Source organism: Lygodium microphyllum, chromosome 17 (assembly GCF_053477565.2).
Source record: "Lygodium microphyllum isolate KBCC chromosome 17, Lygodium_microphyllum_v1.1.10, whole genome shotgun sequence".
Taxonomy (NCBI): Eukaryota; Viridiplantae; Streptophyta; class Polypodiopsida; order Schizaeales; family Lygodiaceae; genus Lygodium; species Lygodium microphyllum.
The window spans coordinates 57,736,531-57,808,619 of NC_141151.1; positions in this window are offsets into that span (position 1 = coordinate 57,736,531).

The window sequence follows — 72,089 nt, forward strand, 5'->3', positions numbered from 1 at the left end:
GGTTTTACTAGGTCTTATTGATCTAGTTTATGTCAGCACAGAGGATCAGGTAGCTGACATATTCACGAAGGCATTGGGCGCAGAGAAGCTGCGCAAGTTCAGAGACCTGCTTGGTGTGCAGGAATTGGGATTGAGCTCGAGGGGGAGTGTTGAGATATCGAGCTCCACTCGTGATACGCCAGGGTGACCGTTGTATATTTATGTCACCGACTTGTCAGTTGCAGACGCGGTTGGTACACCGCCCATGAATAATAGCTACATGATAGCTATCCTTATCTACTCTAGTTCGTGGCTCAGTTAGTATGCCACCTTAGTTAGTTGAGTTTGGTTTGAGACCCATATATAGGGTTCTTCTATTTCTTTGTACTTGAGTTCTTTTGGCTTACACAACTAAGAAGAGGAAAACTGTTTTCAGCCTCCACCCTTGTGTGTCTTCCCCCATTGTGCAAGCAAGAAAGCTTCAAGCGAGACTCCTTCCTTCTCTCCCACAATCTTGACAATAGCCACTACCATGCTCTAGATACTGCATCTTTTCACATGGTATTAGAGCCCAGTCGAGCATGGCTCAGCTCAATTTAGCTGTTCTCTAATCTCTCTTAGTCTGTTTTCAACTCTAGTCAGCTCAGTTCCAGCCCATGACTTCATCTCTCAACTCTACCTTCACTTGAGCTTCCATGGAAGCCATAGCTAGCTGCACCCTGTCAGCTTGAAGCTCTTATATCTCACTCCACAGGTCAAATCTCTTGGAGCTTTCTTCTAGAAAAGTGTTCTCATACTTCCAGAGCTTATTCTTGTTACTCAATCACTAACATCAAGCAACCATAGGCTCAGCATTGTCAAAATTCTCAGTCACTTCCATAGCTTGCAACTATGACCTACGGAGGACATACCCTACTTAGAGTCCCTGGATCTCACAGTAGAAGCCATTTCAGCTCACGATTTCTTCTGAAAATATCTTCATCACTTCATGGCACTCCTCCTTGGTACATCACAGTATGACATTGAGCCTCCCTAGCTCCAGCATTGCATGGATTGTCCATCGCTACCCTATTTATGCATGCGTGTTGTTTGTATTGATGAATTGTCTCCTGCACTATGCCATGTACCTTGTGAGCATAGGGCTTTGATAGAGCACCAAGTCAGCTTCATTTTCATTTAAAAAAATTCAAAAATCATCAAGTATAGCTCCTGCAATGTCAAAAAAACCAGGCCATTGTCAGAAACCCTAACTGTGACTCCATAGTCATTTTCACCTAAGCTCAAAAATCTCATCATTTTCTCTCTCTTGGCACCTAGAGCAACCCATTGCCACTTTGATCTACTGTCCCAACATCAAATCAAGGAGGAAAAGGACCTGGAAATATTGAAGAAGGATCGATGACCCCGAACTAAGAAGATTCAAGTTCGACATCAACTCAGACATAGTCTTTACATAGTGTGTTTTCAAGCTGTCATTACTTGTGTCTCTTGACACACTGTAATTCGATCTTCCATTGATAAAATCTAAGAATTTTGGAGTTGATTTTCTGCTGATCCTTGTGTTGAGAGTGGAAAAAGACTAAATTATTAACTGATTTTTGTTGTTTTTAAGGTTTGAATAGTTGATCTTTTATGGATTTAGAGTGATGTATGGTTGTTAATGGAAGTGTTTAAGAGTGTTTTGGATGATATTGATTATGTTTTGAAAGTTAATGATGATTCTTAGTAGAAATATGAGGCTTTGTGATGTTTTGATTGGTTCTGATAAATTTTGTATAGCTTCTGTTTTGTTCTGATTTTCTTTTGTATGAAGCATGAATTGATGATTGATGAAGGTTGAAATCTTTTGGAAGTTTATTGAATAGTTTTTGATAGTTTGGAAGGGTTTTAGTATGAATTATTAGGTTCTGATGTTCTCTGATGACCTTCTGTAACCCTCTGTAAACCTTCTATAGAGCTTCTGTCACTACTCTGTTCCTATTCTGTTTTGTTCTATAGATCTTCTGTAAGTGTTCTGTAGAATGTACGTGTGACTTTGGAGAAGTTTTCTAACTTTTGGAAAGGATGAATCTAAGTTCAAAAGAGCTTTAAAAAATGGAAGAAGCAGCTGCTGAAGACTGAAAAGAAGACTGAAGTGATAGTGACAGTAGTGAGTTATGAAGAGACACTGTAGTGGCTCTGGTGCCCTTTCATACCTCCCATACCTTTTGGGAGGTGCATCCACGACCTAAGAGGGATTATTAAGTCTCATTATTGAGTATTGTAGTGAGCAGATGATGTATTATTGAGAGTGTATGAGTGTGTGAGAGATCACATGCGAGAGATAGCCACTTCTATCAAAATAGTGTATTTGTATATGAGAGATTGAGAGAGAAAACTATGAAGACATTGAAGATGAATACTATGTGATTGATTTCCATTAAAAAGTGGTGTATTATTTTATGTTCCTTGTTCTACTGATAGTTTCTATGAAGATGTTGAAGATTATGGTTGATTCTATCAAATCCGTGGGAGATATCTACTATGATGTTGCATGAAGATTTGCTGTTTTCTTTGTTTTGGTCATCAAAAGAATGAAATAAAAGCTTGTTGATGTTACAAGATAGATTTTCTTGCAGTAGAATCCCCTTTGGTGTTTCTCTTGGGACTCCATGTTTTTGGTGTGCAATCGGGGAAACTTGCCATCAACAAGCATCAGAAGAGATTGAAAATGAAAGAAATGGCATTGCCAAGAAGAAAAGAATTCAATGGATGTTTTTAAAGTTCCTTCTTCCACTAAAGAGTTGGATATTCTCATTATCAAAGCCACTTTCCACAAGAAGTTCATCCCACAATGGTGGAAACATATTACCATCATGATGCAAGCTCTATGCGGTGGACTGTTTCCTCTTCCTGTTGAAGTAACAGAAACTTGCATCTTGGTAGCAAATTGTTTGGGAACAAACTGAAGGAGGGCAGAAGCAGAGAGAATGACTATCCATGGAAGATTTAGTATTCATTGAGAAGTTTCCAGACATCATCAAGTGGGAGATCGTGAAGAAGCTTCAGGAGTCATGGTCTATGGAGGTTCACGAAAACAAGAAGGAAAAGAGTTGGAATTTGTTCATGGATGCTCAACAGCAAGTTACATGGGATGCACTAACAATATTCTGTTTGTCCAATTAGCAACCCATTGGAAGTTGGTAGTCAAAGTGTTTTCCACAACATACACAGTTGAAACCCGTAGAAGCTGGCATTATTATAATGGCACAACAACGATCCTAAGAAGAATGAGTTTTGATACTTTCAGAATGGAATATCTCCCCCTCTGTAGTGGTTTGAAAGCTGAATTCAAAGATGTTGAAAAGAAGGAAGTAGAAGAGATGTTGGCCAGAGAATCCCCCAAACTCTGATTCTATTCTGTTGAGTATTGAACAACTGGTTGGAGCCAAGCCCCTGATGAATGACACAATCAAGAGGCAAGCGTTAGAACAAGTCCAGAGGTATGTGAGAAGAGAGAAGGAAAGAATCAAGGCTAAGAATGAGCTCACAGAAGAAGCCTCCTTTGATGCCCTAAAAGCACTATTTACAGAAGTCCCCATGGCGACTCAAGGTCCCCTTCCTAGTTAGATTTGTCTTGGAAATATTGATGATAGGCCAGCAAATGTAGTCCCATTGCCAATTTTTAAGGGAGAGTACAATGAAGACCCCGATCTTCATGTAGTAGAATTTATGATAGCATGTATGGATAACAATGCCAGAACCCCTGAGCATTGGTTAGCGATATTCCCTGCCACTTTAAAAGTTGCAGCATTTCAATGGAATGAGAGACAAGAAGCAGGAAATTTTGGCACATGGGACGACTTGAAGTTAGCCTTCCTCACTAAATTCAGGCGTGAAGGTTTTGAAGAGCGGATGCCAAAGGAGTTCATGAACCTAAGTTAGTCTTCTGGAGAAAGAGTAGAAGCTTATGTCTCACGAATGGAATCCATCCTGAAGAGATGGACTAACCATCGTTTGGACAAAGGTATCCAAAAAGGAGTGTTTCTCAGAGGCCTACAACCAGAAGTTTACAAGTTCGTGGAATTGAGAAGACCAGTCAATCTGCAAGCTGCAGTGGAAGGTGCAAGATTGTATGATGAAGTTGAAGCAAGGTTGTCAATGACTCCAAGAAGAGGAGTCTTACCTCCTCCCATGCCAGGAATGGTATACCCACCAAATGAAGCCCCAGGGACAGTTCTCTACTCCTATTCCCAGATGCAAACAGTGCCGCAGTATAATGCACCTAATCCATGTGGTCGCCACAGACAACAGCGCCTCAAATGATGGTTCAACCACAAAAATAGTGGCCTCAAACAATTCCTCCAATGGTGACTCAACAACAGTGGAACCCTAACAACTAGAATGAACAATCCCAAGTCTCAACAGGAGCTCTGAATCAGAACCAAAATAGAGGACCATCTGGGTCAACCCAACCAGTGTATGCAGTAATTACAGAAGCTTCACAAAACCCTACTACAAGTACTTCAGGAGGTGAAAATCTGAAGGACTACTTATCCAACTCAGTTGCAAGTATCAAGAAAGAGCTTATGGATGTGATTATGGAGCAGCTACAGACGCTAAAGGTGAATACCGCTAATATATCTACTCCTGCGAGAGTTGGGAGAGATGTGATGCATTCTAATACATGGTGCAGAAAGTGTCATAAAGCAAGACATTTAGCCACTGAGTGTACGTGAAAACCAACCATTCCTGGAGTCTTTTGTTCCTAATATTTGCAAAAGAACCATACAGAGGATATTTGCTCTCTGAAAGAGATGTATGAACAAAGACAAAAAGATGAAAATGCAAGATTCAACTTGCTAGAATCCAAAATGACAACACGGGATATTAGACCAAAGCTTAGGGAGTTTGGTCCTAATTTCGGTCCAAGGAGGTTTCCCTCTCAAAGTTATAGAGTCTGGTGGTGGTCAGAGATGAGAGGTGGAATGTTATAGATGTGGAGAAAAGGGTCATATCTCACCAAATTGTCCAAACCCTAGAAGATCTGTGGATTACAAGCCCTTATGCAGTCGATGCAAAGGAGAAGGCCACACTGCAAATGATTGTCCAAGTCCAGCCCCTGCCAAGGCCAATGCCACTAATAGCCAACAAAAGGCACAAGAGCCTCCCTCCAATTTGGTAGAGTTGAAAGTTGCCGCTATCACGTGCACCAAGAATAAGGAACCTTGTCAAGAACGAGAATAATTCCCCTGCCAAGACTGTGAAGTTCAACCTGCCAACAGAGGGACAGAGCAGTACAGGACATAACAGTGTAGTACAGAGTACTGTAGTGCCACAGAGAGTCATAGAAACAGTCCCGAAAACAAGACCAGAGGTCCAGGAGATAGACGATGGAGAAGCACCTCCAAAAACAAAAGAAGTGCCGATGCTACCATTTCTAGAAGAAAAAGGAAAGATGAAAATGGGTGTAGCCCCATTCCCCAACAGGTTGGAGAAGCCTGTTGATCCTATCAAAGATTATGACTTGGTCAAAGACCTAGACACCTTTAAACCAAATCTAACCTTCCGATAGTTGTTGATGCTATCTCCCAGTTGCCGAAAGAAATTCAGAAGCATCTTGACTCAAAGACATGGATTAAGGATTGCTCCTTCAACAGCGACCAAGACCAATAAGGCCCCAAAGCATGTAAAGGAAGTAGATGTGGCTAACACCTTCCTAGATCCTGGAACCCTAGAGACTAGTGTATGGACAAAAGGATGATTTATTTCAAATGCACTAATTGATGGAGGCTCATCAATAAACATAATGACGGATGTGACAATGAAGGACTTAGGGTTGCAAGGAATTCAACCTATACAATGGCTTATCAGATTGGCAGACCAAAGCTGAATTAAATCGTTGGACATCCTCCCATACGTTAAAAAAATCCTTGTAGGAAAAGATTACTGGCTGACCTATCTGGTGGTTAAACCAAATTCTTATGGGACCTCATACCCTCTGCTGTTGGGAAGACCTTGGCTTTTTGAAGCGAGAGCCAGGACGGATTGGTTCAAAGGAATCCTAACCCTAGGCAGAGGACCCAACAAAGTAGTGTTGAAATTGTATGGAGGATCACAAAAAGGCAATGGATCCACATCCATCAAAGTAATAACTGAATCCTCCAATGAAGTAACAGATGGTACATCAGGAGACAAAGAGGCTGTTAAACAGATCTTTCCCAAGAAAACAGAGGCACAGTCCCTAATAGTGGGCACTGTAAGCCAACTACCAAAGGAAGCAAAGTTTTTATCCATGGGAGAATACCTCCTGCCTCAACTAGAATTAACTTCTAAAATCACCTTTGACATCGAGATAGAAGCATGGATGTACTGTTCTCCCTGTTACATGGTAGTCATAGAGACACAGTCCCTAACAGTGGGCACTGTAAGCCAACTACCAAAGGAAGCAAAGTTTTTGTCCATGGAAGAATACCTCCTGCCTCAACTAGAATTAACTTCTAAAATCACCTCTGGCATCGAGATAGAAGCATGGATATACTGTTCTTCCTATTACATGGTAGTCGTAGAGAGAGTAACAGAGACACAGCCAGAGACAGAAGCAGAAGCAAAAACAAACACAAAGGTGGATGATCTGTTCTTCTCCTATTACAGAGCCTCTACAGAAGCAGAGATAGAGCCTCCAAAGGAAGCGGATGAAAATGATGAGGAAGAAAACGAAGCAAGATATGAAAGTGCAGATGAATAATTTCCTCTGATAGTGGATAATCTTGTTGATGGCCCTACAGAGAAGTTAGAGGCCGAAGATCTCGGGGTGTTGGCGGGAATGACCATGGTTCCATTTGGGTTGACCAATGGACCACAAAGTATGCAAAATCTGCATAAGCAATGGATCAAACGCATAAAAATTAAGTTCACCAGTGGCTCTTGTCGCCCTAACCATTCATTCTGACGAAAAGATGAGGATGATGCCCCTTGTCAATAGAAGCCAGAACTATCAAAGCCATGGCTTATAGAAGCTCCGTGCTATGTGACATTCCTAGACGCATCCTTGGAAGATGAATCCCTAAGTCCAGAAGAAATCACCACTCACATAGAAGCAAACAAAGCTCTGATACCCTTCCAGCAATCTCAATAGACAAATGAGTCATCTGTTTAGAAGGAGGACACTGGTTCTAGTGGAACATCAGACGATGACTCTACTCCCTTGAAAGAGTCAAATCTCTATCCAGAAGCAATCTGTGGGACATTTATCCGCAAAGTGGAAGGTGAAAGGCAAGTGACATTCTTGGATACTTACGGTACTGAACGTCACCTAAAAGTGGGTCTCAATCTTCTAGAAGAAGAACTAGTGATCCTGCAAGACTTATTAAAGGAGAACTTAGACGTGTTTGCTTGGTCATATAAATATCTAAAGGGGATTGATCCCACAGTGTGCCAACATCATATTGACCTAGAGCCTGATGCCAAACCTATAAGGCAAAGACAAAGGCGTATGAATCCTAATTATTCTGCTTTTGTGAAGGCTAACTTATTGAAACTTCTTGAAGTCGAGTTCATTCATCATGTGGCTAATAGTGAATGGGTTTCACCCATTGTGGTTGTACCCAAGAAGAACGGGAAACTTCGAATATGTGTAGACTTTTGATAGTTGAACTTGAAGATGAAGAAGGATCATTTTCCTATTCCTTTTACAGACTAACTGTTGGACACAATGGCAGGCCATGAGTTGTATTCCCTCTTGGATGGATTCAGCGGATATAACCAAGTCCAAATCGCAGAAGAGGACCAATCCAAAACAACCTTCACCACAGAAGGGGGGACCTATGCCTATAGAGTGATGCCATCTGGGCTCTGTAATGCTCCTACCACCTTCCAATGAGTAATGATGGTTGCCTTCCAGAATCATCTTCATGATTTCATTGAGGTGTATCCTGATGACTTCTATGTCTATAGTTTAATCCGTGGGCACTGGGGACACCTAGAGCAATGTTTTGACAGATGCCGAGAGTATGGGATTTCTCTCAACCTTGACAAATGTGTCTTTGGCGTCTCATCGCGAGTTCTTTTGGGCCATATTGTCTCCACACAAGGGATTGCAATAGACCCGGCGAAGATTGAGAAGATTGTCACCTTGGTAGCACCAATAAACCTCAAGCAATTGAGAGGATTTCTTGGCCATGTGGGCTACAACCGAAGATTTATTGCACATTTTGCAACCAAGGCAACCCCTTTGCACAAGCTCCTAAGAAAAGATGTGGGTTTCCTTTGGACTAATGACTATGAAAAAGCCTTTAATACCCTAAAATAGTGCCTTATTCAAGCACCTATCTTGCAACCTCCTGACTGGACAAAGGAGTCTCATGTGCATACAGATGCATCAGTTGAAGGGCTAGGTGTTTTCCTATGTCAAAAGGCCCCCTCTAAATTAGATCAACCAATTTATTATGCAAGTCAGAAAGTAACCGACCGCGAGTGGAACTACACACTGACAGAGCTTGAGTGCTTAGCAATGGTGTTTGCACTGGAGAAGTTTTGACACTATCTACTCTCAATGCATTTCAAGTTCTACGTGGATCATGAAGCCATGTCCTTGCTAATGAACAAAACAGATGTTAAAGGACAACTGATGAGATAGTTGCTCCTATTCCAGGATTTTGATTTTGAAGTAAGCCTGGCCATTCCCATGTCTTAACCGATCATCTATCACGGATCCCTCAAACTGCAGAAGAGGAACATGATGATCCAAACTTTCTTGATGCTTTCTTGTTTCTAGTTGAAATAGTTACTCCCTGGTATGCAGACATAGCAGACATAGCCAACCTCCTGGAATCTCAACAGTATCCTCCTGGCATCTCAAGCCGTGAGAAGAAGAAGCTTCTATTCGAATCAGTCCCCTACACTTTGCTAGGCGGTGCACTGTACAAGAGAGGAAAAGATGAAGTATTGTGAAGATGTGTTGCATGAGATGAAATCGGCATAGTATTGAAAGCATGCCATGATGAACCATGTGGTAGACACTTTGCAGGAGAAGCAATAGCTAGGAAGGCTTTGTTAGCAAGATAGCGGTGGCCGACCCTATACAAGGATGCACGTGACTACTGCAAGAGATGTGATGCTTGTCAGCGAATGGTGGGGAAACCCACCAAAACAAGTGCCATACCATTGTAGCCTATTCTTCCCCTAAAGCCGTCGAGAAGTGGGGGATTGATTTTGTGGGTCCCATTGATCCACCCACCAAACAGAAGCATAACAGATACATCTTAGTATGTATGGATTATGTCACAAAGTGGTGTGAAGCTAAAGCTCTGAAGTGGGATGATGGTAACAGTGTAGCTCTGTTCATGTACGAAAATATTATCACCCGTTTTGGCAGTCACCTTGAGCTGGTAAGTGACAGAGGTACTCATTTCCTTAACAAAATCATGGAGGAGCTAACAAAGTTGTATAAGATCCGCAATCGCAAGTCCACTCCTTACTAACCCAAAGCTAATGGCCAAGTTGAAGTCACCAATCACATCCTTTGCTCAATCTTGACAAGAATGAGTTTCGCACATCGTCGCGACTGGGACGATCGACTTACAGAGGCCCTTTGGGTGTACAAAACCTCCCATAAGGCAGCTATAGGACAGACCCCTTTCCAGCTAGTGTATGGTATAGAAGCCGTCTTCCCTGTTGAACTCAAATTGCCCTCTTTGCGAGTGGCAGTTAAAGAATGCTTGGGAGATGATGAGTCATTGCAATGCCGCCTCCTACACTTGGAATGTTTGGATGAGATTTGGCGGATGGCCCTATAGTGTATGAAAACCACTTAAGCGCAACGCAAGGCCTATCATGACAGTTTCATCAAGCACAAGGAGTTCAAAGAAGGTGATCTTGTCCTGGCCTGTGATTCAAGATTTGGCAAGTTTCCTGGCAAGCTTCAACAATGATGGATGGGCCACTACAAGGTACTTGCTATCAATTCTAATGGCTCGGTTCAGATCGTTGATGCCTCTGATGATCCTTTTCTGATCAATGGCTATCGTCTAAAGAAGTACTATCCCTCCTTGGGGATCTTGATAATCACAGTCAACCTACCCTCTCCCTTTTGGGCATTGCACTGTCATTCTCTTCGTGCTTCTGATAGCCCTTATGATCTTCCTCATGAGGCGGTCTCGTTCTACTAGCTCCTCACAAATACCTCTCAACCCTACCTTGTTCTCTTCTTGTCTGACCCAACAATTGTAGCGAGGTTGGTCCTGACACATGGTATTTCTACCATTCTCTTTATTAATGAAAAAAAACAAACAAAACAAAACAGACAAAACTGTTATGGGAGAAAAGGATGAAATTCCCTGTCATAACAGGCCTCATTCCAAGAAAAGGTGGAAACACCCTTGGGTGAGAAGCTGACTGTGGAAAATATGATAACACCCCGCAGTTCAAGATAGCTCATTCATCAGCAGAACCTTTCCAGCAAGTAATTTGAAGCCACCTCCCTTGGTGCATTGTCTCTGCAATATCAGTCCGCCTGCCCTTCTTAACAGACGACCTTTCTTATAAATCATTGAAGTACGAGACTTGTTGGCTGCCTCCCTGGGTATGCCTCGTCTTCAACATCCTGATGACAACAACAGATAAAACAATCTTCATCACCAACCCCCTGAGTGACGTAAGCTCTCATCCTAACAAGATGAGGATGTGAGTATGGGTTGCCCTCTGTATTTATTAACAGAATGTGAGACAGAGGGTGGGGTGAGTGACCAGTTTTTCCCTTCAAATTAAATGAGAGATGAGATGTGTAAACGGAGTGTTGCACGAATGGGTTGGGCCTCTCAATGCACAACGCATGATCTGTTCCTGTGCACTGAACCATAAGGCTCCCTGGCCTTCCTTCTTACACTATATGTTGGCACAAGGTGGGATGCACTATTGCACCATCAAATGCGTACAAGGCATACAACCTCTGCACAAGTGACAGTGAGGATTACATCAATGGGTTTCAAGAACGGGTTGCCCTCCTGTATCTTTCAATAGAGAGTGAGACAGAGGGTGGGCTGAGTGTGACTGGTGTTTCTTCAATCAATTATTGAGAGTGAGGCTTGAGGGACGTTACGACAATTAGCATCAGGTACGTTTCTGTTTCCCTATGCACCCACGGGATGGGTCTTTGCCATCATCATAGGACACGCCACTCTGTTGTGTGCACTACACTACAAGGCTCCCTGGCCTTCCTCCTTGCACATATGCCAGATGGGTGGAACGCATGAATGCACCATTAATTATGCGCACTGGCATACTCCCTCCAAATCAGTTTCCCCTTGTTCAATTCTATACCGGCTGCGAGTTATGGGATTTCATGCTTATTCATTGAGTGATGTGCATCATGGGGTGAGCGACTATTCTATCATCCTCTTGAGTGCCGTGAGTTGAGAGACTCTCCTTCGTCAACGACACCTACTCCGACGGGCTTTATCAACCAGCTACCTCCCTGGGTGCTGCTTCATGGTCCTTGCCATGCTGGTTGAACGCTGGAGTGAGTCGTAGTACCTCCTACAGCCGACTCCAACCCTTCTGTAGCAGTGACGGTTCCTTCAACCATACGTGAAACGAGCCAAGTCTTTCTAACCCTATTCTTATGATTGCAAGTATACGTTATGTTTTAAGTGTAGGGACGCCAGAGTCCAGTCGATTGATGAGTCCTAGGTTGTGTTGCTACATCTAACCATGTCCGTTAATGTTTTCAGTGTGGGGACGAGTCTGTGCGCATCTATGATGCATACCCCCTGCATTTGCCTCACTTTAATCTTGCATGTATGCCATGATCCAATTTTACCCTGATTGGGCCCCTTCCCCACCCACCCGTCCATGTTCAACCCCCCCTTCGGGCCGTTCCTTCTCCTTTTCCCTTTATTCCTTGTTGTGATGTTTTTCCATGTGAATGCATCCTACATTCATCAAGACCCCTATCCAACCTTACAATCCTATTCTTCCCTTTGACCTGACTATTTTTCCTTTTTACCAACCCCTGTTTCGGTCGACGGTTCTTGAGTTATTAATTTTTGAAGCATTTCTCGTAAATTGGCCAGTTTTCTATGTGAACGCACCTTTATTGCTTCCGCACAACAATATGACGTGACAGTCCTATCCTCCATCTTCCCCCTAACATTTTTCCTTTATGCTCACTGTCCTTCCGATACACGGTTCATCCAATACTAATTTTTGCGCGTTTTCAGGCCATTTTCGTGCATATTTTTAATATTTTTTCCATTTGAACATGCTCTATTTTCACCGGAATTCCAGTTTCATTTGACTGCTGTGTCTTGCCAGTCTTTCCCTACATTTTTTCTTTTCTCTCTGCCCTATTTCAATCATTTTTTTGGTATTTTTTGCATGTGAACCCCTTCTAACTCCATCGGAAGTGCGTTTTGATGTGCCAACCCTATGAATCTCCTTCCCGCGGACATTTTTTCTTTTTACTACCCTTCGTTTCGGTGCCCCGTTCTTTTTATATTAATTTCTGTATCTCGTATCAAGGTTGATTTTTTGGGTTTTTTCCATGTGAACGGGTCTTATCTTCGTCGGACTTATGTTCTGACATGCTAGGCCTATCTAGTATAACTTTTCTCACCAATTTCCTTTGTCCTGTGTTTCATTTCGGTGAATGGATTCTTTGATAATAATTGTGGTTTGGGTTTTTGGGTCTGTTTTTTGCCTTTTTTCCATGGGAACGCCCTGATTTGATCACGGACACCCCGTTGTACTTTTTTTTCGTCCCCCCCTCACCTTTCGACTCAGTTTTCCTTTTTACTTCATTGTGTTTTGATTCACGGTTTGTGCGTTATTAATTTTTCTTTGCTTTGCCCAAGTTCTCGCGTGCTTTGCCTCGCGCATGAACGTGCGTGTTTTTGAATTTACACGCCTCGTAACGCCCTGTCACCTTCTCGCCTTTTCGTTCCAACGTCTTGGCCGTGTTCAATCCCGTCACTGCAAATTTTTTTACCCCCTCCCCACATACACGCGAGAGACGGAGACAGCCGCCATCCCTTTTTTCTTTCTTTTTTGTTTAAAAAAAACCAAACCAAACCAAACACACAAAAAGAAAAAAAAACACAAAACCAAAAAAAAAACAACAAACAAAACAAAAACACAAAACAAAACAAACAAAAAAACAAAAACACACACACAAAGACAAAACAAAAAGAAAAGAAAAGAAAAAAAAACAACATTAAAAAAGAAAAAAACAACAACAAGAAAGTTCTCCCCCCCTCCCCATCCGACAGATTTTTTTCCTTTCTTCTTCTCTCTCTCTTCTTCCTTCTCTCTCCTTCTCTTTCTCTCTCCCCGTCTTCTTCCCTCCTCCTCCCCTACTCTTCTCCCTCCATTCTTCTTCTCCCTCTTCCTCCTCCCCTGCTCTTCTCCCTCCCTTCTCTCCTTCTTCTCCCTCCCTCCCTCTTCTTCCCTCCTCCTCCTCCTCCCCTTTTCCTTCCCCCTCCCTCTTCTTCTCTCGCCTCCCTCCCCTCCCCTCCTCTTCCTTCTCATCTTCTTCTTCCTCCCCTTCCTCTCCCTGCCACCGCCCGTGCCCCCTATGCCCGCCCGTGCCCCTTTCGCCACCCGCTTGCGCCTAGTCCATCACCTGCGTCGCCGCGTGTCGTCCTCATCGGCCTACGCCGTCCGTCGTCGTCCACGTTGCTGCTCGTCGCCTTTGTGGCCCACGCCACCCTTTGCGCCCCCCACTCCTCCTCCACCGCCTTCTTCTCCTCCTCTCCCACCCCCTTCTCCTCCTCCTCCACCACTTGCCTCCTCCTTCCCCACCTCCTTCTTCCTCCTCTTTGGCCACCCCCCTTTGGCCACCCACCCTGTCCACCCCCTCCCACTATTCCCCCCATTGCCACCCTGCCCACCCCCAAATCCCCCCCCCCCCCCCCCCCCAACTATTTTAACCCCCCACCCCTAAATTAATCCCCCACCCCTCAATTAATCCCCACCTCTAACTTTTCTCCCCCCTCTAAACTTACCCTTAATTTCCCCCCCCATGCTACATTTACCCCTCCCCTGCCAACTTAACCCTTTTCCCACCCCTTTTCCACCCCTCCTCCTTAAACCCATTTCCCACCCCCCTTCCTTAAACCCCCTCAATAGGCCCTTTCCCCCACCCCTTGTTAAGCCCCCCCTTCACGCGCTGCGGTCAACGTTTTGGTGTCAGTGGTCGTTGCATGCGTTCACGCGCGAGGATGCACGTCCGACTTGTTCGTGCGATAGGGTGTTGCAGCCATTCATATGCAATCACAGTCATTAGCAGCCATTCATATGCAGTCATGGGTACTTCAAATCCCAAAATCTTTAAAAACTCATACAAAATCCAAAAATTCATTAAAATTCAATTAAAATCCAAAAAATTTACAAAAAAAATCTTGAAAAATATCTAATATTTCTACAAACAATTGAAATATTTTTCAAACTGGAAATCTCAAAAAAATAAAATAAAATCAAAACTTCAATATTCTTTCAAAAACATGTAAAAATGGATAAAATTCATTAACAATTGATAACAATGCTGATATAATTTCAAAAAAATTTCAAAAATTTCTATAAACTGCATTGTACATTTTGAAAATATTTTTCCACTTGAAAATGCTTCCTTATTTGGACAAAGTATTATTTGAAGATAAAACCCTAATTTTTTTCCCAAATTCATGCAAAATTCATTTTCAATCTCAACAATGAGCTGAAAAATGTGAATTAAATCTGATTATCTTATTGACACTGGATGATCATGTTTGATTTGTTGAAATCTCATTTTTACATTATGTTTTTTTTATTTTAAAAAAACATACTTTAAAAAAAACACAACCACAAACTTTTCGCACATTGATATTTCAACTGTGACATGTTTTCTCATTTGGTTTGTTGTTTCCATACACATCAACATGAACCACCATATTTCTCTTCATTTTATTTTTTGTATTTTTATCCTTTAAACAAAAATTAATTTTTTAAATAAAAAAAACACAAAAACCATAATAATAAAATCCAATCAAAACAAAATCTCAACATATCCATCATTTTATTTTATTTTGGTCATATGTATTATCTGTTTTATTTGTTGTGGTCAATGTGTTAGTTGTTTTTTCGTTTTTCTATACGACAGGATGACTAGTTTTAGTTGACCTTTTGTCCGTTGTGTGGAATATTTGTGGATTACATCTTTCCTTTTTTTTTAAAGACATGGTATTAGACTTTGCAGACAGCCCCACCCATTGCCAGGTTTTTTCTCTTTTTCCCTCTCTCACACGTTGCACCATAACACATATGTAATTGTAATAAAATTAGCTGATCGTTGCACCCACCAAATAAACAGAATGCATTTCATTAATTTTTAATTTAAAAGGAACCCAACCGTTAATTGTAAAAGGAACCTCGCCATTGCATGAGCACATGGCACAATAACCCACATAATTTTCTAAAATAAATCTACAGTGCACGCGCACACGCACTACAGACACAACTTATTTGTCATTAAAATGAACCCCCGCCGTCACGCATGCATGTGCTTTGCGCCACAGATCACGTAAGTTGTAACAATGATTTGCATTATTAGAGACCCCGAGTTAGTCAAGTCTGTCTAAATAGGGGTTGGGATTGCATAATCGACTCACTATGCATTAATGGTTAATTAATAACGAACAATAATCTAATTTGTACATGGTTAAAATAAATTCGATAGTGTTCACCCATCCATGTTCACTGCACCATAGGTTTACGCAATGCGTTTATGGGGATTGGGATTTGTTAAGTCAAAGATGTCGGTCTTGTTCATCTCTCTTTATTCTGTTGGGTCCAAATCCTGGATTCTGTTTGAGTCTGGTCATTGTCTGGGGTTCGATGTGTTTGCGTTTTTATTTTTGATTGCTTGATTTCACGGGTCTTGGGTGCCTGCTTGTTGCATAGCATGAAGCTTTCGGTCACACGAGTGCATAGGCCATGTCAACTTTTTTCCGTAGGATGTGGATTGTTTGGGGAAGTCTCGCCCAGTCTGGTATGGTCATTTGTCCTTTGTTTTGATATTCTTCTCAGTGTTGATTTGTGTGGGTTTTGCAGGAAATTTTTCATCTTTTTCCTTGGTTGTGTGTGTGGGTCTCCTATGTAGTCTCAATGGCATCTACCTCTATTCCTCCTATTGTCATCCAGCATGTGCCATTGCCGATGCATAACTATGCTATTCTCCTGGAGGCGGATTGCATTCGTGATGCTGGTCATCATCCTTTTGTGTCTTTGAAGTTTTCGCCAGTGGACAACATGATTTGCTACTCCTTCTTGGCATCCTACAAAAACTAGTCTGGCTTGGTTTATAACCGACGCTTTTGCTTATCCACAATCAATATCAATGATGCATTGTGTTTGCCTCTTTCAGCGTCTTTCGTCCCTAGTGGAAATCAATTATTGACAGCTGAGGAGATCCTTTTTCTCCTGCAGAAAGAAACCTCTACCCCTTTGATCTCAAGCAAAGTTATCACCAATTCTGAGGTTTCTATAGCTCACATCTCCTCCCCGGTGTATGGAAACAACTTTGGCAGTTTCTACAAGACAGGTTCATGTTAGGGAAGCCTGCTTCCAAATGTCTATCCAAGGAGCTGTTCACTGCTTCTGTTAGGATCCTGGAGGGAGCCAAGTTCAATTGGAAAGCATTCATGCTCGTGAAGATGGATCATCATTTTCAAAGAGTTCGGAAAGGTCAAGGCAGTAATGTCTCCTCTATTGTTTTTCTTTAGAAGATTATCTCCCTTGCACCTCCTCCTGGTGGTGTGCCAGTTCCTAATCCTGCTCCTCTTCTAAAGCAACCGCCACCTTTTGTTCCAACTCCTCCTCCATTATAGCCCAATTCTGATTCGGAGGATGAGCCCCCTGCCAGATTCTCTCACAGTAAAAGATTACGTACTAAAGGGCCCCTTGGTCTTGTTTCTATTTCAGTTTCTAATTCTCCTGTACAGGACTCCATTCCTCCTGTTTCTACCAGTTTCCTTCCATTCTTGTCATGTCCTAATCTATTTGCAGCACAAAGGGATGGGTAGTTGGATAAACATATCCTTGCTTCCTTACAAATAATGTTAGCTGGACCTTTGCTTCCTCAGTTAGTTTCTGGTGTCCATGCTACATTGGAGACTTCACTGACGACTTGTCTTCAATCCATTTACACATGGGTGTATACTTCCTTGTAGGACAAAGTGGATTCCCTGACTAGTCAATTGAGTAAGGCTTTGGAGGATCTAGCATCTAAGAAAGCCGCCCTCACGAATATTCATAAACAAATGACTAAAGCTACTACCCTGATGGATTTCCAGAAGGCCACCATTCAGTAGTTAAAAGCTCAAGTAGTTACCCTAGAAGCAGAGAATGCATCTTTGACTAGCGAAGAATTCTGCCCTTGAGGAGATGATCAACTTAGCCAGTAGGCTGGGTACTTGTGAGGGTCAGCTACAGTCTTCTCAGGAAACTATTCAGTCACAGAAGACGATGATTGCAAAGCTTAATCACATGATTTTTACTCTTTCTGTTCCTCCATCTCCTCTAGTTTCTTCTGTAGTATCTTCCAATGAGGAGCTTGACCAGTTACAGTAGAAGGCGAAGTTGTGTAATGGTTTTTCTGCTAAGGTTGAATGCCTTCAACAACGTATGAATTGTGTGCAGGATGATTTTACTAGTTATGCTGAGATGGTGTCACCCCCACCGTCTTTTTGGATCAAGTATAATCAATAGCATTTTGCCTTGTATATCTCTTTGAGCAATGTGGATTTAGAACCTCCAAAGAATGGGTGGCAAAATTTGTGGTCTACAGATTTGCTGAAGTCTGTGTTTGACATATTTGTTGATGAGCTGATTTCGCATGAAGTACAGTTGCTGTCCTTCATGTATCTTACGGGGCATTTGCAGATTCCTGATGAGGAAGATTTGAATGTTTATGTGGGAGATGTGATTTTACAAGTAGTGATGTATGTGCACTCATGTTAAGACTGAGTTGACACTACACCTTAGAGTTATGTATTATGAGTTTAGAAGTCAAGTTAAGCTTTAGGGTAAGTCAGATATGAAGGGGTGTAAGTTTTTGGAATGAATAGTCATAAGTAAGGGATGTGAGGAGTTATCAATCTCCGAATGTAACTGTTCAAGTCAGAGCGCATATGCGGGTGTAGATCGTGTCTGCGTGTCTGTCTGTAAGCAGAAACTGAAGTTATGAAGAACAGTTCAGAGTCAGATAAGCTCATTTTCCTGACACAGTGGCATTACAGACAGCATTCCTGTCTAGATTCAGAAAATGGAAGACACCAACTGATATTTTGAAACAGCTTAAAACAATGAAACAGAAGTGACTTCTTGTTGAAGATTATGCACAACAGTTTCTAGATCTGAATGGGAGATTAGCACTTGCAGAAAGACCTACCAATGAGATGTTGGGGGAATATTTCTGCAATGGACTCAGGGGAACTTTAAGGACAGCAGTAGCAAGTACTGAAATACCTGGAGGTGTTGGAGGCTTTAATGAACTAGTGGCAGCTGCAAGGAGAGCAGAGAAGAGACTAGGTTCTACCAGATCCAGGAAGAAAAAACATGATACCGACTCTGACTCAGAGGAGGATTCAGATTCAGGTACAGATACAGATTCTGACACAGATTCAGAGTCAGAAGCATATGATTCAGATTCAGAGGATACCTTATTCAGAAGAAGATGGAAGAAAAACTAAAACAAAGAAGAAGAAAAGGAAACACAAACTAAAAAGCAGGAGTAAGGACTCTAGAGACAGGAAAGAACACAGAAAATCCAAAAGGAAGGTTCAAGACCTGACTAAACAGATTTCTGCCACTCTTAAAAGTATGGGGATCTCCACTTCAGCAAAGAAGGAAAAGCCCTACTGTAATACTTTCCAGAAACATGGTCATAGTGATGCTAACTGTTGGTACAACCCTAATAACAGGGCAAATGCCAACCAGCAAACACAGAGAGCCAATGTACCTGCTGCTAATGCAGTACAACCTGACAGGAGCAGAGCAGGGGATGGCCAACAAAATAGATTTGGAGGAAGAAATAATTGGGTACCACCCAATCAACAAGGACCTGCTGATCCTTGTACTTACTGTGCAGAGGTGGGTCATAGACAGGGTCCAAACTGTCCTTTATGGTGTAAACACAGAGAGGAAAGAGGCATACCCATTGTCAGATACAACAATCAAAGGCCACCAGTGCAACAGCAACAAAATAGACCTCCACAGGCAAATGTAGTAATTGTAGAACAGGCTAAAGAGATTCATGGAGTTGTGAGCCATAATGTTCATTATGAGGATCTGGATGCTATGCATGTACAATGTGACTGTTCTAACTGTTTACAGGAACAGGTGACTACTGACAAAGTTGCTCCTGTTTTGGTGATTACAAGATCAGGTGCACAATATGTTGCTGACCCAGTTATTTCCCATAAGGAGATGAAGAATCCTAAGTTTTGGGATACACAGAGACAGGTCAGATTGGGTTGTGTGAAAGAAATTCAGAAAAGTCAGAAGACAGATAAGATGGGGACACAGATGCATCAAACATTACCTGTTGTACTACCCAGTATAGAAGAGGAGATCCATCAGCAAGAATTGAAGGAAGCTGATATGACAGAAGAAGTGCTAAAGGCAACCACTGTCACAATGGATCAAATTCTCAGTCTGGTACCTGAGTTTAAAAGACAGGTATTGAGAACCTTTTACTGTGAAGAAGTTCAGCAAGTTGAACCTGAAGCTTGTCAGATTGAACCTGAAGATGTGGATTACAAAGTTCCCAAGATTACTGTGACTTTTCAGCAACAGGATATACAGGGAGCACTTCTGGATGGAGGATCAGGGGTAAATATTTTACCTGAATTCCTGTATACTAAGCTGAAATTGCCGGATCTTGAGGAAGCTCCATTTCAGTTAAAAATGGCTGATCAGAGAAGAATCCAACCTATGGGAATTCTCAGGAATCAACAGATTACAGTTGCAGGGCTCACTTTTTCAGTGAATTTTGTAGTCCTGAAAATGGATGAGGGAGACAGTCCATATCCTATTCTGTTGGGAAGACCATGGTTAAAACAGGCCAAGGTTAGACAGGATTGGGGGGCAGCTCAAATAACACTCAGAAGAGGAAAGAAGAAAGTACACCTGAGTATGGTTCCTACTGCAACTCTACCCAGAGAGGCTAGAGCACTGTATGCACAGGGACTGAATATGTTAGAAGAAGTAGATGATGATGAGGAAGATGCTTTTCTTAAAGCCAATGAGTCAGTGATTCCTGTCTTTGATATTGATGTGGTTAAAATTGTGCAGCAGTTTAAGGAGAATAAACTTTCTGGTAATCTATTACAACAGGAGGAAGCATTACAGGATGTACCAGAAGGAGAGGATGTAAACAAAATTCTGACTGAACAGGAGGAGAAAATGCACATTCAGCAAATAATCCAAGCTGAAAAAGCCTTTGAAGAACAGATGGCCAGAACAGCTAGGGTGCAAGAGGATGATCTTCAGGATCTGAATTTAGGGACTGAACAGAATCCCAAAATGGTAAAAGTCAGTATTCATGTGACAGGACAGTTTAAGTCAGATTTGGAGGAGCTGTTACAGGAATTTAAGGACATATTTGCATGGAGTTATACTGACATGAAGGGAGTGGATCCACAATTCTGTATGCACAGGATTAATCTCAAAAAGGATGCAGTACCTGTCATTTCCCAAAGATACAGGATGAATCCTAATTATGCTAGAGCTGTTAAGGAGGAGTTGGATAAACTACTTAAGGTTGGTTTCATCTATCCTGTAGAGAAGGTGACTTGGCTATCACCTATTGTGGTGGTTCCAAAGAAGAATGGGAAATTAAGAATATGTGTAGATTACAGAAAGTTAAATGCAGCCACTATCACTGATCCTTTTCCCCTACCTTTTCAAGACACATTGCTGGATGCAGTTGCAGGTCATCAAATGTACAGCTTCCTTGATGGGTTCAGTGGTTATAATCAGATTCTGATGGCAGAGGAGGACAGAGATAAAACTGCCTTTATTACAGAATGGGGAGTATATGCAAGCACTGTCATGGGGTTTGGATTAAAGAATGCTCCACCTACTTTTCAAAAGTGGGTCCAGGAAGTCTTTGCTCCATATCTTACCACATTTATGAGAGTATTCTTGGATGATTTCAGTGTGTTTGGGAAGACAGATGATCATTTAACTCAGTTGAAACTCTGTTTTGAAAGATGCAGAATGGCTAGGTTAAGTCTGAATCCAGCCAAGTGTGCATTTGCAGTAAGAAGAGGGATTTTACTAGGCCATATTATTTCAGAAGATGGAATGCAGGTGGATCCAAGAAAAGTTCAAGCCATTCAGAAGGCTAAAGCACCAGTCAATCTGAAGGAACTCAGTAGATTTGTTGGTCAGATAAAATGGCACAGCAGATTTTTGAAATACCTATCCCATGTTTGTGTTCCATTAACTAAGCTCACAAAGAAGGATGTGAAGTATGAATGGACAGAAAAACAGGAAAAAGCATTCAGGCTACTGAAGAAGATGTTACAGGTGGCACCTATAATGCAACCACCTGACTGGAATTTACCTTTCCATGTTTTTGTAGATGCATCAGATGTAGCTGTGGGAGCAGTTTTGATGCAAGAGAAGCAGAAAGGATGGTTCAGGCCTATTTATTATGCAAGCAAAATAATGACAGGAGCTGAAAGGAATTATTCAGTTACAGAAAGAGAGTGTTTGGGAGTGATTTTTGCTCTGAAAAAATTCAGACACTATTTGTTGGGAAACCCTGTTGTTATACATGTTGATCATCAAGCTTTGGTATATCTTGTGAATAAACCAAATCCAACAGGAAGGATTGCCAGATGGATATTGCAGATGCAGGAATTTGACTACAGCATCATACACAGACCTGGTAAAGATCATATAATTGCTGACTACTTGAGCAGACTGGAATCAGGAGACCCAGCTGAAGGAATAGCAGATGATCTTCCTGATGCGGATCTTTTTCAGATTCAATCAACTCAGTCAACAGACTGGTATGGACAAATGCTGAACTATCTTACTGAAGGAGTTTTTCCTAAAAATATGAACAGTGATCACAGAAGAAAGTTGGCACTCAGAAGTGCAACATTTTCAGTTATTGGAGGACATTTATACAAGAAAGGAGTTGATCAGATACTTAGAAGGTGTGTTCTTGAAAGTCAGAAAAAGACAGTTTTGTTTGAAGCTCATACAGGAATTTCAGGTGGTCACTATTCAGGGGACATTACAAGCAGGAAAATATTTCAGAGTGGACTTTGGTGGCCAACTGTTATTAAGGACTCATACCTGTTTGCAAAAACCTGTGAACAGTGTCAGAGAGATGGATATCCCAGGAATCAGGACAGGATGATTCAAAATCCAGTGCTGCCTTTAGGGCCATTTGAGAAGTGGGGTATGGATTTTATGGGTCCATTCAAACCTGCAGCAGAACATTCAGGAAACATATATATTCTAATGGCTACTGATTATTGTACCAAGTGGGTAGAAGCAGTTGCTTTGAAGGATAATAAAGCCAGGAGTGTAGCCTTTTTTGTCTACAACAATATTATGACCAGATTTGGTTGTCCTATTGAGCTTGTATCTGATCAAGGTGTTCATTTCCTGAATAAAGTTATCAAAGTGCTTGCAGAAACACACATGATTAGTCACAAAATGTCTTCTGTATATCATCCACAAGCAAATGGATTAGCTGAGAGTAGTAATAAGGTGTTGGTTAAAATTTTGAAGAAAACAGTTTCAGAAAACAGAAAGGATTGGGACTTGAAGTTGAATTCAGCACTATGGGCATTCAGAACAGCTTACAAAGTCAGTACAGGTCTCACACCCTTTAGACTAGTGTATGGCCTTGAGGCTGTAGTGCCTATGGAGTTTGTTGTACCATCTTTGAGGATAGCAATACAACACAGGCTAACACAGGAGGATTCTCTGAAACACAGATTGGAACACTTACTGTCTCTGGAAGAAGACAGATTTCAGAGTGCTTATGTCGCAACTGTGATTCAAAACAGGAGAGCTGCATGGGTGAATTAGTATTTGAAGAAGAAATGATTTAAGGAAGGAAATTTGGTCCTGATGTACAACTCAAAGTTGGGAAAGCATCCAGGGAAACTGAAACTCAGATATGTTGGACCATATAGAATTTACAAGGATTTGGGACAAGGGACATTTCAGTTGATGGATTTGCAAGGCACACTGTTAAAGAAACCTGTGAATGGTTTCAGGTTAAAACTGTTTTTGCCAGAGGGAGTGATAAATCAATGTTGGGCAATTGTGCCTTTAGGCACAGTCAGGGATGTTGCCATTGAAGAAGAAGGAGTTCAAGTGGGATGCATAGCAGCAACAGTCTCTGCTAGGACTGATGAGGAAGAGCAACCAGCTTCAGAAACAGAGGATGTTAGATCAAAGCAAGAAGGGGGAGGACATGATGATGATCCTACTTCAAACTGACAACCACTGTACTTTACAAGGAAATATTCCTGACTACTTGAATCAGTATTTTCTAGTTGATAACTGATCAAGGGATGTTGTGGGCTCAGGTCTACTATTTTGGGAAAATAGTATCCACCGGGTGTGCCAGTGTTAAGACTGAGTTGACACTACACCTTAGAGTTATGTATTAGGAGTTTAGAAGTCAAGTTAAGCTTTAGGGTAAGTCAGATATGAAGGGGTGTAAGTTTTTGGAATGAATAGTCATAAGTAAGGGATGTGAGGAGTTATCAATCTCCGAATGTAACTGTTCAAGTCAAAGCGCATATGCGGGTGTAGATCGTGTCTGCGTGTCTATCTGTAAGCAGAAACTGAAGTTATGAAGAACAGTTCAGAGTCAGATATTGTTTCCCTGTCTTGAAGTGGTAAACTGTTTTCAGTACTCATGTTATTTATTGCTGAAATGAAGTCCGATGGTTCTGTAAAGGTGTACTGTAATGATGGAATGTGTATATGAAAGTTATATGAAGTCAGTGCAGTCAGAAAGTAAGTCAGTTGGATTCAGAAATGTCAGGTAGAGTAGTTTTTCAGGGAGTAAATCGCAGGCAGTAAATTAGCCTGTAACAACTCAGTTGAGCTCCTGCTCTAGCAGATAGTTTGAAGCATTATCATGAGCAGACGTCTTGGCGTAAGGGACATGCTTGGCATCTACCTTTGGAGGATGTTGCTTTGGACCCTCGTCGTCTCAGGGGTGTATTCCACAAATTGGATATCCAGCCTTTGTAAACTCAGTTTTTGCGTCATATTGCTGATCATCCATTATTCACTATTTTTTTTTCCAAGATCTTGCTTATCGTTATTCTTTTTATCCATTAGATCCCATTGATCTTTTGTCTTATTTTCTTATGTCCTATTGTTTTGCGTTGTATATTTCCCTCCTCACTTCCAACCCTGACACTATTCCTCTGTTGTCTTTTACTCTTTCTAATTCCCCTCACATTTCTATTTTTACTTTTTGTCCTTTCATTGCTAATCCGACATCATTGCTCCTTCTGAACCTCCTCGTGTAGTTTCTCCTATTCCTTCTGTTTTCTCAGTAGATTCCCTTCATAAGTTTTTGCTGAATTTTCCATCTCTTCCATCTTCGTTATCTCTTCATTTCCCTTATTTTTATGATCTATCCTATCCTCCTTTACAATTCTCTCCTCTTATTCCATTCCCCTCTCCTTCTGATTACATTAACCTTCCTCCTCACTCAGTGCTGGATACACTAGGGTATGATAGTGACATACTTTGTCGACGACAATGGACATTGCATGATTTTGTGACACGACTAGTGTTTAACTGGCCTTTCATTCCACAGTCCTGGGATACCTCTACAACATGTTCAAACTGTTACCTTCATTTTGCTAGGGTGCATGCTCATTCTGAGGATACCCCTGTATGTCTTGCGGCTCATTTTTGTTGGTACCTTGCTTTTATGCATCAGTAGTTTAATCTGAACACTCGCAAGTGTATTCCCTGTTTGATCATCAATCCGAATGTGGATGTGACTATTGCTCATATGGATATTCTATATTACTTTACATAAGCTTTCCCTACCAGGTTTCTTATTTTGCTGGAAAGGATGTGTTGTATACAGTTCCTCCAGAATGTGCCTTTGCATTTTGTGGATGAGAGTAAAACTCTAGAGGAGTGTCTCAAGTCTAGCATGAAGGTTAAGAAGAAGTGTCTGCATCCTGCTTAGAAGTGGAGTTCTTTTTGGATGTATCAATTCTTTTTCTTTAATGGAAACCTTTTTCTGTACTCTCCATTTTTTAGGGGCATATGCCATTCAAATTACCTGGTGTTGTGCCTATGTGAGTTGTATATGTGGTATGTATATATTGTTTATCTTTGTTGGATGGAGCTGAAGTTGAAGCTGGATTGATGAAGAAGATGTTGGACTACAAGCTAGCAGAAGATGATGCTGATTCAAAGAAAACTCTCATATCCTTTATGACTTTGTGTTGCTAACCATTTTTAAAAAAATTGAGATAACATTCAAAAGGGTGTTTTCCTTTCGTTGTAGTATTATCAGATATACAGGTGATAAGTTGGGGTCATGGTGGAGTGATTGTTAAAGATACTATAGAAGATCAAATTCTTATTTTCCTCAGGTCGTGAGGATGCTTCCTTTCTAAGTGTGGGAATATGTTGAGAGTGGAAAAAGACTGAAATTTTGACCGATTTTTGTTATTTTTGAGGTTTGAATTGTTGATTTTTAATGGATTTAGAGTGATGTATGGTTGTTAATGGAAGTATTTGAGAGTGTTTTGGATGATATTGATTATTTTTTGGAAGTTCAAGATGATTCTTAGTAGAAACATGAGGCTTTGTGATGTTCTAATAGGTTCTGATATCTTATATATAGCTTCTGTTTTGTTCTGATTTTCTTCTGTATGAAGCATGGATTGATGATTGATGAAGATTGAAATATTTTAGAAGTTTATTGAATATTTTTTGATAGTTTGGAATGGTTTTAGTATGAGTTATGAGGTTCTGATGTTCTCTGATGACCTTCTGTAACCCTTTGTAAACCTTCTATAAAGCTTCTGTCTCTGCTCTGTTCATGTTCTATTCTGTTCTGTAGATCTTCTATAAGTGTTATGTAGAATGTATGAGTGAATTTGGAAAAGTTTTCTAACTTTTGGAAAGGATGAATCTAAGTTTAAAACAGCTAAAACAAATGGAAAAAGCAGCTGCTAAAGGTTGAAGAGAAGACTGAAGTGATAGTGACAGTAGTGACTTATGAAGAGACAATGTAGTGGCTCTGGTGCCCTTTCATGTTGAGATATCGAGCTCCAATCGTGATACGCCAGGGTGACCATTGTGTATTTATGTCACCGACTTGTCAGTTGCAGACGCGGTTGGTACACCGCCCATGAATAATAGCTACATGATAGCTATCCTTATCTACTCTAGTTCGTGGCTCAGTTAGTATGCCACCTTAGTTAGTTGAGTTTGGTTTGAGACCCATATATAGGGTTCTTCTATTTCTTTGTACTTGAGTTCTTTTGGCTTACACAACTAAGAAGAGGAAAAACTGTTTTCAGCCTCCACCCTTGTGTGTCTTCCCCCATTGTGCAAGCAAGAAAGCTTCAAGCGAGACTCCTTCCTTCTCTCCCACAATCTTGACATGGTATCAGAGCCTTGTTCATGGTAAGGAGCTCAAGAAAGCAAGCCAAGCTCGCGGTGTTCTGGTAAGAGGAGCAGTGTTGCTTTCATTTTCTGTTTTGGGAGCAGATCTCTGCAGGTAGCACAGCCGGAAAGTGCAGGAGTGCATTGTCTCAGGTTGAGACGCCCTTGGCGATGAAGCAAGAGGGCAGTATATGCTGCGGGCGAGGGCCTTAGCCCTCGGCGACCTTGTTTTTTTTATTTGAGGCCATTTCGGGGCCTGTTTTGGAGGCGGAAGTTTTCTGCACACACTCAGGAAAAGGCCCAGTTTTATGCTGTGCAGCCACTATTCTACATGTCGGTGAAAAGTTACTATAGAAATTGCATCGTATGCTTGTGCGCAGAGACATTGGGAGTTACAGAATCATCCCTGTTGCCTGTTGATGCAAAATCGTCACTAGGAAGTGACTGTGTGGTCAAATACCACTTTCGCCAGTTTTGCAGATTTTCCCTTGTGAGGGTGAAGCTGTGTTTTTTGCAGTGACAGAATTTTTTGCAGTGTTCTGTAATGGCATCTGATTCTCTTTCACAGATTGTCACTGAAAAGCTTGACAAGAACAACTTCCAAGCATGGAAGTTTAGAATGACGAATTTCCTTATGGGAAAAGGATATTGGGAATTTGTTGCAGGAAATGAAGAAGAACCAGTTCTTCTTGATGTTCCCAATCAACAGCAAATGCAGGCATTTAAAACATGGCATGAGAGAGCAAGGAAAGTTATGTACTGGCTGTCTATCAGCATTTCAGACTCTATGATTGTGCATATTCAGGATGCAAGTACGCCAAAGGAGGCATGGGATACTTTGTCAAAAATGTATAGCACAAATACACAAGCCAGGAAAATGCAGCTCAAGCCAGAGTTGCATAATGTGCAAAGAGAAAATATGAGCATCAATGACTACCACATGAAAGTGAAGAAGATTGCAGATGCACTTGCTTCCATCGGGTCGCCAATGGAAGATGATGATTTAGTTTTTGTGACCTTGAATGGTCTAGGAAAGGATTATGCACAGTTTCAGACATCCATTTCAGTTCGTGAAAGATTTCCTGATTTTGAGGAGCTGATTGCTCTTCTAATTTCTGAGGAGCAAAGAAATGGTGGTGCATCTTCTTCAGGAGGAACTTCAAAAGAAGCTGTCTTCTACTCAAATGCTGGAAGAGGTAGAGGCAGAGGTAGAGGAGGCCGATTTGGAGGCCGTGGCAGAAATCAGAATATGCAGCAAACTCAAGAAAACAAGTCCTATGGAGGAGGACGTGGTAACTCTAGAGGCAGGGGGAGCCAAAGAGGTCGTGGTGGATGGCAAAGAGGTCAAAATGCAAATAGTAATGTTGAATGCTACTATTGTGGTAAATGGGTCATATGGCTAAAGACTGCTATAAAAAGCAGAATGACATCATGAATGGAAAACTGCAACAAGGGAATTATGTATCTTCTAGCAGACAGGGTGATGACAGAAATGAGCATTTGTTCATGGTGCAGCACATGAACAATTCTGTGACAAGTGCAGAAGAAAGCAATGATGTATGGTATGTTGACTCAGGTGCATCAAACCACATGACAGGTCATGCAGAATGGATGGAGGATGTGAGGAAAATGGAAAAACCAAGATTTGTGGAGACTGGTGATGATACTGCACATCCTATTGTGCAGATTGGAAAAATTCCCTTGTCTATGCAGGATGGGAAAAAGAAATACATGTCCGATGTATTTCATGTCCCGAATATCACCAAGAATCTAGTTTCTGTCGGTCAAATGGTTGAGTAGGGCTTGCAGGTCAGATTTAATCCTCATGGATGCTTTGTTGAGGATATGAAAAATAAAGGTCGCTTGATAGCAAAAGGAAAGAACAAGGGCAGAATGTTTACGTTGGATGCAGACATGTCTGAATTGAGTGCAGCAATGTTTGCACATGGGACCGGTGTAGTTGCAGATATTGATATCTGGCATAAACGCATTGGTCATGTTAATGTACAGCGACTTAAATCAATGCATGCCCAAAATATTGTTGCAGGATTGCCAAAATTCAAGGTTGCAGAAATGCATAAGGTATGTGAAGCCTGTCAGTTTGGAAAACAGGCAAGGAAACCATTTCCTAGACATGTTCAAGAGAGTGAGAAGCCATTGGAATTAATCCACTCTGATGTGTGGACTACTAAAGCTGCATCTCTTGGAGGCTGTCATTATTTTGTCACTTTTATTGATGACTATAGCAGAAAAGTTTGGGTGTATTTTATGAAAAAGAAAAGTGAAGTTTTTGGGCATTTCAAAACCCTTAAAGCTATGGCTGAAAAAGAAACAGGTCTGCAAATAAAATGCCTAAGGTCAGATGGAGGGGGAGAGTACCTCTCAAATGAGTTTGCAAAGTTCTTGCAGGAGCATGGCATAAAGCAGCAATATTCATGTAGTTATACCCCACAACAAAATGGAATTGCAGAAAGGAAAAACAGGCATATTGGAGAGGTATCTCGTGCCATGCTCAATGAAAAAGACTTGCCAGATTTTTATTGGGCTGAAGCAGTTGCTACAGCAGTCTATATAATGAACAGGACTCCCACTGCAGCAATACATGGGATGACTCCAGAGGAGAGGTATACTGGTAGGAAACCAGATATTTCTCATTTGAAAATTTTTGGTTGCATTGCCTATGTACATGTGCCAGATGAGTTGAGATCCAAGTTGGATCCAAAAGCTAAGAAGTGCATCTTTATTGGTTACTCTCTGCAGCAAAAAGGGTATAGATGCTATAACCCTTCTACTCGTAAGTTTACAGTGAGCAGAGATGTTGTTTTTGATGAGATGAGTAGCTGGTATAAACCAGTAAATGTGATTGATGATGTAGATGCACAAAATGGTAATGCTGCACAGAATTCACAGCAGCAGTCACAAAATATTAGTGGACCTGGAGCGTCCTCTAGCAGTGGTTCACATTCTTCGCCGTGGATAGGCAGATTGAGATCAGGAGAATCTTCTCAAAGCAATGCAGATAGTGGTATGCAGGTATCACGAAAAGGAAAAGAGAAGGTTGATCAGCCCATGTTTGATGTGAATGCAGGTCACTCTTATGTGGATGGTGAATCAAGTGGCTCAGAATAGAGCATTGATGATGAGTTGAGTATTCCTTCTATTGTTACACCTGGAGTAAGGAAGACCAGGGATGTTTTGAGAGCACCTGGGAGTGAACCTACTTTGCGCAGGTCTACGAGAGCTAGGTATCTTGTGGATAGGCTGAAATGTGATGGATTTACAGCCATTCACTATGCATATATGGTCAAAGTGATACATGAACCAGAACCCACATCTTTTGAGCAAGCCATGGGAAAAGAAAAATGGGAGAAAGCCATGGATGAAGAAATGGATGCCTTGGAAGCAAATGCTACATGGGAGTTAGTACCTTTGCCTAAAGGTAAGAATGCAATTGGCTGTAAGTGGGTTTATAAGGTGAAGCACAATGCAGATGGTTCTGTGAACAGATACAAGGCAAGATTAGTAGTCAAGGGGTATGCACAAACATATGGCATTGACTATGAAGAAACATTCAGTCCAGTTGCAAGGATGGCAACTGTAAGAGTAGTCATTGCTATGGCTGCATCAAAGGGATGGTCTTTACATCAGATGGATGTAAAGAATGCCTTCTTGCATGGTGATTTGCAAGAAGAGGTCTATATGGAGTAGCCACCAGGTTATGGGCATGCTGTTCATCCTGAGTTTGTTTGCAGGTTGAAGAAAGCCTTGTATGGCTTGAAGCAAGCACCTAGAGCATGGTCTGACAAGATAGGACAGTATCTTGTCACTATTGGCTTTCAAATTTCCAAGGCAGATTTCTCACTTTATGTGAGAAAAACGGAGAAAGGTATTATGCTACTTGTCATTTATGTTGATGATTTGATTATGACAGGTGACAGTGATGAAGATATCCTTCATGTGAAAATGCTATTGAAGCAGAAGTTTGAGATGAAGGATTTGGGAGAGCTGCGTTATTTCTTGGGCATTGAGGTGATTAGATCACCAAGTGGGATACAACTCTTGCAGAGGCAGTATGGATTGGACATGCTGTCCAAATATGGGATGACAGGCTGTAAGTCTATTTCAGTTCCTTTGGAGCAAAATGTGAAGCTGAGCACAGATGCAGGTGAGCTTCTAGAAGATCCTACTATGTACAGACGCATAGTAGGAAGTTTGATTTATATGACCATTACCAGGCCAGATTTGAGCTATGCTGTTGGATTGGTAAGTCAGTTTATGCAGGCTCCAAGGAAACCACATTTGGATGCGGCTAGACGCATACTCACGTATGTGAAGTCCACATTGCAGTATGGACTATTTTATGAGACTGGGGTTCAGATACAGTTGCATGGATACACTGATGCTGATTGGGCTGGTAGTATTTCTGATAGACGATCTAGCAGTGGATATGTGTTCTCTTTTGGGAGTGCTGCAGTCACTTGGAGCAGTAAGAAACAGCCTACAGTTGCCTTGTCGAGCACAGAGGCTGAGTACAGGGGTGCAGCAATGGCTGCATGTGAGGTAGCTTGGTTGCATAAGCTACTTTATGATATGCATCAGTCTACATATGGACCAGTTGTCATTTATTGTGACAACATGAGTAGTATACACTTGGCAAATAACCCAGTCTATCATGCTAGAACAAAGCACATTGAGGTGCATTATCACTATGTGCGAGAGAGGGTTTTACTAGGTCTTATTGATCTAGTTTATGTCAGCACAGAGGATCAGGTAGCTGACATATTCACGAAGGCATTGGGCGCAGAGAAGCTGCGCAAGTTTAGAGACCTACTTGGTGTGCAGGAATTGGGATTGAGCTCGAGGGGGAGTGTTGAGATATCGAGCTCCACTCGTGATACGCCAGGGTGACCGTTGTGTATTTATGTCATCGACTTGTCAGTTGCAGACGCGGTTGGTACACCGCCCATGAATAATAGCTACATGATAGCTATCCTTATCTACTCTAGTTCGTGGCTCAGTTAGTATGCCACCTTAGTTAGTTGAGTTTGGTTTGAGACCCATATATAGGGTTCTTCTATTTCTTTGTACTTGAGTTCTTTTGGCTTACACAACTAAGAAGAGGAAAAACTGTTTTCAGCCTCCACCCTTGTGTGTCTTCCCCCATTGTGCAAGCAAGAAAGCTTCAAGCGAGACTCCTTCCTTCTCTCCCACAATCTTGACATTTCATACCTCCCATACCTTTTGGGAGGTGCATCCACGACCTAAGAGGGATTATTAGTCTCATTATTGAGTATTGTAGTGAGGAGATGATGTATTATTGAGAGTGTATGAGTGTGTGAGAGATCATATGCGAGAGATAGCCAATTCTATCAAAATAGTGTATTTGTATGTGAGAGATTGAGAGAGAAAACTATGAAGACATTGAAGATGAATACTATGTGATTGATTTCCATTCAAAAGTGGTGTATTATTTTATGTTCCTTGTTCTATTGATGGATTCTATGAATATGTTGAAGATTATGGTTGATTCTATCAAATCCATGGGAGATATCTAATATGATACTGTGTGAAGATTTGCTGTTTTTTTTGTTTTGGTCATCAAAAGAATGAAATAAAAGCTTTTTGATGTTACAAGATAGATTTTCTTGCAGTAGAATCCCTTTTTTCTTGGTATTCCTCTTGTGTCTCCATGGACATAGCAATGACAAACAAGAAGACCTTAATGTAGATGCAAAGCAACATTACTATTGTTGCTCATTTGCAGTACATAGAAGTCTTGTTTCCATCACTTGCAGGTAGTGTTGAAGTTGCCTACACCAAAGAGTGATCAATGATCTTATCTGAAGACCTTGAAGATGCTCCAGACACTCTACTCAACATGCCAAAGAATGAGATGTCTTTGCTTGAGGGAGACATGGACATGAAGACTGAAGCTGCAAGCAAAGTGAAGAACAAGTACAAGATAAAAAAGAGCAAGCTGGACTACACTGACAAGAAGACCTGTAATGAATTAAAGATCTATGTAAAAGAAATGCTGAAAAACTCAAGGACGTCACAACCCTTGACCCAAATTTTTACTAAATTTTTTAGCCTTGTATTGCCTAGCCCAAAATGCTCTTGTCATAAGCTTGTAAACTCCTCATGTAGCCTTGTACTACAGCCTTTGTACACTTTGTGAGGCTCCTGTTACGGCCTTTGGATGTTCACCATGTTTGTGGTACCCACACTTAGCCTTTTCTATGACATCCTCTATTGTTTTGCCATGTTTATGGTGTGCTCACACTTTGCAAGTGTTGCTTTCACTAAAGCCTCTACACACTTTGTACTTTCTGGTTGTGATTGAGGAGGGGTGTTGAGATATTCGCAATCACACATACTGTAGCCTCTTTGTACGAGGCAGTTGTGGGAGCCTTTGCTCAACCACCAAGACCCACAGACCGCTTATTGTTTCAAGCGTTCCAAGTGAGCTCTAATGGCTATCTCTCACCTAGCTGATGCGCGGTCGATCCTACGAGTGTAGTGAGCTTACCTTAGTGCCGATATGAGTTGCCTCCTCTCTTACACATGCCGGTAGCTCCACGATCCTAGATGCTAGCTCAAGCATCCTCAAGCCTCCTCCACCTCTAAGCTCCATCATCCATAGCCGTGCGCGCAAGAAGAGAGAAGAGAAGAGAAGGAGAGAAGAGGAGATGGTGAAGAGCTTCACCCTCTTGATCCCTCACACTCTCACACTCCCTCTCTCAAGAGCACACACAAGCAAGAAGATGAGAAGGAGAGAAGAAGAAGAAGACTCTTGGTGCCACACACCAAAGAATGATCTCTTATTCACTTTTTGAACTTTATATATACAAACCCTAGAATCCCATGGGCACCCATCCCTTTTTTACATGACCGGCCATTGTGGCAAGGTCCTTTTTCCATTTCCCTCTTGTAGCCTTGTGTCTCTAGCCTACACCCATCTAATATTTTACAATTGGCATAGGAGGGAGCATGGCGCTCTTTTACAAGAGTTTTGCGAGTTTTTTGAGGTGCCTTTTCATTTAAGGTTGCGATTTTTTCCTCGGTTCATCTTTAGAGGCTACCTGTGTGTCTTTGCTCTTTTTCCATCTTCCTTTTGCTTTTTCCTCCATTTTTTCGCCATCTCGACTTGGGTTAAGATTACCCCCCTCCTAGATGGGTGCCAGTCCCATGGCACTTCAGCGTTGGTGTAAGGGTGAGGGTCACATGTAGACTCAGGTACTTGTGGAAGTTCAAGAATGATGTTTGTCGGAGCAGCTCACTGGATATCATGGGTAGACGAGGGCCTCCAAAGTTGGTGGTTTGGCGCTTTTGGGGTACCTGAAGAAGAAGGTGTGGTGCTCTACCTAAGGGGAGTGCTTTCTCAACATGTTGGTGCATTGTGCGCGTGCTAATGGAATGGGGAGGTGGGTCTAACCGCAGGCAAGCTCGGGTGATGTCCCACACTTGAGGACCCCATTTGTGCCAAGGGGGTGCGGTGCCAGTGGCTTAGGGTGACATGTCTAACCATAGGTGAGTGTTACCTCCCTAGGTGTGTCCTGCCCTTGATGTGCCCTAAGCGTGACGTGGGGGAGCAAAAAGGGCTAGGGGTTTAGGAGTGGAGCCAGCCGACCAAAGCCACTGGACACGCCTAACTTAAGGACCCCTAGATGTAGTGATCGTTTTTTTTTTTTTGATACATTTAGGGGTAGTATTACATCAGGAGTATGACAGCCAAGTCTAATTCTCATCATCGGAATGAGGGGGGGAGGGAGGGCAGATGGATTTGCGTAAAAATTGGTGGCCTTGCATGTACCCTTTCAGGTTCATGCGGACGTGGAGAGAGGTGGTGGATAGGAAGGGGTGATTACACCTAGTGAATTGGCTGTCGCTCATATCCTCTAGGAGAGCTAGGCAAAAGGAAGGTAATAGGCTAGCTCTCATCATTAAGCAAGCCATAGCACAGCTATCAATAGCATTAAGATCAAAAAAGAGGGGAGGCAAGTCATTTTCTTGTGGTGCCGGATCTTGCTTAAGTAGGAGCTTAAGGAGCCTAAGGTAATTACATGTGGTTATGAAAGCAAGATCAGGACAGGAGGAAAATTCAGTGAGGAAGCACGTCATGGAGGTGGTTAGGCTTCCTAAATCAAAAAGTAGAGCATCCTCGAAGGAGGTAGCATTGGAATTGTAGATGATGGGGAAGTCATGCCTCCCATGGAGGATGGCGACAAAATCCACGCCTACCCTATGAGTTTTGCCTGTAACCTGGTCTCTGCATTGGGGATGTCCCGGATAGTGATGTCTTCGTTTGTTAGCATGTCCTCATTTCTCATCCCTAGCATGGCGTATACATCCCTCTTCTGCTTCTTTTCCACCTTTGGTTCTAGTCCCAATGCCTTCTCCACCAAGGCCAGGGTTAGACGAACCAATACTTGCTTAGCATTCTGTCCTCTTCCCACTATGACGGTGCCACATTCGTTGTTGGGGTTGTAGGACCTAAGAAATTCCACACAGCTCGTGTGGTCGGGTTCTTGTACGAAACTTTCCAAGTACTTCTTGAAGTTGCAGCTTTCCACGACTCTCCTGGCCGCCTCTTCCTTGGCCACTAATTCTTCTAAATTATGAATAGTTTGGAATTTCAATTGATTGTAGGTGCGGCTCTCGAAGTTGATGCTATACCGCATTCTCTCCTCTTCCGTGAATGGGAGTCGGTGGGCTCGGTCTTGCTGCGACATTTTTTATTCCAATCATAAACTGTAATTTTCATTAGTGCTTGCAACATAATAATTTGCTGAAAAAGAAAAAATCTATGCTTTTGAATGAATTCATTAAGATCTAATGCAGATTCCCCTTTTCAAACTTTGACTTTTTGCCCTTTACTTCAAAGTTTTCATGCCCTTTTCCTACCCCATCCGTTTTCCACAATGTATGTCTACGTGCTTCACTGACTTTGATTTGATTTACTGATTCTGATTTGATTCACCTTAGCCCCTCCCCTTCCAGCTTGAGAAGAATCCTTCCTAGGATTTAGGGTTAGAAGGTGAAGGGATTTCGGCATGGAGGTGTAGGGGTTACTTGTGAAGGAGCCAAGTATAGAAATTGGGATTGTATTCCAAATGGGCTTCGTGGTCCAGGTCAGAGGGTTTAATCCCCACTTAGGTGATGTAGGTGAGAACATCGGTTAGGAAGTCACTCGAGTTGACTCGGCTAGCAATGTGTAACTCCTCCTCGGTCAATAAGCGGTCGAGGTAGGGGTGTCCTTTGATGTGTTCTTCTATAGAATGGCCCCGCAGAGTGGTTAACACTCGATATGAGGCTGGCGCGATGTATGTGGGGTCATACTCTGATGTTTTGATAGCGCGGCGATGCTCAATGTTGGTCATTATTTGGCATCCTTCAACTTCCCATTGCAACCTAAGAGCGTATCAATGCCTTAAGAATTGGGATTTCATCTCAGCAAGTCCTGACAGCTCTGCCACTTCTTGGTCAGTGATGGCAGAAGTGGTTCGCTGATCATACGACGTGATGAGGCATTGTTTGATTGCTTGCTCTTTGGAGATCTCACTGTGCTGAGCAATTTAGCATCGGAGGTAGTAGCTTTTGCAAATGTGAATTCAAACGTTTCCCAAGAATAAGGAATTGTTTGAACTTCGGTTGCGAAGGATTCGTCCGATAGGCCTAAGTCGAGGCGATCATAGCTCAGAGCTAGCGACACAAAAGTGGCGTCCAGTCGCTTAATGCAATCCACCACGTCATCCCCTATTTCTTCAGCTAAATCAGCTGCTAGGGAGAGAAAGGATTTCCTCTTGTAAGAGGGCCTAAGGCCTGCGGGGGTGGTTGGGGTTTGGTAGGACTTCAGCCTTTGGCAAAAAAGTTGCGGTGATGAGTGTTCTTGAGCTTGCGATTGGGTCGCTGGGATGAAGGCTGGGTTAGCAGCAGCCTTGAATGATGGCCTACTACTTTCAGGATGGATTTGGAAAGTCAGATCGACTCCGGTGGATGATGACTCTTGTGATGGCGGTTGTCGCTTGGGTCAATAGGCTTGGGTGACTCGCGTGGGTTCTCGTGTGGATGAACTTGATGGTTGCGGGTCAGGGAAGCTCTGAGGCTTGTGGTTTTGAGGTTCTACAATTTTTGGGATGATCAAGCTTGAGGCTAGCATACGAGTGGTGCCTCTGGCAGTGTGGGCCTTAGGTATCCATAGCCAAGGATTGCCTTCATAGTAGCCTTGTGCATGCAAGAGGGCCTTGGGGACCCATCTTTGACAGATTACTTGTCTATTCTTGTAACTGCGTTTGGGCCTCCTAGGTTTAGAGTTTCTGGTCTTATGAGGGTAGGAGTGTCGACTCCTAGGTGGCTATTGTGGCTATTTAGGCATCCATTGAAGGTGAGGCTGTGGGGCCTTAGCTTTGGCTGCTATGGGTTGCGGTCTATGAAACTCGGGGAGTGGCGGCCGTGCACTACCCCCCTCCTTAGACTTGACTTCATATGTTTCTATCGGTGGCTTTGTGGCCCGGGATGAGGTCACGCAACCCTTGCTAAAAGCTGTAACAATGCAAACGTTGCCTATCGCAAGGTAGATGTGTTGCGACGCATAGTCAACATTGCAGTGGGACTGCTTTCTAAAGGTTCGCCCCAGCAGGGACTCTGTGCCTACGTTTTTAGCATTTGGTAACATGTAAAAAATCATTGGAACAGTCTCAGACTCATTAGAAATGGCTGCTTTGCACTTGCCGAGTAGTGCATAGGAATGGGCCCCATATGGGCTTAATTTGGCAGTGGTGGATTGAAGTTGTGGTTTGCCAAGTTGAGTCCAATGATCGTGGATTAAGACATTGAAGTCAGCTCCCTCATCGATCAAGGCATTGAAAGCACATGTTTGTTTTGCCGTGACCGTGATACAGAGGTATGCGGGTTCTACGGCTTCCTCCTCCTCCTCGTCGATTTTAGTGATTGTGGCTACGCGTACTTTGACAGGTGATTCTAACATCGGTGGCTCATGCAAAGGATGCATAGGAGGGTAGTACTTCTTAACACGACTGCCATTGAAGAAGCCTATTCCTTCACCGTTTAGGGTCTCAAGTTCGACATTTCCTGTTTGGCTGATCGCACGAACTTTAAAAGGTCCAAGACCTCTAAATTTCATTTTTTGCTTATGCCCATTAACTGAGTAGAGGAGCACTAAGTCACCCTGTTTAAACTCGCACTGCTTGATGTGCTGGTCAAACCAGCTCTTGCGTCGGGCTTTCTCACAGATTACTGCATGGGTGGCTAGAAGACGAGTCTCCGAGAGGCGTTCGAGCTCAACTAGGCGTTGCGTCCATGCCTCCTTTCCTTCCCACTGTTCTTGAAGTGCTATTCTCAGGCTAGGAATGAAGAATTCTAATGGTAGAATCGCTTCTTTTCCATAGGTCAGCCTAAAGGGGGTTTGACCGACAGCTGTTTTATAAGCTATCCGGTAAGCCCACAGAGCTGCCATCAGCTTGTTGTCCCAGTCGCTGCATGAAGCAGAGACAACCTTGGTTAGGACATTGACAAGAATCTTCATTCGTTGATTCGGCCTGGTAGTTTGCTTGAGGGTAGTATGGCGAGGATTTGCGATGGATGATGAGAAAGGTGGACAGGAGATGCGCGATCACTTCATTGATGAAGTGCGTGGCTTGGTCATTGATCAATTCGATGGGGTAGCCAAATCGTGAAACCACTTGCTCCCATAAGAACTTAGCCGTCGTTCTAGCGTCATTTTTTCATGTCGCTCGCGTTTCTGCCCATTTAGTGAGGTAGTTCGTGGCCACAATGATGTACTTGGCCTGCGAATACTGTGTTGCAGGACTGATGGCTCCAATCAAATTAATTCCCCATTTTTCGAAGGGTTTTCGAGCAATAACTGGGGTTAATTCCATTTGATCCTTGCAAATTGGGACCTTCATTGGCACTCATCACAATGCTTGACGAATTGTGTTGCATCTCGGAAAAGCGTGAGCCACCGCAGTTGAGACTACAACACTTTCCGTGCTATCATGTCTTCGCTAAAGTGCCCTCCGGCAATGCCACCGTGCGCTTCTGAGAGCACAACGTGCATCTCATATTCGCATACGCATCTACGTAAAAATCCATCTTGCCCCAGTCTATAGAGTTGGCCTGCTATCAACTGATAGGGCTGGATCTTAAGGATTAATTGCCTAAGTTGGGCTTTTTCTATTGGTCGGTCAGGCAGTCCATGCTCAAGCACTTGGACTATGTCATCTGCCCAATACGGCGTTAGATCAGCCTTAAATAGATCTCTCTCACTGGAAAGGTTGTGAACAGATGGGCGTCGGGCAATTCATCAACAACACCTTGTCTAGCGGCTTCTTCGGTGGGAATGCGTAACATATGATCAGCCATGTAATGTTGTTTTCCCTTCCGTACCACCACGGAGAAGTCGAACTCTAAAAGCAGAAGGAGCCATCAAGCTATGCATCCTGTAGCACAAGGTTTGTTTACTAGATAGAGCAAGGCTTGATGGTCCACAAAGAAGGTAAAGGGCGTGGCCAAAAGATAATGCCGGAATTTCTTCACTGCGAATACCATGGCTAATTCCTCTCTTTCCGTCGTCGAGTAATTCATTTCTATCTCAGTGAGTTGCCTGCTAGCAAAGCTCACTGGATAGTCTAAATTGTGTTCGCCAAGTTGGCACAACACTGCCCCCATGACAAACTTAGAAGCATCGATATGCACGTGGAAGGTAATGGTCTAGTCTGGGACTCATAGGATTGGTGCTGTGGTTCGAGCCTTCTTCAACTCTTCATATGCCCGTTGGCATGCTTCGCTCCATTTGAAGACAATAAGCAGCTTGTACAAGGGCTTGGCGATCAACGCATAATTCAGTACAAACCACCGATAGAATCCCGTATGGCCTAGGAAGCATTGAATTCCCTTGTAGTTGTTTGGGGGTGGAAGGTCAACAATGACCATGACCTTCGAGAAGTCAGTGGCAATGCCGTTCTTCGACACCACATGCCCTAGGATGCATCCATGCTTCACCCAAAATTGGCACTTTAAGGGGTTCAAGGAGAGACGATATAAGCGACACTGCTCAAAGACTGCTCGAAGTTTGTCTAAGTGTTCGATCCAGGTGGAGTGGACATAGAGGTCGTTGACAAAGACTTCTAACTCCTTGCGAAGCATGTCCTTAAAGATGGTGCACATGAGGCGTTGGAAAGTGGCAGGGGCATTAGTCAACCCGAAGGGCATGACTATGTAGGCAAAGACGCCCCACTCAGTGGCGAAGGCAGTCTGTCCGTAGGATGCACTTGCACTTGGTTGTACCCTGAGAAGCCGTCCAAAAAATTGTAGGCTTCCTTGCATGCCACTCTCTCAAGCATGTGCTCGGTGTATGGAAACGGATAGTTGTCCCTCTTGGTAGCAGCGTTTACCTTCTTGTAATTGACGCACACTCGGATTTTCCATTCTTCTTCATCATGATGACTATGGGTGATACCCAGTCTGTGTGCTCAATTTCGTAAATGAATCCTGCTCTCATTAGCTTGTCAATCTCTTCCTTGACAGCATGAGCATGTTTTGGATTCATAGGGTACGGTCACTGCTTGACCGGCATTGCATCTGGCATCATGGGTATGTTGTGAGTCACGACACTCGGATCTACCCCCTTAAGCTCTTCTAAGGACCAGGCAAACACATCTATGTACTCTCGCAAGAGAGCGAAAAGACTCATTTCTTCTTCATTAGTCAAGTCATCGGTAATGAAGACTGGTCGGGGTGTTTCCCCTTCTTGGGCTAGATCCACCTCCTTGACCTTGGGTGGTCCTTCGATTGGTTTGCTTATCTGTGCTTGACGTTTGGCACCTAACAAAACTACCACCCTATCCCCTTTTTTGAATTTCGTAAATCGTTTAGGGAGGTCCTGCGGTTTTCGATGTTCTTCCGTTCGAGTATCCTTGGGTTGTTTTGCCTTTTCCTGCCTTAATCATCTGCACCTCAGGTGGACAGGTAGGTCCCCCTTGGTGCGTCTGGTTGTGGGCGGCCTAGGGAGTCGAACCCTCTGTTTTCGCTAGAAGAGGTGGTCTCCCCTGGTGGGCGCAGTTCAGATGGTGATTCAGTCCTAAACACTGATGTCATTCCTGGCTAGGCTAGTCCTGCTTGCTCAAGGTCTATGGCTCCTACGTGTTCCAACCAGTTGCGATCACATTCCACGTGCATGACTCCCCACTCCACCCTGAAGACACTCTTTTTCTGCGGCTTGGAGTCTGCTCGTATTTGCTCTATTTCTTGTCCTTCAGTGTTGTATTCCACGGTATCTATCTCACCCTCACTTTCATCACTGAAGGATTGGAAGTCTTCGTATTCGTCGTTAGAATTCTCTTCATCAGACTGCTCATCATCTCCTAGGGCTTGGTATATCTCTGGTCGTTGGTCAGGAACCAGGGCCTAGTTATACATGAGGTTTAAGTCATGCACTCTGGTCCATTGCCACTTGGATTCATCTAAGAGATCCTGGAGTGGTTTGAAATTTGCAGCTGGATTGCCAGCTAGCTTGTTCGTTAGGTATTCCAGTATCTCTTGGAGTTCCCTTTTGTTGGTTGGGACTTGGGAGTTGACGGGCTTCGGTTTCCCATGAAGGCTTCCTGTCATCATGCAGACTGGTATGAAGGGTGTGTCATTAGCCTTGCCGATTGTTTTGATGGCTTGCTCATACACCTCGTGATCAGAGAACGGTAGGTTGATTGTAGCAAGGACATGCATCCAATCCCGCTCGTCCTCTAGGCATGGGATATACTTGGTCAAGGGCCCATAGGACTTCTTGACCTGAGCATTACCCTTGAGCATAGTAGAGATGGCATCTAAGTCGACTAGTGAGGTCTTCCAGGTGTCCATGTCTACTCTCACGGCGTCCGTCCTATTGCCAAGGAAGATCAAATCGTTACCCCAATCTTTGATGACTCTAGTGTTGCGCATCCAAGGTCCGCCTAAGAGGATGCCGCAGTCCACTCCCTTCATGACTATAAAGTCAACGGAGAACTAGACACCTACAATCTTCACTGGCCAATTCTTAAGCACCCCGAATGGCTTGACTCTCATACCGTTTGCTAGTGTGACATTAAACCTAGCAGTCTCAAGGGGTGGGTTTCCCCAAGTCTGAAGCACTGCGTGGCTAAGCACACTAACCCTAGCTCCCATATCCATGATTCCCTTCCTCGTTATATCGCCTAAGGCTAAAACCGATAAGACCGCATGCATCTCGGAACCTTCCTAGAAGGCATTGACGTGCAAGGACTTAGGCATAGAGTGCAGCGTCAAACTCGGTATTTGCATCTCTACATCATGGTCATGAGGGTCTACCGTGACCTGCTCTTGTGACCCTTCAACCCACTGCTTAAGATCTTGCCATAGGGTGGGGTGCTGCCTAAGCATATCCCCCAGGCTAAGTATTACAGGGGTAGTCACCAACATGGTTAGGAGATCATTGGGTATTCGTATCTCCCCTAACTTGGATTGTCCTGACCACTGGCCATGACTGAACTGTGTCCCTGTAGTAGCGCCGAGGCTTGGCCTTAGCGGCACCACTTGTGGAGCAGTTGCTTCTCTTGACTTTGGTTGTGGAGGCGAGGTTGGCGTACTTATGCTAGAGAGATCATCGATCCCGTCCTCTATGATGGGCTCAACGTCTTTTAGATGCTCTTGGGCTTCCTTCACCCATTCCTTCACCTTTTCTATGGCCTCTAATTGTCGCTTTGGATGACCTGGGTGACCACAAGTCCAACAGGTGATTGGATCCTGTGTCTGCCCTCCTAGTCCTTTACCTCGTCCTCTTCCTAACGCCATCACTGGTACGGGGCGATAATCCATGAGGACAGCGTTGCCCTCATCGTCATGCGAGATGTAAGGGCATATGTAAGCTTCTTCCTCGTTTGGTTCTTCCACATAGTGGATAGGAGCGTCACTCGATGGATGGGTTACGTAAGGACCAGGCGGTCTAGGAATGCCTGTAGGGTTTATTTCCATCCTAGGAACAGTCGGCTTAATGTCATTAGGTGCACAGGGAGGGCCAATGGGGCTCCCCTTCCGAAAAATGGTTGCGGCCTGTTTGCTAGGTAAGGCTGGCCGTATGGTTGTGAGTATGGAAGTCTCCTTGGAAATCTACAATGCATGACGTCGTGACCAAACCTACCGCAGTTAGCACAAGGTCTTGACCTAGGGTCTTGACATTCGGTTGGCAAGTGGTTTCCCCCACAGTACACGCATTGGACATGTGGGTGCATTGGTCATCTCAACATGTCTTGCAACTTGGCTAGTTTCATCCTAACGTCAGCCAAGTCTTGGTTCGTTGTCTCGGTGGTTTGCCCCTTATCCTGGGATGATGTGGCTAATCGCTCACTCGAGGCTGATGCTCTCTCTGAGCTTCGCGAGTTGGTCTCTTCTAGGTTCACACTTTTGGAGCTCTGCTGCTTCAGCTGATCGTCAACTCGGATGGCTTCCTCAAAGACCCTGGCTTGCACATCTCGCTGCAAGCTCGAGTTGCATGCCAAAGCCTTGTGTAGTTCCTCGTTCTGAATTCCGCTGATGAATATAGTTGATACTGCTTTTTCAGTCGGTCGCTCTCTAGTGGGGATTCTCTTGAAGAGACTCCGCACATGGGTCACATTATCGCAAATGTCCTCCTTCTCTTTCTGCTTGACGTTCATCAAGCGTACTAGTAGATTATCGGAGTATTCGGGCTCAAAATTCTCTTAATGAAGAGATCCTTGAGGCCATTGAAGTTGGCTTGCTCTGTGTTATGTAAGCTTGTATACCACGTCCTATCCTTGTCGCCCAAGCAAAGCCCGAACGCTTGAGAGCATTGAGTCAGGTTGTTGAGGCCGTTGGGTTCGTAGACTTGCTGAACTGCTCAACAAAGCTGTATGGATCGTCATGGGGTTGGTACTTATCGAGTTGCTTGGCAACAATAGGAATTTTAGACTGGCTCTTTGAGCCCTGGTTTGCTCCTAATCCTGCGAGCATCGATGTCACTAGAGCCATGGCACTTTTCTCTGTAGCCGTGTTATCAAGTAGCTGCTTCATGAGAAGCTCACTCAACGTTAAGTCTCCATCTAGTGCTCTCTCATGGTCCGTTCGATTTCTGCCAGCCAAGTTCAGCACTCGCTGCACCTCTCGCAACTCCATGCTCTGCCTTTGGCTCCTAGCCTGCTGATCCCTATTGTATTTAGCCATGCTTTGTAATGCTTTGTGGGCCAGCTTTCTCTCCTCTTTTAGATCTGCGATGATAACGTCTGCTGTCCTATCAAGGTGCTCATACCGAGCATGAGCGTCGTAACTACTGACTAGCTGCTGTTGAATAGCATCTAGAAAGGCTTCTAAGTTGAATTCCTCGTTAGATCTGCGGTTTGAACTTTCTTCTGCCATTGTCGAGTTATCGTGCTCCACCAAGCTATCAATCAGGTTCAGTCGACTTGTCAAATCCACTTCGTCGGCGCTCCTTGCTTGGTCCTACTTTTGCGCATTGATGGTTTGTCTATGTATTGGGTTCTTTCCTAATGGTGGGTTCCTTGAGTGGTTTATCTGGGTGAGTTTCTTCAGTTATTTAATACAGTTCTCAATTTATGGCCACTCAATGTGTCTTTCCCTGTGCACTTGTGCTCAACCAGGCTTTCAGTTTCCTTAAGTGTACTTCAAGTGCGGAAATTCAGGGTGAGTGCAGCAACCAATTTCTAGGCCTCTTACACACTCTCACGTTGTTTTGGGCCTAATAGGCTTGTTGGTCAATTTTCTAGCCCTCTTGGTAGGGTTTAGGGTTTCTCTAATATGTTGCCTCGTTCGTTTTTTATCCAATCAGGCTTTTCAACTCAGTGGTTTGCCTCTAAGCCTTTGGGTCTCGCAATTGCCTACTTCTAGCTGCTAAGCGGCGACGCCCTACAATTTTGCCTATTCCATGTGCCAGAATCAAGTTCTGAGTGTCCTAAGGGCTTTCGACAGCTTGCACTACTGAGTTCTAGCCAGGTCAGGTCAAATTTTTGAAAATTTGGTAAAAATCTACACTCGGCCCAACTGGTCAGAATTGCAAGGTCCGAGTGGGTTACTCAGACGGACCGAGGCGCATGGGCGGAGGGCCGAATTCGGGACTTGGACAGGGTGGACTTGGACGACGGGCCGAGGAGTGGACTTGGACGAAGTCGCTCGGATGGATTGTCTCGGACGGGCCGAGTGGTTGATTCGGACAAGGTTGCTCGGATGGGCCTAGGCAATTGGAACGAGGCAAGAGGGCCAAGGGTCGAGTTTGACACATGGCAGAGGGCCGAATTTGTCCACAGTCCGAATGGTAGACTCGGACATGCCGAGTAGGTTTGGGCCAAGTGGGCCGATTAGGGTTTTGGCCGAATGGGCCGAATGGTAAGGGGTCGAGGGCCGATTCTGGGACTCGGCCTAGAAGTGACCGTTCAAAAGGACCGAGCACGGCGCATGTAAACAGCACGAGTTTGATTTCTATCATTTCTTGTGATTCACTCAATCGTACCAGGCACAAACCTCCAGATCCTACCTAAGGGGGTAAGAGAAGGGATTCATATACATGGATAGAGTGGTGGGCTTGTCGTTGGTGCGATCGAATTGAATCGGGCAATAGCTCTCTCCCTCTCTCTCTCTCTCTCTCTTTCACACTGAAATGGTTGCAAATGAGTCCTCCCTTGGCCTTTTGGCTGTTATATCCCTTCCCGGGTATGGTGCTGATGCCCCCAATCACTCACTTGCCGATCTTAGGCATCACAAGCGAGCTTTTTGCCATTTTTGCATGATTTTTGCCCTGTTTTTCCCTGTTTAGCAACAGTGAACCCTACCCTTCTCCGGTGCGATTTCCTAATCCTATCCTACTCTAAATGCAACAAGAATCGAAAACAAAACACTGAAATGATTTCTCCATGTTTCCTAATAATCAAACAAACAAAATAACCCAAAATACTTACTTGTTTTGAAGATCAAAAACACCCAAACTTCCTACCTATCTCAAGCTCCGTTTCGGGGATGAATCCCTTACTTCGATGCTCAATATGAGGCACGCAAGTGCTCAAGCTTGAATCCGTTGGTCCCGGCAAATGGAACCAAAATGTGGGAGCCTTTGCTCAACTGCCAAGACTCACGGACTGCTTATTGTTTCAAGCGTTCCAAGCGAGCTCTAATGGCTATCTCTCACCTAGCCGATGCACCGTCGATCCTACGAGTGTAGTGAGCTTACCTTAGTGCGGATATGAGTTGCCTCCTCTCTCACACACGCCAGTAGCTCCACGATCCTAGATGCTAGCTCAAGCATCCTCAAGCCTCCTCCACCTCCAAGCTCCATCCTCCATAGCCGTGCGCGCAAGAAGAGAGAAGAGAAGAGAAGAGAAGAAGAGAAGAGGAGATGGTGAAGAGCTTCATCCTCTTGATCCCTCACTCTCACACACTCACTCCCTCACACTCTCACACTCCCTCTCTCAAGAGCACACACAAGCAAGAAGATGAGAAGGAGAGAAGAAGAAGAAGACTCTTGGTGCCACACACCAAAGAATGATCTCTTATTCACTTTTTGAACTTTACATATACAAACCCTAAAATCCCATGGGCACCCATCCCTTTTTTACATGACCGGCCATTGTGGTAAGGTCCTTTTTCCATTTCCCTCTTCTAGCCTTGTGCCTCTAGCCTACACCCATCTAATATTTTACAATTGGCACAGGAGGGAGCCTAGCGCTCTTTTATAAGAGTTTTCCGAGTTTTTTGAGGCGCCTTTTCATTTAAGGTTGTGATTTTTTCCCCGGTTCATCTTTAGAGGCTGCCTGCGTGTCTTTGCTCTTTTTCCATCTTCCTTTTGCTTTTTCCTCCATTTTTCTGCCATCTTGACTTGGGGTTAACAGTAGTTCTAGGCTTAGGACATGGATGCAGACTGAATCCCATATGCACAGAAAGGAGAACTGCTACCCATCCAACAACTATAAAGCATTGTACTTGACTATCACTTTATGATATATGATGAATGCAATATCATGATGCTTTTCCATTTCAGTTAGTGTCTTGGTCATTGTCAGTCTTATACACAAGATTATGTTTATGAGTCCAAGCTTCAATCTTGGAACCTAATTCACTTATGTAACAGGTCAAGTTGTGTCTATGTCATCATGAGCTTAATCTTCCTCTTCGATCCACCATAGCCATTGGCATGCTCTAGATCCCACATCTATTCACAAGTGGATCACGCTATTGTGGATATGGAATCCACTTGTGAAAATATGAGTTCAGAATTGATGGAAAGATTAGGGTTAAAAATCCAAAAAGATGCCTCCATGATTCTCTGAATGGCTAATGGCTGTTTAAGGAAATTTGAAGGTTGCATCATTAAAGTCCACCTGACTATTTCTAATGTGGAATGCGTTTTGGACTTTAGGTTTATCAAGTATGCATTTTGGACTAGCTATCAATTACTTCTAGGTAGGCCATGGATCTTACAAGTGGACTGCTAGGTTGTTATACCTGTTGGTCGATTGATCTTTGGTAGAGGTGCCAAACATGTAGTAGTAGATGCATACCCTGAATCTTCTCAAAAGTGAGAGTTTCTTTATCCTCCATAGAGTTAGATATATTAGATCATTCATATGCTAGTGAGATGTCATCAAGTGACGAATCTAGAGGGGTCCACTACAAAGGATATGTATCAAAGTAACTTTGAATGAACAAAAAGAGACTTAGGATAGAATAAGAGATGTGGACGTAATTGAGTTGGACCTTGGGACGATGAATGGTTCACAACCAATTTATTTAGGATACATGCTTAGTTTTGAAGAAAGGGAGGACTATGTATACTTGATTCAAGAGTTCCATGACATCTTTTCTTGGAGTTATGATGAGCTAAGAGGTATTCATGTCCTAGCCTAACTATTCATACCATTCCCCTAAAAGGAAGGTAGACATCCTATACGATAAAAAGTAAGGCATATGCCTTTTGAACTAAGAGATACGCTCTTCAAGGAATTGATAAAATAATAGAAAGCTGGTGTTATATTTCTGGTACAATACACAAAGTGGTGTTCACTAGTTGTTATCAGGAAGAATAATAATAATCAAATTCGGCTTTGCGTAGATTTCAGAGAGGTTAATAAGGGCATGGTTAATGATTACTATCTGTTACCATTCATTGATCAATTTTTAGATCAATTAGTGAGTAGGAAAATTTATTCATTTATGGATTGCTTTGTTGGATACAACGAAATGGCTATTGCAGAGGAAGATAAGTTGAAAATGACATTTATCATTATCTTTGGTACCTTTATGTATCACATGATAGCCTTTGGGTTATGCAATGCACCTGATTCTTGGCAATGAATAACTGATAAGACTTTTGGTGACATTTTTGCATAAGAGTTAAAATTTTTCATCGATGATTTGGGGGCAACCACCATAAGGGATAGACAATTGATTATTTTAAGGAAATGTTTTGAGCATTGTAGACGGTTCTACATTGCTCTTAATCCATGAAACTATATCTTCGGGATGCCCTATGGGTTGTTATTGGTCCATCCAGTTAGTTCAACGGGGATTGCGACTTACCCTGAAAAGATAAAAGTCATAGTCACTATGAGCCCGCCACACACTCCAAAAGAGATACATAGCTCTCTATCACCAATGGGATATCATCAGAGATTTATCAATGTATTGGCAAAAAGAACTTTTCCATTGATAAACCTATTATCTTATAAACCTATTATCTTTTAAATGTCTATTTAATTGGAGTGAAGCATCTCAAGTATCTTTTGAGAATGTGAAACACAAACTAGTAAAAGTACTAGTCCTAAAAGCACCAAAAAGAGGTGAGGTCTTCTATATATTTTCACTAGCAACAATGCATAATATTAGCTGTTGTTTAGTCTAAATTTGGGAAGAGAAATAGTATCACCCAATTGCCTTTACTAGCTATAAATTGGGGATATTTAAAATTAATTATAATTATATGGAGAAATTGTGTCTTGGAATGGTTTTCACAACAAAGAAATTTCCGCACTATATTCTCTATGAGAAGGTGGTTTTTTAATGAAGGCAAAAGAACTTAGACTGTTGATGTGAACAAGTTGCAACCATCTATCCATTTAGCAAAGTGGTTAATCACTTTGCAGGAGTTTGATTACGAGATTAGAAATAGGCCACCGAAGCTATAGGGCATTGTGGAATATCTTATTGAAAGTTGATATAGCTTCTATCCCTTCTTGGTATGTAGCTATAATGCATTATCCATCTATAGGAGAGGTTGGGACTGCTCTTTCAAAGTCTGAGAAGCGAAAGATTAAGTAGCAAGCACTACGCTTTTCAATTATACCGGGTGTCTTGTATCAGAAAGGTGTAGATGAGATTTATCGTCAATGTGTAGTACCTGATGAGGTACCATTTATTCTTGAGGAATGTCATGATTCAGCATGTGGGGGACATTTTGTTGAATGGCTGATTTCCCAACAAACTCTACGTGCTAGATATTGGTGGGGCCATCAATTTTCTAGGATGCTTTACTTCCAAAAAAACTCTATGTGCTAGATATTGGTTGCCATCAATTTTCTAGGATGCTTTCAAATATGTTAAGTGCTATGATGTTTGTCAAAGACGTGATGCCATGGAGAATCACAAGCGACTGCTGAATCCTATTTTAGTTACGTTACCCTTCGAAAAAAAGGGTATCGATTTTCTTAGACCAATACACCATTCATCAACTATACGGAAGCGTTATATCATTGTAGCGACAAACTACTTTTCAAAGTGGTCTGAAGCTCAAGCAACAATGAAGAATAATACTAAGGAGATGGCCAACTTTATTATGGAGCAAATTGTTTGCCGTTTTGGTCCACCCAAGGAGTTAGTTGTTTGATCGAGGGACATACTTTTTGAATAAGATTATAGTAGTTTTAATGGAAGCTTTGAATATTAAACACAATAAAACCACCCCATATAATCTGCAAGAAAATGGTCAAGTCGAGAGCATGAATAAGTAGCTTGTATAGATTTATCCAAGATAAATACTATATAAGGTAATTTGGGAATTCTCATGCATTTTAGGAACGCCCAATATCTTTATAATTTGACCACATGGTCAAATTTTGTTGTATTACTTAAAAGATGGAGTCTGCCTTGAATACTATATAAGCTACCTTCCAAAATCCCACATTTGAATATGGATCAAAATTTAGCCACATGATCAAATATTTATCACTTCTTTGAAATTGGGACTTGAAAGTTTTCCAAATTCTTACATATGGTGTTGATAGTGTCTGAAAGTAAGAGAGATTGGGATAAGAAATTGTATGTGGAGGTTTGGGTTTACAATATGATATTTAAGAGAGCTACAGGCTACACCCAATTCAAGCTAGTATATGGGAAATAGTGTGTTCTACCATTGGAAATAGAGCTTCCCATTGTGCAATTTGCTCTCAATCATTCGTTGGGTGAGGTAGAAGCATTGCAAGAAAGATTTATTTCTTTTACGCATCTTGATGAAATTTGATTACATGCTCTATTATATCAAGAGGTAGGGAAGAAGAGAATGAAAGCACTTCACGACCTTCGAGATAAGAAATATAAATTTGTGAAGGGTCAATTGTTAGTGTTGTACTATGATGCTCCTCATGAGCTATTTCCTAGTATACTAGAATCCAAACGGGATGAGTTGTATAAAATTTTCAATATAGGAAATAATGGCTCGACAACCATTTTAGTAGACTTGCAGGGGTTAGAGTTTAAAAATAAGGTAAACTTTAATAAGTTGAAGCCTTACTACGTGTAAGGGTTGACATTGGGCTTGGTGCCTATGCAAGTCCTTCAGGATTCAACTTTAATTTGTAGCAGGTACCAAGACAATTGGATGGGAAAAATCATTCCTTATCTTGACCATTCTTATTTAGAGCATCGTTACCACCAAGGTCGAGTGATCTGGTGGAGTAAAGGTTATCATGTTATTGAGTGGAAAATTTGATCTTTCACATGGGATATTAAGGTCTATTGCCACCATTGTCAAAGGATTCTTACAATTATCCCTATCAAGTTTAGCAAGGAAGGATGGATTGTACCTCTTATACATCTTCTCTCTCGGCTCAACTTTGATTATCATAAGTACAGCAAAAGGAAGGAGGGATTGTACCTGTTATACATATTCTCTCTCAGCTCAACTTTGATTATCATAAGTACAAGTAAGCTTATCAGTATGTCATGGCTTATCTCAATGAAGATTGGGTCTATACTTTGTATTTTGGTGGAGCTTCTAGAGAGCCCACTAAGCATGCCATTATTGGTGTGGTCTAAATAATGGGAGTATATATTGGCATTGCTTTTACAAATAGCATGGCAAAATACAAGGCCTTAATAATGGGACTGAATGTAGCACCAATGTGGTGGTATCCATTAGTTATTGGTAAAAGGTGACTCACTGCTAGTGATCAATCAATTGAATGGGACCTATAGTATAAGGGATCATATTCTACAGATGTACCACCGTTGTGTAGCCTTAGATATAATGTATATTTTTGAGGTAGTGAATTGCCAATTTATTCCCCAATAATGGAATTGTTTTGCAAATTACCTGGCCAAATATGCTTTTGTTGAGGATAGCTTTTTCAATTATGATCATGGGGTGCTCTTACAATTGCCTCCTAATATTAGCTACAGGATACTTTGTGGATTTCTTGTTGTTGATACGTCCTATTTTGGCCACCACTAGTTAGTATGGATTATGAGTCATGTGGCGGTTGATCACCTTCCTATTCCTTCATGGATGCATAGGATCATTTATAGTCATATTTGTCGAGCACCCCTTGCTATTTATACACAGGGTTAGCCAATAATCTGATGCAATTAGTGTATGGCTAGAGGTGCCCTCAGCCTTGGGAGGTCTTTGCTTCAATAGAGTTATGTCAGGACCAAGGGTTTGTTTCATAGTACGTTGATGAATGGTTGTTTCATGAATTGTTACGTTAGGCCAAGAGGACCAGTTATTCTGCAGTGAAGTGCTATATTTCATTAGGCTAAGAGGGCCATGTGTCTGTCCAGTGTGGGTGTAGTTAATGGTTTTGTTTTAGTGTTGTGCTATATAGATAAAGCAGAACCTAGGGGAGCCTTTTGTTGCACAAAAGCTTCTTGTGGCCAAGTCCACGTGATATTTTTCCTTTATGAGTACTTTCTCTTTGAGCTATATGTGTTTATGTACTTGTGGGGGATTTTTCTTTTGTTGGGGGATTGGCAATCAACAAGGCATGAAGTTCTAGTGTTAGGTTAGGTATATTTGAGGGAGGTCTGAGTAGTTGTCCCGCCTCCTGTCAAGACATTGTTAGGCATTCTAAGAACTGTTTTAGAAGGTAGTCCTAGTGACTGTTCTACTAGCCGCTAGGAAATTGTTTCCAGGAGCTTTTGTTAGTAGTGGGGCAATTAGAGAAGCCTACCCAAATAAAAAGAAGAGAATTTTTTGAATATGCTTAAAATATAAAAATACACAGGTGTGTAAAAAGGGGCTCTAACCCTTCAAATAGAAAAGGAAAAGAAGAAAATTCTTAAGAGCTGATGGTCATCGCCTTGCGAGGGTCTAGTAGGTTCTTGGGGCAAGTCAAGATGGCTTATCTTCCTAGGGGTGGTATCTAGCTGGAAAAATACTACAAAAGGTTGGAGCAAAAATAAAAGTGAATGCAAGAAAAGATTTAAGTGTCACCTCACGAGGACTTGGTAGATTCTTGGGTATCGAGTCAGGACCTAAGGCCGATGCCCTGTTCTCCCTGGGTCACTATGCTCAACTCCCTCCTTTTTACACATCCAAGTATAGAAACTTGAAGGAATAATAACATAATTTAAAATATATGCTGACTAGGCTATAGGAGCCCTTTCCTAGTGGGAGTTCTTGATCTAGTTGTCTTAAGTTGGGTAGGTAGTTCAGGACAACACCTAGGATGACTTATTTGATGGTTCTTTTTTGCCAATCTGTGTTAGAGCAATTGGTTAGTGACTCACTTTGGATTTTTGTCAAATTATGTTGGACCTCCCTTGTGAGTTTCATGCCTTGATCTTGTCAAGGGGTAGGGTGAGAGCTATTCTTGTGCCTTGTTGTGTATTTTATTTTGTGGCAACTTGATGCTTTTTATGGTTGTTTGTGCAGATTAGTTTGTATATTCGATGAGCTGAGTTGCCCTATCTCGTGGTAGTTGTTAATGAGAGTGTATCTTTGGAGCCCAATTTAATGAGCAAAAAGACCCAATGAGGCATAAAAGAGTAAATTTTTGCAGAAAATAAAACGGCTACAGATCGATAAGCTGGAGTTTTCCTAGATAGATTTTGACACTAGGAATCCAACACAAATCTCCATTGTTTTATCAAAGTCCATTTGACCCCCCATTTAATCCTCACAAGGTTTCATGTTATAAAGTGGCTACTACAAGATCTAGGAGTCAAAAAAAGTATGATAGAGGCTAGATTGATAGATTTTGATCCTATGAAGCTAGCCATCCAGTTGTATTGGGATGTCAAGGCCATTTGCACTCTCAACGGAGACAAAACCACTTATCGAATAGTGTGAATACTTAGCCATGAACCACATATTTTGAAGGTTGTGTGTAAAGCTTGGTTAAAATAGGGCTTTAAGCCCAAATCTGAAATGACATTTGATTGCCATGATTGGTGCAATCAGAGGGCAGCAATTGGGGGTTGAGACCTCTCTATTCCATGCTTTGCAATGCTCCAATATAATCAAGAAATGATGCAATAAATGAAAAGTTCAAAATTGAGTCTTTTTGTCTTTTCTCTCCTTTTGATGCATGTTTCTATGGTTTGATCTATGAGAGAAGGGGGTGGGTTGATTTGAGAGATTTTGATTAGGAGGAGATGATGTTAAGACATGATGGAGCATAGGTCGATGTTTGGAGAAGCATTAACAATTGTTAATGAGCATCATGGGCCTTCCAAATACAAGATATGTGTAAGATAAAATACAAATTTTTAAGTAAATGATAAATTTTATCATTTTATAATAGATCTTGATTGCAAATGGTTGAAAATGATTGCTCTTAATTGTTACTTATCTATTTTATGAGAAACAATAAGGAAATCAGCAAGAATTAGTTGTCTATTAACTTTTACATAAACACGCCCACAAATTTACAATTTTAGGGTGAATCATGGATTTTGGGGGTTTTGATGTGTCAATGGTGTTCTCATGGGATGAAAGACGGGAAGAAAATAATTCTCAACAAGTCTAATCAAGTCACATCAAAAATTTAGGAAATGTAGTATTTATTTATAAATAAATAGAAAAAATAGATTTTTCTCTCTTAAAAATAGAAAAAATAATAATATGTGTATCTGTGGATGTATGGTAGGGTTGAAGCATGAGGTTTAGCCTTAGTTTAGCCCTATCTTCATGTTAAATTGAGTATTTATAGCTCTTTATGAAGAAAAATACATCAAAACACTCTCTAAACCTACCACCACATGCACAATCCTAAACAGTAGGGAGAGGAGGGTATAATAAGTGTTAATTACATGATGAATCTGATTTTTTTCTGATGCATTTTGCATATAGGATACATGTGTTTTGAGAATTAAAGGGTTCAGTGGCACGTGCTGACCCTATGCAACACAACAATTACACTTAAAATGAACGCATGAAAAGAAATGGTTTCGCATTGTCACAATGTTGTTTTAAATTAATAAAAATGGTTGAGACTTATGAATCATTTATAGTTGCATTGCATTCAACGCATGGTATCATCCTTGATGCATGGCAATTGTCTTTATAAACATTGACCCACACTGAGGGATGACGTATCCCCAGGCTGCCATAGGGCTAGCGATCACTTTCTTTAGGGAGTGTGTAGTGAGGATCATATTCTATCTCTTGGAATGATTGAGTATAAGAGAGGACTATGTATCGTACATACTTTATTGGTGCATCTCAAGGCCAATACCAGGGGTGTAGGAGAGTCGAAGTGAGCCACCACAATTAGCCAAGAGGTGCTCAATCTTGTATCTATTTTGCATGGTATAACACCAATATGTGTAGGGTCTCCCTATGAGGATTTTGGGAAGGGATCCATTGGACTATAAATGTTACAAATGCTTACTTGGTTAGATCAATGTTGTGTAGCCTCCAAGTGCTCCTCACCGCAAGGCTATGGGGTGTTTTGGTTGAGCATAGACACCCAACTACAGCCTTAGAGCTAGTGTCGTACCCGTTTCAGGTCTCAAAAGGTGGTGCATTTGTGGGGAGCCACTAATAAGTGTGGCGGTGTTCGAATCTTGGTCAATAGGGACCAATTTATTAGTGTATGTCAAAAGGCAGTGAGATAGATCCAAAAGACCATTAAGCCGAGCTTCAAAAGCAAGAAAGAGCTAAATGGACTAGAGGGCAGGCCAAAATTATTAGGAGATATTCTCCTCAGTGGAGTAGTCATCCCTATAATGAAGGAGTCTTAGCAACCCTAGTTCTACAAATAGTTCGTTAAGAGGAGGAAGTCCTAGTACTTTCCCTCTACTAGTTAGTCAATCCACTTCAAGTGGGATCATAGTTCCCATAGTTCAGGGACCTTTAGTGAATTAGGTCATAATGGCACAACCCATTGCAATCCTAGCAAGAACACCGAACTTGCCAGCCTTAGGATTTTCTCTACCCATTTTTAATGGGTTAGTAGAGGAAGATGCAAAACTTCATATTAATGAGTTCCAAAAGTTAATGTTCAACTATCGAATCTAAAAGGACGAGCTACAATATGGTATCACAGGCTAGAGGCTCAGACCATAACTACTATTGATCTATTTTTTGCAGCCTTCCAAAGAGAGTTTGCCCTTGAAAGGGGAGGTTAGTATATTAGCTATGTAATCTTAATGTAACACATCAACAACCTCACAAGAATGTTGGAGGCTATGTTAAGAAATTGAAGGAAGTATTTCGTAAGTTGCAAACTTATATTCCCATTCCAACTACTGCTCAACTACAATACTTTTTGCATGGGCTGGATTGTAAAATTCATAGGCGATTGAGCAATGTTGATTTTGCTGACATTGATATGGCTATTACATGAGCAGAGGAGGTAGAGTCATGATTATAAGAAGCCTATACCTCTAGGGCAAACTCAAATCAGAGTCTAGGTGCTAGATATACTTTGACATTAACAAATGGAAGTCAAGGGACACTCATGAATACTTCCAATGGGAGAGGAAGCATCATTCAGAATGTGCCCATGTTATGAGCCTCTCTCCCAATGTGATGTTGAGATATCGAGCTCCACTCGTGATACGCCAGGGTGACCGTTGTGTATTTATGTCACCGACTTGTCAGTTGGAGATGCGGTTGGTACACCGTCCATGAATAATAGCTACATGATAGCTATCCTTATCTACTCTAGTTCGTGGCTCAGTTAGTATGCCACCTTAGTTAGTTGAGTTTGGTTTGAGACCCATATATAGGGTTCTTCTATTTCTTTGTATGTGAGTTCTTTTGGCTTACACAACTAAGAAGAGGAAAACAGTTTTCAGCCTCCACCCTTGTGTGTCTTCCCCCATTCTGCAAGTAAGAAAGCTTCAAGCGAGACTCCTTCCTTCTCTCCCACAATCTTGACATGGTATCAGAGCCTTGTTCGTGGTAAGGAGCTCAAGAAAGCAAGCCTAGCTCGCGGTGTTCTGGTAAGAGGAGCAGTGTTGCTTTCATTTTCTGTTTTGGGAGCAGATCTCTGCAGGTAGCACAGCTGAAAATTGCAGGAGTGCATTGTCTCAGTTTGAGACGCCCTTCGCGGTGAAGCAAGAGGGCAGTATATGCTGCGGGTAAGAGCTTTAGCTCTTGGCGACCCTGTTTTTTTGATTTGAGGCCATTTCGGGGCCTGTTTTGGAGGCGGAAGTTTTTTGCACGCACTCAGGAAAAGGCTCAGTTTTATGCTGTGCAGCCACTATTCTACAGGTCGGTGAATAGTTACTGTAAAAATTGCATTGTATGCTTGTGCGCAGAGACATTGGGAGTTACAGAATCATCCCTGTTGCCTGTTGATGCAAAATCGTCACTAGGAAGTGACTGTGTGGTCAAATACCACTTTCGCCAGTTTTGCAGATTTTCCCTTGTGAGGGTGAAGCTGTGGTTTTTGCAGTGACAGAATTTTTTGCAGTCTTCTGTAATGGCATCTGATTCTCTTTCACAGATTGTCACTGAAAAGCTTGACAAGAACAACTTCCAAGCATGGAAGTTTAGAATGACGAATTTCCTTATGGGAAAAGGATATTGGGAATTTGTTGCAGGAAATGAAGAAGAACCAGTTCTTCCTGATGTTCCCAATCAACAGCAAATGCAGGCATTTAAAACATGGCATGAGAGAGCCAGGAAAGTTATGTACTGGCTATCTATCAACATTTCTGACTCTATGATTGTGCATATTCAGGATGCAAGTACGCCAAAGGAGGCATGGGATACTTTGTCAAAAATGTATAGCACAAATACACAAGCCAAGAAAATGCAGCTCAAGCAAGAGTTGCACAATGTGCAAAGAGAAAATATGAGCATCGACGACTACCACATGAAGGTGAAGAAGATTGCAGATGCACTTGCTTCCATTGGGTCACCAGTGGAAGATGATGATTTAGTTTCTGTGACCTTGAATGGTCTAGGAAAGGATTATGCACAGTTTCGGACATCCATTTCAGTTCGTGAAAGATTTCCTGATTTTGAGGAGTTGATTGCTCTTCTAATTTCTGAGGAACAGAGAAATGGTGGTGCATCTTCTTCAGGAGGAACTTCAAAAGAAGCTGTCTTCTACTCAAATGCTGGAAGAGGTAGAGGCAGAGGTAGAGGAGGCCGATTTGGAGGCCATGGCAGAAATCAGAATATGCAGCAGACTCAAGAAAACCAGTCCTATGGAGGAGGACGTGGTAACTCTAGAGGCAAGGGGAGCCAAAGAGGTCGTGGTGGATGGCAAAGAGGCCAAAATGCAAACAGTAATGTTGAATGCTATTACTGTGGTAAAATGGGTCATATGGCTAAAGACTGCTATAAAAAGCAGAATGACATCATGAATGGAAAACTGCAACAAGGGAACTATGCATCTTCTAGTAGACAGGGTGATGACAGAAATGAGCATTTGTTTATGGTGCAGCACATGAACAATTCTGTGACAAGTGCTGAAGAAAGCAATGATGTATGGTATGTTGACTCAGGTGCATCAAACCACATGACAGGTCATGCAGAATGGATGGAGGATGCAAGGAAAATGGAAAAACCAGGATTTGTGGAGACTGGTGATGATACTGCACATCCTATTGTGCAGATTGGAAAAATTCATTTGTCTATGCAGGATGGGAAAAAGAAATACCTGTCCGATGTATTTCATGTCCCGAATATCACCAAGAATCTGGTTTTAGTTGGTCAAATGGTTGAACAGGGCTTGCAGGTCAGATTTAATCCTCATGGATGCTTTGTTGAGGATATAAAAAATAAAGGTCGCTTGATAGCAAAAGGAAAGAAGAAGGGCAGAATGTTTACATTGGATGCAGACATGTCTGAATTGAGTGCAGCAATGTTTGCACATGGGACCGGTGTAGTTGCAGATATTGATATCTGGCATAAACGCATTGGTCATGTTAATGTACAGCGACTTAAATCAATGCAGGCACAAAATATTGTTGCAGGATTGCCCAAATTCAAGGTTGGAGAAATGCATAAGGTATGTGAAGCCTGTCAGTTTGGAAAACAGGCAAGGAAACCATTTCCTAGACATGTTCAAGAGAGTGAGAAGCCATTGCAATTAATCCAATCTTATGTGTGGACTACTAAAGCTGCATCTCTTGGAGGCTGTCATTATTTTGTCACTTTTATTGATGACTATAGCAAAAAAGTTTGGGAGTATTTTATGAAAAAGAAAAGTGAAGTTTTTGGGCATTTCAAAACCCTTAAAGCTATGGCTGAAAAAGAAACAGGTCTGCAAATAAAATGCCTAAGGTCAGATGGAGGGGGAGAGTACCTCTCAAATGAGTTTGCAAAGTTCTTGCAGGAGCATGGCATAAAGCAGCAATATTCATGCAGCTATACCCCACAACAAAATGGAATTACAGAAAGGAAAAACAGGCATATTGGAGAGGTATCTCGTGCCATGCTCAATGAAAAAGACTTGCCAGATTTTTATTGGGCTGAAGCAGTTGCTACAGCAGTCTACATAATGAACATGACTCCCACTGCAGCAATACATGGAATGACTCCAGAGGAGAGGTATACTGGTAGGAAACCAGATATTTCTCATTTGAAAATTTTTGGTTGCATTGCCTATGTACATGTGCCAGATGAGTTGAGATCCAAGTTGGATCCAAAAGCTGAGAAGTGCATCTTTATTGGTTACTGTCTGCAGCAAAAAGGGTATAGATGCTATAACCCTTCTACTCGGAAGTTTACAGTGAGCAGAGATGTTGTTTTTGATGAGATGAGTAGCTGGTATAAACCAGTAAATGTGATTGATGATGTAGATGCACAAAATGGTAATGCTGCACAGAATTCACAGCAGCAGTCACAAAATATTAGTGGACCTGGAGCGTCTCCTAGCAGTGGTTCACATTCTTCGCCATGGACAGGCAGATTGAGATCAGGAGAATCTTCTCAAGGTAGTGCAAATAGTGGTATGCAAGTGTCACAAAAAGGAAAAGAGAAGGTAGATTAGCCCATGTTTGATGTGAATGCAGGTCACTCTTATGTAGATGGTGAATCCAGTGGCTCAGAACAGAGCATTGATGATGAGTTGGGTATTCCTTCTATTGTTACACCTGGAGTAAGGAAGACCAGGGATGTTTTGAGAGCACCTGGGAGTGAACCTACTTTGCGCAGGTCTACGAGAGCTAGGTATCCTGTGGATAGGCTGAAATATGATGGATTTACAGCCATTCACTATGCATATATGGTTAAAGTGATACAGGAACCAGAACCCACTTCTTTTGAGGAAGCCATGGGAAAAGAAAAATGGGAGAAAGCCATGGATGAAGAAATGGATGCCTTGGAAGCAAATGCTACATGGGAATTGGTACCTTTGCCTAAAGGTAAAAATGCAATTGGCTGTAAGTGGGTTTATAAGGTGAAGCACAATGCAGATGGTTCTGTGAATAGATACAAGGCAAGATTAGTAGTCAAGGGGTATGCACAAACATATGGCATTGACTATGAAGAAACATTCAGTCCGGTTGCAAGGATGGCAACAGTAAGAGCAGTCATTGCTATGGCTGCATCAAAGGGATGGTCTTTACATCAGATGGATGTAAAGAATGCCTTCTTGCATGGTGATTTGCAAGAAGAGGTCTATATGGAGCAGCCACCAGGTTATGTGCATGCTGTTCATCCTGAGTTTGTTTGCAGGTTGAAGAAAGCCTTGTATGGCTTGAAGCAAGCACCTAGAGCATGGTCTGACAAGATAGGACAGTATCTTGTCACTATTGGCTTTCAGATTTCCAAGGCAGATTTCTCACTTTATGTGAGAAAAACAGAGAAAGGTATTATGCTACTTGTCATTTATGTTGATGATTTGATTATGACAGGTGACAGTGATGAAGATATCCTTCATGTGAAAATGCTATTGAAGCAGAAGTTTGAGATGAAGGATTTGGGAGAGCTGCGTTATTTCTTGGGCATTGAGGTGATTAGATCACCAAGTGGGATACAACTCTTGCAGAGGCAGTATGGATTGGACATGCTGTCCAAATATGGGATGATAGGCTGTAAGCCTATTTCAGTTCCTTTGGAGCAAAATGTGAAGCTGAGCACAGATGCAGGTGAGCTTCTAGAAGACCCTACTATGTACAGACGCATAGTAGGAAGTTTGATTTATATGACTATTACCAGGCCAGATTTGAGCTATGCTGTTGGATTGGTAAGTCAGTTTATGCAGGCTCCAAGGAAACCACATTTGGATGCGGCTAGACGCATACTCAGGTATGTGAAGTCCACATTGCAGTATGGACTATTTTATGAGACTGGGGTTCAGATACAGTTGCATGGATACACTGATGCTGATTGGGCTGGTAGCATTTCTGATAGACGATATACCAATGGATATGTGTTCTTTTTTGGGAGTGCTGCAGTCACTTGGAGCAGCAAGAAACAGCCTACAGTTGCCTTGTCGAGCACAGAGGCTGAGTACAGGGGTGGAGCAATGGCTGCATGTGAGGTAGCTTGGTTGCATAAGCTACTTTATGATATGCATCAGTCTACAGATGGGCCAGTTGTCATTTATTGTGACAAAATGAGTAGTATACACTTGGCAAATAACCCAGTCTATCATGCTAGAACAAAGCACATTGAGGTGCACTATCACTATGTGCGAGAGAGGGTTTTACTAGGTCTTATTGATCTAGTTTATGTCAGCACAGAGGATCAGGTAGCTGACATATTTACGAAGGCATTGGGCGCAGAGAAGCTGCGCAAGTTCAGAGGCCTGCTTGGTATGCAGGAATTGGGATTGAGCTCGAGGGGGAGTGTTGAGATATCGAGCTCCACTCGTGATACGCCAGGGTGACCGTTGTGTATTTATGTCACCGACTTGTCAGTTGCAGATGCGGTTGGTACACTGTCCATGAATAATAGCTATATGATAGCTATCCTTATCTACTCTAGTTCGTGGCTCAGTTAGTATGCCACCTTAGTTAGTTGAGTTTGGTTTGAGACCCATATATAGGGTTCTTCTATTTTTTTGTATGTGAGTTCTTTTGGCTTACACAACTAAGAAGAGGAAAACTGTTTTCAGCCTCCACCCTTGTGTGTCTTCCCCCATTGTGCAAGTAAGAAAGCTTCAAGCGAGACTCCTTCCTTCTCTCCCACAATCTTGACATGTGACCATGCCTATGGTCAGCCAGATGGCACTACTAAATGTTAAAAGCCAAATGAAAAAATCTAATGTTATTCCAAGGAATCAACAACCAATTCCCAATCAAGTGGTTAGGCCAATGGAACGAAAGGTAGACAATCATGACTATGAGTCAAGTGCCTCATGAAAGGGATGCAGGAGACGCAGGAGAGAAGAGCACACACAATGTAGGTGCTGTCAACAATGTTATGACAGCCTTATTTCGCTTTCATATATATATGAATAAAGAATATGGGCGGTCACTATACACGGGTAGGCCCAAGGGCCTTTTACCCCAACAACCTCCCACTAAAAGGCCAATGGGTCAGGGAATGAAAAAACAAAACAAAAGAAAAGAGACAAGGTGAGGAATCATGAAATCTCACCCAATGCCCAATTAGAAAGCGAGCTGTGCAATAAGTGGCAAGAACATCCTCACAAGAAGAGTCAAGTATCCCTGAGTCCATGACATCCAGGAGATAAGCGATCCCATAGCTCTAGACAATAGAGCAATCCATGACTGCTTCCCATGAAGCAAGCAACACAACTCATAAGTGCACAATTGTAAAGCATCAAAGTGGCGCATAGCATCAGCGCAACGCACAAAAGATAGCGGAGAGCATACAGACTCTCCAAGGTCAATCATCAAAAGAGAGCGAGGATCCCGGACACAAGTCAAACGGGGTCTCAAGATAGTATGTGGCCTCAACAAAGTGGAAGACTAACATATGGCTATAGAATCAGCCATAAAGCGCACTGAACCTGCATCAAGAGGCCTGAGAGGTGTCTGCATCTCATAAAAGATAGCATGACGGCTATGTAGAATACTGGGCATCTAAATCCCAAAACCTGTAAGCCATAAAGTCACCATCTCCATAACCAAGGAGTATGCATATGCGTGACATAGGCTCATGTGGCATACTAATAGATGCCTGGCAACCAAACATCCTCAAGTGATCATAGGAGGGTCTCATGGCACTCCATGCCTCATGCGGAGTAATAACATTCAAAGAGAAACACGACGTCCAATTAACCAAGTAGACTGCTATCATAAGGGCCTCAGCCCAAAAGCCATAAGACAACCTAGTTGTGGTAAGCATAGAAGCAATATTTGCATGTAAAGTCAGGCACATGCCATGAGCAATCCCATAATACCATGGGCATAAGAAATCAATGTCATATTGCTGACAAGAGATTTGTAAGCTGGGAGAGATAGCATGACTCTCATAATCCATCTGCAAGCATCTAGGCCTGCTACCAGAGCAGAATCCATAAACTTGTCAAGCATAGTAACAGCATCCTCAATCCGTACCAAAGAGTAAGCCCAAACACGGTGGGTAGCATGATCCATGAAGGTCACAAAATACGACGCTCCACCAAGTGACTGGGAAGGCATAGGTCCATATACTGCAACATGGACTAGATCTAGAGGAGCATGCCTCACACGATCGCCATAAGCCAAAGAGGCTCTGCACGGACCATGAGTACAATGAGGGCAAGTAGCATGGGAAAGAGCAGGCAATAAGACCATATCACATAAAGCATCCATCTCAGTGTGTCGTGCATGGCCTAGGCGACAATGCCATAACAATGCATGTGGTATCTGCATAACTGCAACCATAGAATCTCCCATATGAGAGACATGCACTACATAATCACTGCCATATCTAGCACCTCCGGCCAATACCAAGCAACCATGATGGATTTTCCATGAAGTATCCCCAAGAGAGACATAATAACTTGCACTAGCAATAACTGATTGACTGAGATCAGGCTCTTACTGAGAGTGGGTATATGCAAGACATCACGGAGCATAAGAGAAGACCCATCTTTGCAATGTCTCATACCATGTACTAACATACATGTCCAACCAAGAACGACAGGTGGCAAATAAACTTGCAAGAATCAAGCTCCAATAAAAGCCCGAATATTTGTGTAAAAGCATCAAGGTAAGAGGCTCTGTAAAATACATAGCAACAAACCATGTGCATACACAGGTGGCCATAAAGATCAATTGCTCCCTGATATACATAGGCAATAGCAACCCAAATAGCATAGATGCCATACAACAGAGAAGCAAGATGGCCATAACTGTAAATCCCAAGCACTATCCAAGTCCACTGATCAGTAAGTATCCCGCATATCAAATTCAAACGAGCAATCACAACTCAATAGGAAATTGCCAAAACAAGAGCGCAGTTCACTGCTCAATACCTATAAGTCCATCCAAGTAATAGCCAAGATCCATAATCAGAACATCAAATCCCATATAGCATCCAAGGTCGTAATGAAAAAAGCCAAGTCGTAACGGAAAAAGCCAAGTCAATGTCCAATTGCTCAAGGGAATACTCAAATGAATGTCGAGACGAGCTCAAACAATTGCTATCCATAGCCAAAGCATAAAGCATTCACCAAGACATTATAACATGTACAGGGTAGCCTAGGCATAAACCATGTCATAGATGAAATGCTAGTTGCAAAGAAGTGACAGTTAGACCCAAATAGAGCTCTAATCTCAACTCAAAATCATTTCAGAGCATAAATAAGACATGTGGCATAGTCCAAATACATCATGACATCATATCAAGTATCCGAGAGCACCCTTGTGACCAATAGGCATAACCCAACTGTAGTATAAATTCTCAAACCAAGCTCAAATCAATTTCCAACTCATAGGCATACATTCCCGTATGTATAGGCACCAACTGGGCATAATCGGGCATCAAATGCCAAGACCTGTAAGCATAAAATTGAAGTAACAAGTGGCTGCCCTATTTTGGACAGATCTGGGATTGTTCAAAACAGTCAATGACTGAGCTAAATCAGTTCCAAATGCATCTCACATAAGAGGCATAACATCCACAAGTGATCCGGTATCAATAGACATCAGTAGAAGCATCACATAAGCCATAGGCATACAAATACATGTTGTCTCAGACCTGAAATTTGTTGCAAAATATTATGTCATCAGAATTTGGAAAATCTGACATCACCATCCCGTCTGGAGCATGCCAAGACCCCAACTTAGACTCTTACCTTGCCTGAATCAGGTTCTGAATGCTTGAGATATGACAAAAAAAGTGATTTTTGAGCCATTTTTGCAGTGCAAATAAAATGTGAGCATGCTGCTATACTTGAGGGGCCAAATCAAGGTGGGTAGGGGATAAGCAAGAGCCCAATGAAGGTTAACAATAGGCCACACAAGCCTAGGACAAGTCCAAGCAAGAGGTGAAGAGAACAAGCTTCAATGATGGAAGCTATGGCTGCCTCTCCATGAAACCCTATTGTTCATGTTAAAGAATGGCTAAGAACTGAGTGAGAAGCAAGCTCTCATACCTCATGTAGATGCCGGGGAAGGCCGGGAAGCACTCGCGAAGGACCTGCTCTGATACTAGTTGAAAGGGATGCAGGAGACGTGGGAGAGAAGAGCACACACAATGTAGGTGCTGTCAACAATGTTATGACAGCCTTATTGCAATTTCATTTATATGTGAATAAAGAATATGGGTGGTGACATGGGTAGGCCCAAGGGCCTTTCACCCCAACACCTCAAATGTCCTCAGCAAAGCTAAGGATATGATGAAGCACTATATTGACATGATCACCAAACAGTATAGGCAAATAGCTATTGATGTCAATTCCCTTAAGAAGCAGTAACATTTGATAGGGAGTCGACGTCCTAAAGAGGGTGCCCCCTTAAGATTCAGCTATAAGTGGTGTGATAGTCAACATTTCCCTAGAAATTGTCCAAATGTTAAATGTGATATATGCTGTAAGTTTGACCACTTAGCTAGTACTTGTTGGAGCAAGATTAGCTCTCTCTAGTAAGGAAGTAAATAACCAAGTCTAGTCAACCATCAAGTGTAAGGAAATAATCTCCAGTGAGATGAGGGACCAAAACAAATACTCCAAAGAGGAAAAGCTACTGCAGAGGAGCTGCCCAGTGGTAGTGGTGTCAGTCTTTTCAAAGTTGTGCATGTTAATGCCACTGAGGCTTCTAATTTGCGAGCCCTTACAAGAGGTCAAAAGGGTAAAGAGGGTGACAAAGACAAGGCAAAACCTATCAATGGAAATCCTAACCAAGATGATAAGGAGATGCAAGTTCTTAATCCTGACATGAAAAGCAAACCTCTAAAAGTCATTGATGATAAAGCTAACCCCAAGAAGGATAACGAATTGCCAAAGAAGAAGGTAAAAGCTAAGAAAGAGGAACCAATGCATGTTCAAAGACCAAAGGAGAGAATGGTATGGCGGGAGAAGAGAGCTATTGCTAGCTATCATGAATTTGATTTAGCAAGTTCTCTTTGCAAGGTTAAGTCAGATGTAAATCTCCCGCAGTTGATCAAATTATCCGTAGGAGTGTATAAAGAGTTCAAGAAGATTTTGTGCACTGGGTATATCATGAAATCCTTGGGCATAATGCGAGTGGGAGATGATTGGTTTGAACATGCTGAAAAGCATTGTCCAAGGGTAGCAACATATGTTGATGGCATATTAGTGGATCATGATATTGTGGACACGGGTTCCTCCATCAACATTATGAGTTCAGAATTGATGAAAAGATTAGGGTTAAAAGTCTAAATAAATGTCTCCACGATTCTCCAAATGGCTAATGATAGTTTAAGGCAACGTGAAGCTTGTATCACTAAAGTCCATGTGATTGTCACTAATGTGAAATGCATTTTGGACTAGCTATCAAGTACTTCTAGGTAGGCCATGGATCTTACAAGCAGACTGTTAGGTTGATATACCTGCTGGTTGGTTGATCTTTGGTAGAGGTGATAGACGTGTAATAGTAGATGCCTACCATGAATCTCCTCAAAGTGAGAGAGTACATTTATCCTCCATAGAGTTAGATATATTAGATGATTCATCTGCTAGTGAGATGTCGTCAAGTGACGAATCCAAAGAGGAGTCCACTACAGAGGATATCTATTAGGTAACTTTGAATGAATCGATAGAGGCTCAAGATAGAATAAGAGACACGGACATAATTGAGTTGGACCTTGGGATGATGAATGATTCACAACCAATTCAATTAGAATCCATTGTTAGTTTCGAAGAAAGGGAGGACTATGTGTACTTGATTCAGGAGTTCCACGATTGGTGCGCAGATCGGATGTTGTATGCATTCGTAGTGAGTGCCAGAAGGTCCCCAAGAACAAAAGAACTCTACTTTTGCACAAAAAACAAGAGAGAAGACTTGCACGACATGAGCAAAAAGACCAATTGGATACAATCTTCCCCCATGCCTTGTGTGACTGCTCCATAAAGCATGTATTTAATATATTATTCATCTCCAAGCTAAAAAATAGCCCAAATTTACAATTAGCACGCTTTAGCTTTTGTGTTTGCTTTTGTCCAAATAAAGAATAAAGTGATTGGGTGCCCAAAGAGTCGGTGGGTTGTACCCAAATACAATGTGCAATAACAAATATTTAAATCATGCGCCCATGCACATACAAAATAATAAATAAACATCAAGTTCTTCAATAAATAAGCACACCACAATAAATATTTGTGCCACGCCTAAGATGCGCGTCCATAAAAAATGATAATTTCTTCTAAATAACTTGAATACATGCTATCGCTCCCAGTGCTTCCCAACGCCACCGCTACCTGCTCTACACATCAATTATTCACAATTGTTAGAAAAATAATAAAATTAAATCGAAAAAAGTGAATACCTAGCAGTCTTCAGCTACAAAATAAATAAATTGGTTAGAACTCAATCCTAACCTTAATTTATTACGAGTGCGCACTCTAAACTCATAAACATCAATTAATTTAAATATGAATTTTGTAGAATCAACCGCTATGGAATTACCCACTTGCACATTAAATTAACAAGATGCCTGAAAAGGATAGGCATCCCCATCGAGTTTTCGCACAAGGAATCCACCTTGTGTATGAGCCCCGACAACAAATATAATTTTACGGAATCCACCGTGGAATATGCATCCTGGCATCATACCCCCGGGGTGGGATAGCAATTGTCCTCAATTTCTATTAGCTCAATGTGGAGCCAACAGTGAGGGGTAAGCACTTAGGTCACAAGCATGCATCCATTGGGCCTCTTCAGCAGGATGATTTTTAAACTTAACAAAATATCTAAAATATCTACGGCCAGTTCTAGTGGTCATAAAGTCAGTATCTTGAATAGTTTCAGGTTCAAGGATTTCAGTTTCTTCTTATAACAAAGGAGGGTTTTCATAGATAGGGTGTACAGGTAACTGGCCTCTAAAAGGTTGTAACAAACTGATATGAAAAGTATTGTGGATTTTCCAGTGTTGGGGTAATCCTAGTTTAAATGCATTGTCATTGATTTTATGAATGATCTTGAAAGGTCCATAAAATCTAGGAGCTAACTTTACAAGAGGGTGTTTGTCAACACTTTGTAATCTTCTCTTTTCAATGCGTAACCAAACGTAATCATCATTTTTGAAACTCATAGCTTTTCTTTTCTTGTTAGCTTGTTTTGTGTATGATTGCTGGGCTTTCGCAATCATATCTTTAACTTCATCAAAAATAGTAGCATACATGTTAGCAATATCATCATCAGCAACTTGAACTTTGTTTGACAATGATGTAACAGGCGTAGGCAATCTATATCCATAAATAATTTCAAATGGTGCTTTGTGTGTAGCTGTATGTGGTGTGTTATTGTATGCAAACTGAAGTAAATCTAAATGTGTATCCCATGTTTGTGGTTTTAAAATTGTGTATGCACGCAAAAGATCTAAAATTGTACTGTTACTAGCTTCTGTTTGCCCATTTGTTTCAAGATGAAATGCAGATGAAAAATTAATCTTCGTTCCTAAATTAGCAAACAAAGTAATCCAAAAATTATTACAAAATCTAGAATCACGGTAAAAAATAATAACTTTTGGCAAACCATGATTAGTGAAAACAGTTTTCAAAAACAATTGAGCATCTTGAGATGCAGTTAACGTTTTCTTGCATGGAATGAAATATGCTTGTTTGCTAAACCTATCCACAATAGTCCAAATCATATCATGATTAGCTTTAGTGTTGGGAAAACTAGTGATAAAATCCATTGAAATTTGTTCCCATGGTTGTTGTAGAATTGGTAAAGGCATTAATAAACCATATTGTTTACCATGGTGTCGTTTAACTCTTTGGCAAATTAAACATTCAGATACAAAGTTAGCTACATCAGATTCCATCTGTGGCTAATAAAAAACTTCAATCAATGTACGCAAAGTAGAAATAATTCCTCTATGGCCTTGGTATGGGGGACAATGAATTTCATGCAAGACAAATGATCGAAATGGAACAATTACACATAATCTTTTTTCATAAAACATAAATCCATCAGCGTAAGATAATGAATTAATTGGAATCCAATTATTTGCAACTAATTTATTCCAATCAGCTTGAAAACTAGGGTCTTGGTCATAGGTATCTTTCATAGGGAAAAGAGAATCAAAAGATATCACAGAGATATTATGAATAGTCAGTCTTCTACTTAAAGCATCGGCAACAACATTTTCTTTTCCGGGTTGATATTGTATGAATGGATGAAAACTTTAAATAAAAGTAGCCCATCTAATGTGTCTCTCAGATATTTGTGGTTGACTAAGGAGATGTTTAATACTTTATTGGTCAGTTTTGATCATGAATTCAGATCCCATTAAATAGTGTTTCCATTGATGTAAAGCTTGTACTACAGCTAGCAATTCCATATCATAGGTAGAATACTTAAGTTCAGAGGGTTTAAGTTTGCAGCTAGAGTAGGCTATGGGATGGGAATCTTGCATAAGGACTGCTCCTATTCTAGATCCACTAGTGTCAGTGACTACTAGGAAAAATGGTCTATTAAAGTCAGGTAATTGCAATACAAGAGCATGAGTTAAAGCGTGTTTCAGTAAATCAAAGGACTTTCGGACCAATGATACACAATACATTTCTTCAATAATTTTATCAAAGGTAATGCAAGCAATGAAAAATTTCTCAATTTTTTTTTGTAAAAGCTAACAAGACCTAAGAAAGAACATAATTCGTGCACATTTTTAGGTATCGGCCAATTCAAAATTGCTTCTATCTTTTTAGGGTCAACTTTAATACCTTCATATGAAACAATATGTCCTAAGTATTCAATTTGTGTTTTGAAAAAATCACTCTTTTCAGGATTAGCATATAATTGATTCTCTTTCAATAATTTGAAAACTAAAGATAAATATTCATAATGCTCGTTTTCATTCTTACTGAAAACCAATATGTCATCAAAGAAAACAATGACACAATGCTGATGCTTCAAAAATATGCAATTCATCATACGACTGAATGTGGCTGGTGCATTAGTTAAACCAAAAGGCATAACAAAGAATTCATAGTGTCCAAATTGTGTTCTAAATGCAGTTTTGAAAATATTAGAAGTGTCCAATCGTACTTGATGGTATTTAGATTTAAGATCTATCTTGCTAAATATTGCAGACCCTTGTAGTTTGTCCATAATATCATCTACACTAGGGATCAGATATCTATTCTTAACAGTGATCTTATTTAGGGCACAATAATCAATGCACATCCTATAGGTATTGTTTTTCTTCTTCACTAATAGGACAGGTGCACCAAATGGAAAACTACTAGGCCTAATGAGTCCTCGGGTTAACAATTCTTCAACTTGGACTTGAATTTCTTTCTGTTCAATTTGGTTATGTCTATATGGTGCTTTACATGGTAATTGTGATCCAGGAATTAGGTCTATTTTGTGATCTTCGAGACGTATAGGTGGTAAGCTCGGTGGTAAGTCAACAGCAAAAAAAATTTGAAATTGTGAAAGAAATTGTGCGTGCCTAAGATTCGTCTGATTTTCTTTAACTTCAATTTCATTCACCCATATTCAGTAGGATTTGCTACCTTTTCGTAATGCACGTTTAGCATGTGTATGACTAAGCAATGGAAAATTATCAAAAGTGTGCATACCATGCAATGAGATTTGTTTCCCATTAGAATGAATCTTCATTGAATGCATGGAATAATCTATATTGGGATTATACTGATGACGCCAAGGTATTCCTAAGATAATGTCACTAGATTGCAAAGACACAACTAAGAAATTTCTACGTTCAACATAATCACCAATTTTAATTTCTAAGTCATGCACTTCTTGTGTTCCATTGTATCTAGTGCTTAAGAATGCAGCCTTGATGCGATAATGAGTGGAAATAGTATGTAAATTCAATTCTTTGACCAATTTTGCAGAAATAAAGTCGTGTGTACTCCCATCATCATGTAAAACAATCTTTTCTCTACGCATAAGACATTTCATCGTGAAGGAGTAGTACCGATATCGTCATCATCTTTCGTGAAATATGGTATTTCTTCATGGTCTTCATCTTCTGTCGCTCCCAAATAGTAGATGTGAACAGTCACCTTTTTGGATTGACAATTCGCTGCTAGATGTCTAGGTTGATGACATTTGTAACAGACTATGGGTTTAGCCTTAGACACATTATTGATAATAGCGAAAAGTTTAGGAATATTGGGATTTGGCTAGAAAGATGGCTTAGGATTTGGATTTGTGTTTGATGATAAGGCAGGGGTCGTGTCCAAGATTTACGGAATGAAGATGGAAGGAAACGATTTTGATTGAATCTTCAAAAATTTGAATTGAATTGTTTTGAACCGAAGTTACCATTAGTTGGGAATTGTTGTGGTCGCATCTCTCGTCCTCGAATTTTGTCTTCAGCATCATGGGCCAAGGAAATTGCATCTTTGAGAGTCGTTGGCTTAAACATGTTCACCTCCACATAAAAATGTCCAAGTAAGCCAGACATAAACTTGCGTTTATAGGTTGCCTCAGGTACATCTTTGAGCATTCGAAGTTGCAATAAAGCATTCCAAAAATGCTCGGTATATTGTGAAATAGGCTCATGATCCTTCTGTTGTGCAGAAGATCCCACTGTTTGATTGCTTTTTCATGGAATTGGGGTGGAAGAAAATTCTTCAAAAATTTCTTTTGGAAAGTCTCCCAAGTAGTAGGACAATCGATGCTTTTGCGGACAACAGTCCACCATAGGGATGCTCTGTCCACTAAATGATTAGTGACACACTTAATTTTATCTTTCTCAACATACTGTTCTTCATGGAAATAATCATCAAATTGATTGATAAAAGCAAGTACAATCTATCCATCGCACCGGACCCATTGAAAGTACGAAATTTGAAATTTCTTTTACTTATCTTTGTTTATTTCCGAATAGATTGCGCTTCAAGTGTCGCATCGATCGTACATTGTATAAGATCTTCAGATTGCAGTCCATCTTGTTCGGTGGTAGATCATTGCAGACTGGCCAATTGAGCTTGCAAAGTTTGACATGCTCTTCGTTCCTCTTGAAGTTGCATCATACTTAGGTCCAATTTTTGCTCCATCGTTGGTTCCGATAAATCACCTTCGGCCATAAAATCTTCCATGGTTTGATCGGACATCCTGCAAAATTTCAAACAACCTCACACACTCAAAATCTTGTTAACGGGATGAGTGTAGCTCAAAGTCGGGTTTACAAGGCTTTTTTTTTTTTTTAAAAATGGATTTTTTGCAATATTTCTTCTTTGCAGATGTTAAAGTTGATGTCACGGTCTTCTTCGAAGAGGATACTTTATCCGTGTAGATTG